Raw genomic sequence first — 68,851 nt, forward strand, 5'->3', positions numbered from 1 at the left:
TTTAAGAGGGGAATCAAGGCAGTTAGGTTGGTGATCTAGAAAACACACTCTGGGCTCTGGAAGGGGATGATTGGAGGGATCTTGTCATGTGAAGACCGGGTCCACCCCAGATTTAGCGCCTGCTCCGGGTGGGGATGGGGAGGGCCCTGTTGGCTGAAGCCGGGCCCAGCTGCTCTGGGACACCTGCCCGTGCCTTTCCCCGCCTCCTCCCCGCTCCTGTCTCTGTCACTCACAGGCAGGGCCAGGCTGGGGCAGCCATGGCAGCAGCGCTAATCTGGATCTCTCTCCTTGTGGGTAAGTTGGGGTCTTCTTCAGGGGAGAGGCCCAGGTTGAGGTAGTGAGAAGTTCCTCAGGGAAGGGGTTGGTTGTTGGGGTGAGGCAGGGGCCAGAAGGACTTTGGGGTATAAATTCTACAGTCAGTGGGGCTCTAGGAAACTGGGGTTGGGAGTTGAGGTGTCGGGGGGCGGAGCTGGGAACTCTGAGAGGGGGTGTCAGGCTGGGCCTTAACCACACAGGCCCGGAGCGCTGGGGCCCTTAATGAGCTGGCTGGGCTGGCTTCTTTCTGGGTCCAGGCTAAATTTGGCCCTGGGAAGGTGTGAGGGCTGCTGGGGCAGATCCTCTCTCTGGGCCTCCAGGCTCAGGCTTCCCTTTGCTCAGCTCCTAGTGGTCTCTGGTGTGGACTCTGTTCCCCCTGCATTTTAGGGGAGGCCCTAGAGTGGCTACCTGCCTCCTCCAAGGGGTCCTTCCCTCTCCCTCTCTTCTTCCCTTCCTCTCTAGCCTCCCAGATAGTCAGCTTGGAATTCTTTTCTGAGTGCCCTTACACACAAACGCCCCCCACACCCTTCTCAGCCAGACATTAATCCTCGCCCATTGTGACTCTCACTGGGCCTAAAATGAGGAGTGAGGGGCTTCCATGAATCCAAACCAAACTAAGGTCTGGGTCTCATCACTGATAGTGTATGGCACAGTCAGGGCCCCACCCGCCCTTCCTGGGAGCCAGCAAAGCTGTCCCTCTCCTCTCACACATTTCTCTGGTATCTCAGGGCCACCAAGGAGTGGGTGGAAAGGGGACTTTATTCCCCGGCTGGGACTGAGACTGGGCCGTTGTGTTTGGGGTTGTGTTTCCCCACAGGTCTCCTGGAAGGGTTGGGGGGCACCGAGGCCCAGCAGACCACCCTGCACCCACTTGTGGGCCGTGTCTTTGTACACACCCTGGACCACGAAAGCTTCCTGCAGCGTCCTGAGCACGTCTTCTGTGAGAGGGGCCTGAGGGGCACTGGGGTGGGCTGGGGGGTGCCTGCCCCAGGGCTGGGGAAGGCTGCTGTCGTGTCTCCAATCCCCTCTCCTCCCTTCCGCCAGCTGTCTCAGCCCCCATCCCTATCACCTACCACGCCCACCTCCAGGGACACCCAGACCTGCCTCGGTGGCTCCGCTATACCCAGCGCAGCCCCTACCAGCCTGGCTTCCTCTATGGCACTGCCACCCCAGAAGATCGTGGACACCAGATCATTGAGGTACCAGTAGGGGCCCCAGCTGGCTGTGTTGCATGCAGCAGGGACCCGGAGTTCACTCATTTGCATGAATTTGCGTGCCTCTAATGTGGTGCGCTCCTCAGTCTCCTCTCACCAGGCCCAGCTGCACCACGTTTCTCTCCCAACCCAACCTCTTAGCCCCCTACCCCATCCTCCAGGTCACAGCGTACAATCGGGACAGCTTCAACACTACGCAGCAGATGCTGGTGCTGTTGATTGGGGACCCAGAAGGTACCACAGCCCTGTCCCATCCCTACCCCACCATGCCAGTCTTGGGGGAATCTCCCCTGGAAGGGGTTGTAGAAGCAACTAGTGGGGGGCAGGACACCCTGAAAACACCGGAGTTGTGTTCTTGGCTGCTCTGCTGACAGGCGAGTCGTTGAGGCTGTGGGTGTCGGGGAAGGGTGTTTGAGGCCTGTGATATAGGCAGAAGAAGGTATTAGGCAGAAGGAAGGGAGCTGAAGGGTTATGGGGAGGAGCTTAGACGGGGGGAGGCTTGGGAAGGATCCATTCGGGGCTGGGGGCTGGGTACAGTCTGAGGCGCCCACCTGGTCCTCCCAGGCCCCCTGCTGCCATACCAGGCTGAGTTCCTGGTGCGCAGCCATGATGTGGAGGAAGTGCTGCCCTCAACACCTGCCAGCCGTTTCCTCACAGCCTTGGGGGGGCTCTGGGAGCCAGCAGAACTCCAGCTGGTCAACATCACCTCTGCCTTGGACCGTGGGGGCCGAGTCCCCCTTCCTATTGAGGGCCGCAAGGAAGGGTAGGTATGCAGCCCAGGAGGGCTTCCTGGAGGAGGGAGCCACTTGCCTTTTGTCTAGGTGGTGGGCATAGAACATGGGTCTCCCTAACTTCCAAGTAGGGCTTTATCCATTGTCTTTCATGCTCACCATGCCCATCTTTACCTCCCAGCATCATGTCACACTGTCCACTTCCTTCTGGTCATTCCATCTTCCCCTTGCCCTTCCAGGGCCCAAACCCTAGTAACTCTGAACTTTGCACTTCCTGGTGTCCATTAGGACATGAAAGATTTATCCATTAAAAGATATCGCCGGGAGGACAAGGTCCCCAGAAGACTGGGGTGCTCTGTATACTCTCACCACAACCCCAGATCTCAGGGTGGCCATGACCCCCAAATCTCCAGTGCTCAGTGGCACCCTCAGTCATCTAACAGTGGTTTCTATCTGGGCCCAGGGTATACATCAAGGTGGGCTCTGCTTCACCCTTCTCCACCTGCCTGAAGATGGTGGTGTCCCCCGACAGCCACGCTCGCTGTGCCCAGGGCCAGCCTCCACTACTGTCCTGCTATGACACCTTGGCACCTCACTTCCGGGTTGACTGGTGCAATGTGTCTTTGGTGAGGAGGGCTCTGGGAGTGGGGGCGGGACAGGGTCCCCATCACGGTCTCCTCCATCCTCACCTTCCTAGCCCCTCTCTGTTACTCCAGTTATCTCTACTGTCTCCCTCTGTCTCCCTCTCTCTCTCTCTCTCTCTCTCTCTCTCACACACACACACACACACACACACGCACGCACGCACGCACGCACACCACTGATGTTCTACCTTCTCCCACAAGAGGGCAATAGAGTCCATAATCCAGACAATGGGATCTCCAGCTTCTGGAGCCCCAGCTGTGCCCAACTCAACAGCTGCAACAGTCACTCCCAGGAATGGTGCCAAACTTCTTTCTCCACCTAGGGTTTCTGTGTGACGGCTCCGTTTCCTTTACTTTCCTCTAAGGTGTCACTTAGCAAATTATCTTGCAACATGGAATAGATAGCTCACCCCCATGTTATAAACCAAAGATGCTCACTTCTGCTCTTTGGGATATGGAGCTGAGGTGTCTAGGGTCCCTAGAGATCCTGTTCCCAGGGCTAGGAACCCTTCCTGTGGCTTGACCAATAGCGCAGCCGGAAACTGGTAATCAATATTCTTGAGCACTTGCTATGGATAAGGCACTATGCAATCCGTGTGTTTTATCCTTGCAACCACCTGGGAGACAGGTACCACTATTAGCATCCCAATTTTACAGATGGGGAAATCGAGGCACCTAGAGGTAAATCATCACAACGCAGTTTTCTGAAACAGGATTCAAACCTGAGGACTTTAACACTGTATGGCTCTGCCTCTCCTAGAATTTTGTTCCTGGTTTCTAGACCAATGCTTGTCCTACTCGATCACATGAGCTGGGAGAGGCAAAGCAGGAGGAATCCCTGCATTTTCATGGAGTAGAACTCCTGCTCCGTGCCCTGGGGGTCTCTGTGTCTAGCCATCCACTCCTGGATCAACCCTCGGCTTCCTGAGCAGGTGGACAAGTCAGTGCCAGAGCCTGCAGACGAGGCACCTGCTCCAGGTGACGGGATCCTGGAGCACGACCTGTTCTTCTGCCCACCCACCGAGGCCACAGCCCGAGACTTCCTGACCGACGCACTCGTCACCCTCCTGGTGCCCCTTCTGGTGGCCCTGCTGCTGACCCTGCTGCTGGCCTATGTTATGTGCTGCCGGCGGGAGGGACGGTGAGTATGGGGGCAGAGGGCAGGGAGGGCACCAAGGCCGGTGTTCACATTGTAGACTCCTTGTGGCACCTGTGCTGCCTGGGGACCCAGATCCCTCCAAGAGTGGACTCCTCAGCCAGGAAAAGAGCAGGGGCCCCTTGCATGGCCTGTACCAGGAGGTTTGTGGATAATAGCTAATCCCCTCCCTTGTGTTTCCACAGGCTGAAGAGAGACCTGGCCACCTCTGAGTGAGTAGGAGAAGTCTGGGGGCTGGGTGGGAGCCCCCCTGGACTATTAAGCTGGACCCTCCAACCTCCATGGGCAGCAGAAAAATCCCAGATAATGGGGTCACACTTAGTCTGTGCTCTCCAATCCTGGGCTGGCTGGGGGCTGGATCCCACCTATCCTGGCTTGGCTTTCTCATTTTCTGGTCTCTATGGAAGAGTCTAATGTGGGACAGGAGAGGGGATCTAGCCAAGTTTTAGGGATCTGCTGCCACCTTCGGAGAAAGGGTTTGGGAAGCAACTTACAAGGCTTCCAGTGTGTGCACCAGCACACACACACACACACACACACACACGTCACTGTGAGTTCAGACACTTAGGTTCCAGGCTCTGCTCTGCTGCATAAGTACTGTGATGGGCTCAGTTTCTTCACCTACAAGATAATGCGGTTGGACTAGCTAATATCTGGATGCTTTCAATTTCTCCAGCCCTTCCCAAATCTTACCCTCATTTGACCAGGTTTCCCCCACCCCTGGCCTTACCTTTCCTGTGTGCCCCCAGACCTCTTCCTCTCCCACTCCCTTGAACCCCAAAGATTCCAGGAGGCAGGTGTGAAATAAGTTAGGCTCCTTTTATTCTCACTGCACTGAGCCTATGGTGGGCCTGGCACCCCTGCCTGCTTGCCCAACCTTCCTGATTAACTGCGGCGGCATTTGGCCGCCCTGCGAACCCCCTTGATGGGTCGCTTGTGCCCCGGTTTGGAGCCCACGAGCAACTGGCGCTGCACAGGCCGGCGCTGCCCACGCTGGCGCTGGCGCCGCTGCCGCCGTCTCTTGGCCTTGAGCTTAAACTTGGAGGCGTGATTCTTGCCCATGAGGAAGGAGCCTGTGGCCCCCTTGCCTGTCACCTGCTTGAGCATGCCCTTGTCCACCAGCCCCTGGAGCACTCGCTTGAAGCGCCAGGCATTGCGGGTCATGTTGTAGCCCCTGGTGGCAACAGCCTTCTTCAGGGCGGCCAGGGACACGCGGTTGCCTGCCCCCTTGTCTGCCACAAACCCCAGGATCACCTTGGATATGCTGGGCTTCCGGTGGGGATTGGGGCTGGTGCGGCGCCGAGTCTCGCTATTGCCTGGGAGTCCAGAGGAGCTGGCCTGCCGGCCTGCCCCCAGGGCAGTGTTGGAGGCCAAGGGCCCAGATGGGGGTGGCAGCGAAGTGTCTTTCTGCATCTCTTCCTGGGGTGGGTGAAGGGAACTGGGTGCAAGGACCTCCAGGATGGCGGCTAGAAGTCTCTCCTGGGTTGCTCCTCGGTGCGGGAGGTGCGCCCCAGTTCCTGGTTCCCTCAGAGGCTTCCTGTAGGGCTCTGGCCCAAGCCTTGCCCTGGGTGGCCAGAAAGAGGACCGAGGATGATCACCTACGCTGGCCTTGGCAGACTTGTGCCTGAGGTGCAGGGGGCGGTAAGCTTATCTCTGTAGTGACCTCAGGGGGACATTGTGAGGCCACCAGAATCCGGTGAGGTCACAGTGGACCCACTGTTTCCCCTAGGTGGGGCAGAGGGGAGATACCACAGAGTGTGGGCATCTGGCATGTCAGGTAGCCTGGGAAGAAGGGCTGTGGCTGAGTGAGTCAGGCGGATGGACCCATGTGGCATGTATTGCTCACCAGCTGATTTTAGGGTCCCCAAGACCCCAGTTTTAAACCCACCATTTTGACCCCACCATCTGAATTCATTGGGTTGAAGAACACAAAACTTTTTAGAATCAGTATTATACCTACATTTTTGAATTTTTATGGGGAATAAATTTCCCAGCGTGAACAGAAATGTAATTCCTTGATCTATCTAACTCAATTTAATTCCTTGATCAACTTTTTCTAAGAGTAATAAGGATTTCCTTCTTTTCTGTTTTCATGTTTATTTAGTAGATTTTTTTCCCCTATTGGGAACAGTGATTTTCTATGTAAGTTTTGGATTTTCCTCCTCAATTTTTTTTGGCCTGTGCCAAATTTGACCAATTTTATCTTCTGCCATTGAGAATATTCTCTTCTGACCAGTTACTTTCCACCATGTCCAGCTTTCCTGGGTCAGTTTTCTAGCTCTGCTGAGGTCAGGAAAATATGCTTCCTCCATCAGTTTTGAGTCAATAACCATGTGTGTGTGTGATATTAGTCCTTGCTGGTGTGGATTTTGTGTTGATTTATTTCTACAAAGTCCAATTTTATTCATTTTTCTTTTTGCTTGTTCGAGGAAATTGAAATCATCCAAAATAGTGAATCCGCTGCCTGTTTTTTACCTGCATCAGATTTTATTGGTCAGAACATCCTCCAGCCCAACGACCCTCTCCTGTGAGCTGTGTGCCAGAGGCAGGGGCTCAAGGGGCTGTGTGTGTGTGTGTGTGTGTGTGTGTGTGTGTGTATGCCTGCCTGTTCATTTTTCTGCCCAAGTGCTGATGTGGAAAGATTGTGGGGGAGGGCGCTATGGCTCTGACTTCTGCTCCTGCTCTGGAAAACATGTCCCTCGACCATTTTTCCACCTGTGTGTGTTGCCAGAGTAATGAGACCCAGATGTGGGGCTAGGGGTGGGGAGGGGGCCATCGGCTGAGGCCTCCCCCACCCGAGATTATTACCTGCCTGGCTGCCTCCACTTCCACACTCTTCTTGCTCCCTTCCGGTCTCAGCCTCCCTTCGCCTGGGAATGGAAAATTGTGTTTTGGACAACTCTGCTTGCCAAATTCCAGACTCAATAGCTCATTTTGACCCTCCCCTCGCCTTCAGAGGGTGGCTCCACCTCCTTCCGCTGGCCAGAAAGTGCTTGGTTCTATTCTCCCTGGGGAGGAGAGTGGCCCATTCAGCAGGAAGCTAGAAAATCTTTCCTTTAGTCTTTCTCAGACTCCAGCTGGAGTCTGTGTCCACTACTTGGGGATATAGAAGGGAAACATTTCCCCCTCCCGGATCTGATCAGTAATCCAGCGGTAAGAAGGATGGCTTCCACCCTGCCTGAGGCCCCCACCCCTTTAAGAAAACCAGTTCTTATTGTCTGTCTGACCCGGCAACCAGGGAGTCTGTGAAAAGCCCACGAGTGTGGGTGGGTTCATGCCAAAGGGCTTGGAAATGTCCTTCTACTGGAGGCCAAGTTCATCAGTGGACCTACTGTAATAATACCGGTGATAAAAATAGCAACAGAAGACTCCCTATAATAATAGCTATCTTTGGCTGCATCCTGACCCATACATGTAAATGTTTTTCTTACATTAATTCATTTAATTCATATAGCAGCTTTATTACAGTTGAGGAAATGGTGGCAGAGACGTCAAATAACTCACACAGGGTAACACAACCAGTAAGTAGGGGAACTCACATTCAGGCCCAAAGCAAGTCCTCATGCGTAACCACTGTGCTACCCTACTCAAAATGAATTAAAGTTGCTCCCGGACAGCAGAAAACAAGCCCGTGAGAATGTCAGATGACAAGGAGGCTCAGCCTTCCTAGAGGAAACTGGATCTAGAGCTCAGGAGGGCCTTGCTAATGGGTGTGGCGGTCAGTTCATTCAGCCCCTCCTAGGGTGTCCAGCCCGGTGAGGGTGGAGCCTGGTTCCGGCCTCAAGGAGACCAGGTCTCAGACACAGACAGGAAGTAAGACTTAGCATCTGAGCTAAGCAATGCTGGGGGCAGTGTGGGGCAGGGTGGGAGAGGGTCAAGGTTTGAGGATCCAAAACAAAAGCAGTCAAACTCCACCAGGAAAAGAACTTGGGCAAAAGCTAGGAAAAGGTGGAGGAGGTAGGTTTGCCAGACTAAAATGAGGATGATGGGGAAGGGAGAGAGCATTAGAAACGGAAACTGCTGGAAGGGACCCAGGGGACCATCAGAATATAGAAACCATACAGAGCCCAGCAAACAGTGGCCTCTGAAAATCCATGCCACTGTGGGCATCTAGTCATGTCTTAGTATCTCAGGAACTCTTACCATAGGCTAGGCAATTTTCTGAATGCCCAACCTGTATTTTCTCATTTAAACTCCATAACAATCCTAGGAAGTAGGTTCTTTTATTATCCTCATTTTACGGTTGAGGAAACTGAAGCACAGAGGGGTTAAGCAACGCGCAAAGGATACACAGGTTTGAACCCAGGATGTCTGCACCCAGAGCCTGTGCCTCAGTCACTGGATACTGAGCTTGCACGGAAGAACGTCCGGTTTATCCTCTTCCCCTCATCGTGTGTGTCTCCCTCCTGTGCCCCTAGCATCCAGATGGTCCACCACCGCACCATCCGTGGGAACACAGAGGAGCTGCGACAGATGGCATCTAGCCGAGAGGTGCCCAGGCCACTCTCTACCCTGCCTATGTTCAATGTGCACACAGGCGAGCGGCTGCCCCCGCAAGTGGACAGCGCTCAGGTGCCCCTCATACTCGACCAGCACTGAGGGCCAGCCCAGGTGGGTCCAGCTGGGCAGTGCCAGCCTCTTTCTGGGAATAATGCGGCTTCCATCTCAAGGCTGTCGCAGGGCGTTGGGGGATGGGAAGGGGCACACAAACCTGTCTGCCCCCCAGGGTAGCGGTGGGACGGTGGTTCGCAGTGCCAGCGGTGTGGCCCCAGTGCCAAGCATTCAGAGTCCAAGGTTCAGGGTGGGGAAAGCGGGAGAACTGGGGCCTGGTTCTCACAGACTCCCACTCTCTCTTCTCTTTGCTGCTCCCGTTCCAGCCCTGGCCTTGGCCTCCCTTCTCTCCCCACTCACAGAGCAGCCATGACCATGACCACGTCCTTCTTCCCGACTCCAGTTCTTGGCCCTCTGGACCCCAAGCTTGGAGGATGGCGTGGGGCGAGGGTGTCTGGGATCAGGACCCCCAGAATAAATACCTGCCGCTCTGCTCGTCGATTGCTGTGCTTTTGTCTCCGAAGCCTCCTTCCCAGTCCTCACTGCTTCTGCTTCCCTTTCTGCCTTGTGGATGCCCTCAGAGGTAACCTGGGGCTGCCGCCTGACTTCAGGACTCTTCGCATTTTTACATTTCTCAAATTCTCTGTAAGTAAGAGGGAAGGACCTGCATATGCAGCCTTAATATTGATCCTCACATGAACCCAATAGTGAGGGACAATTGGATCATTATCCCCATTTAACAGACAAGGAGAGAGAGAGAGTGACTTACCCAAGGTCGCAGAGCAGGCAACTGGTGGAGCTTGGATTCAGATCTGTTGTGTTCACCTCTACCCTGCCTTTTGGAGGGCTGCGAGGTTCTGGAAGCAGGAGATCTGGGCTCTCACCCATTCAGATCCCCTGGAGGGAGGCCCCTTTGTAAGTCATAACCTAGATATGGAAAGGGGGTTAGGGTGCAGGACTCTTAATGCCCGGGATCAGTGACCCCTCTCGGTGGGCTCCTCAGGGACAGAGTCGAGGTCCACAGGACACTGCACAGCCTGGAGCCCTTGTTGAGCTTGATGTCACCAGTGTAGCTTGGTCCCCATGTGAGCCCTGGAGAGCATGGCTGACCAGGAAGCAGCCGCAGCTTGTTCTTCCCTGGTGGCTGTAAGTGAAGCAGGCCAGGTCCTCTCCTGCCCGGCCACCAGAGCCACAGCCAGTCTCCCCTTGGGAGAGCAGGCCAGAGATGGCCCCGGAGGGGACCCAGTTAAAGAGGGGGAGGGAGGAGCAGGGTCCTTTGGCTCAGGCCCCTGACCTTGGGGGCACCTCCAAGACAGTCCAGACAATGGGAAGCTCTGCCACTCTGAGACCTCTATACCCCTTTCTGAGGTCCTCACACTAGGCCTGGGCCCTATCTACTATCCTGGAGCTGATGCTCAATCACCCCTTCTCTGTGTGTGTGTGTGTGTGTGTGTATTGTATGTATGTGTGTATATATGTTATATGTGTGTGTGTGGTGTGTAGGGGGCAGGTGGGGGGGGCACACCGGATTTTCCTCTCACCTGGAGGCGAGAGCCCAGCCTGGGGCTGAGGGGAAGCTGAACCAGCTGAGGCAGCCCCCAGTGTAATAATGGTGCCCCAGGGCCACTGAGGAGGGCTGAGTTTCTGAACACTGCGTCCCACTTTTCAGAAATGTACAGGCAAAGGGGTCATGGGGGCCCCAAGTTGCTCCTGGACTCTCCTCTCCTTTCTCTCACTTCCCAGAATCCCCACCTTAAAAAAATATCCTGAGTTCATTCACTTCTCACAGCTTCCACGATGACTTTCCCAGGCCAGCTCCAGGATCTGGCTCCTGGACCCCCTCAGCAGCCTCCCTGTAGCCTCCCTGCCCCTTTTGTCTTACCTCCAGTACCAGTCAGGCCAGTTCTTTAAAAGGAAAAATCAAGGAGTTTTGCCCCTTTGCTGTCAACTCTCCATTGCCTTCTCGTGACAGCAAGGGGAAAACCCAACGTCTTGGCCAGGCTTAGAGACCCCATGTATGCCTCTGACCATATCATGCTAGCTCCCCATGCTTGCCCGCTCCAGCCACGCTGCCTCCTAACACACCCCTGTTTCGGTGCCCTCGCCCCTGTTCTTCCCTCTGTTGGGAGCCCCAGTCTCCTGTGTCCGCAGACCTTCCCCTTAGTGCACTCATTTTGGCCTCTGTGCAAATGACAGGTCTCTAGAGAGCCCTTTCCCCTGCTCAGAGAGCTCGCTCCACTCCTGGCTCCAGGTCCATAGGATGTGCCCTGTATGAGCACCTTCTTGGGGTCAGCTTTGGCCTTGGGGTAAACTTCAGGAGGGCAAGATTCTGTGCTCCCCCAGGGGCAGCGCCTGCACACAGCGGGCGCTCAGGAAAGTCAAGTGAAAGAATGTGTGAAGGGAAGCCACCAGGTCCAGCCGCTCAGAGTTCTTGAGTAGGTTGCTCCTCCTCTCTGGGCAAAGAGGGTGAGGTGAGCAAGGCTACTGCTAGAGCTTTTACCATTATCTTGTGGGTGCCCCCCTTCCCTGCTGGCCACCCTACACCCATTGGTTAGTTAATCCCAGAAGCATCCGTGGAGGCAGGAAGAGGCCCCAAGCCTCCTGAATATATGTGCTCAATAAACTCAAGGGCTTTTTAGGTAACAACCCCCAATCACATGGACTCTGACTTTTCATTCACAAGTTCCTCCTTTCCCCGGGGCCCCTCATCTGGCTGAAACCTGGAGCTGCACAGAATCTGCTCAGATTGGAGCCTGCGGTTTGGGATGGTTCTTCCCTGCTCCCTGTCAGCTCTCCACCCCCATGAGGAGGAGGCCGCCCTCTCACCCTGGACCCACGCACTTTTCCTGTTCCGCCCAGATGGGAGAGTCTGAGACCAGCCCCATACTTCCCTCTGCCTTGGCATCTGGGTAGTGCCTCCCTCCCAGCTCAGCCATCAGGAGCACACGGGAGCCTGGCTGCTGGCCGAGGAGGAAGTGGCCCAGACACGACGGAGCGGGGGATAGCGTGACTGCGGAGGACAGCGAGCTGTGCCTGGACGCAGACGCACGTAAGCCCCACTGCCCTGGCACTCAGCACCCCTTTACATATGCTTGGAGGGGCAAGATTCCACCTGGCAGTCACACCTCAGGCCCTCCCCACCAAGGACAAATAACTGCTCCTCCCTGAGATTCCATCTCACTCCCTCCCTCATCTCCTCCAGCGTCATACCCACACTGCCCGCAGGACCCCATGTCTCCATCTTCATCCCAAACACAGCTCTCACGTATGACCTGACTCTAGATGGTTCCTCACCACCTCTCAAACTGGTGAGAGGACCCTCTGCCAGCCGTGAGGACCCAGGAACCCCTAAGCTGGCCTCAGCCCCTGCGTGCACACTTCTTCCTTATTCTGGAGACATGTTCATATGTACACATGCATGCTCACATCTATGCCCATTTTATAGCGACTCCCTTGGTGTATCTGCTGCGATTTGGAGCCAGAGTGAGCAGGGTTCCAATCACGGTTCAATTTACTCACAGACATTAATCATAACTGTCCTGGGGGCTTTTGTGAGAGTTTGGGAGAACTAGGCAAGTGCCTGGCATCTGGCAGCTCCCAAGAATGAAAACTTTATTACAAACAAGTACTCACATGATCACCCCAGAACCAGAGGTCTGTGAGGTCTCCTTGTCCCCTAAGAACCGAAAAGGCTCAATTTCCATTCTACTAAGAGTTCAAGCAGTGAATTGGGAAGGAGCCTGAAATTCACCTGCTCCTAGGCTCTGACCTGTTGTCTGTCCAATCCCGCTCTGTCTGCTAAGGCAGCTGCTGGCCACCTGTGGCCCCCGAACACTTGAAATGTGGCTTCCAAACTGAGATATGCTGCAGATGGACTCCTGAAATGATAATATTTGGGATATCCTGGGTTAAATAAAATATCTTATTAAAATTAACATTCTGTTTCTTTTTATATGTTTAATACGGCTGCTAGGAAATGAAAAAGTACACGTGTGGCTCACTTTTTACTTGTACTGGGCAGTGCTGGTTTCACGGTCCTACCTGTATCTCAAGTCCAGATTGACCCAAACCCAAACCAGAACTCAGCCACTTTCCAGAACACCTGCTCCCTCCAGGCCTCTGTGTGCATCAGTTTTCAGAAGCCTTGAGGAGAGGGAGCGGTTTGCCTCACAGCAGTGAAGTCACCTAGCGTTGAATATGTGGTGGCATTCTTGTTCTAAAATGTGCTCTGGTCTCCACCCTACCCTATCTTACTTTCCTCCGGCTGTCTTCTGCAGAGAAAATCCCAGTCTCTCCATCACCCTCGTGGCCCGGACTCACCTCCCTCCAGGCCTTGCCATGCACATCCCCTGCAAAGCACTGGATTCTCCGTGAGTGTAAGGGCCAGATCATCCTCCAAGACAAAAGCCTTCCTCCTTCCAGGGTTTTGCCTCCTGGTCCACAGACATCTCTCAGCTCTCACACCTGGAAGGGGATGCAGAGACACAGCTGCTGATCCTCAGCAGCCCTGGACTTCAGGATGGTGGCCTCCCTGCCCCCAGCTTCTTCTCATTCCCCCCGTACTTCTCCCTGCTCTATCATCTCCCTGTCATCCTCATTACACAGACAAACTCTCCTATGCCTTCAATCATGTCCATGCACACATGCCCCATGTATGCAGAACCCCCCCGCCCCCGCTGTCCCTCACACACCCACACTGGTGCAGGATCCCTTTGAACATCGAAGCATTTGGTTCTAGCTGAGTGCGTACTTTCTCATTCACCCAGGGATGACTGCGGGATCCCACCTCACTCCCTCTCCTCCTGTGGGTCTTGTTTCAGAGCCCCATACTTGCTCCAGAAGCCCTGCAATCAGCTCCACGTGGCCCTGTGGGTGCCTGGCCTGAGGCTCCCACGCTCAGCCGGGAAGCCCCTCTCAACATCACCCAGCTCTGTCTTAGAGGTACCTGGGGAGCTGAGTGTTAAAGAGCCGGAAAGAAAAAGAGGGAAAATCCGCCACATTTTAGTTATAGAAAGTCCTGCCAGGAGATGGGTTCGAGCCACAAAAAGGCCCCAGGATTCTGAGAGAAAGCAAAAAGTGAAAAATCCAAAGGTAGCCTCCTCTTTCTAGAATCTTTGGTCTAGATTTGATTGAAAAATCAGTTGCAGGAACATGACCCATTCCCTTACCGAAAAGCAAAAGTGAGTCCATGGAGCAGCAGGCAGAAAGGGCCGAGGTGCCTCCACGTGTGCGGGCAGTGGGTCTCGGGGAGCAGCTCTGAACAGCTGTATTTAGGCAGCTGTGATGTCAGCAGAGAGGAGGGCTTGAATCTGGAATGTAATACAATGGCCCCTTTATCCCCCTCCCCTCCTGCCCGGCATACACACTGGAACCACAGTCTGGCTGTAACGCACGTGACACAGGCAGGACTTCACAGAGGGGCTCTGTCACCACCACAGCCCTGACCAGCGGCGGGTGTCACCTCGCATGCCCTCATGCATGCATATGCAGACTGCAAGCACACACACGTACCCACGTGTAGATCTGCGCACATGTAGTGAGAGGCATAGTCCCCCTGCTTCGCGTAGAACTGTGCTGCTCAGCTCAGTAGCCGCAAGCCATAGGTAGCTATTAAAGTTAAATACAATAAAATGAGAAGTGGAGTCCTTCGGCACACGTCCTCTTGTGAAGTGCTCCACACAGTGGCTAGCGGCTACCATATTGGTAGACAGAGAACGTGTTTCTCACGGCAGCAAGCCCAGGCCTAGAACCTCTCACTGCTAGTTGATCACACGTGGATCTGCATGTGGTCTTCCTCTCACACTTGCTCACTCTTATTGGCAGTGATGCCCACACGCCACCCGCGTTCCTAAAAGGGCCGCCTCTTGACCTCACCTTCTCTTTCTTTAGCCTCCCTGGCATCTATGCCCAGACCTGTGCCCAGCATTGCAGTACCTGGCCTCCAGCCTGCCTCGGCCAGCTCCACTTGACCTGGAGAGAATAACAGGGTGAGAACAGCACCGTACAACGGTGGCCAAAACGTCTGCTCTAAGGCTGAGCTGAATTCTGCAGACGTGGAGAGCTTTGGAAACTCAAGTCAAACTCTGCTTGAGTTGGGCAGGAGAATGAGGGGACAACAAGACATTTGAAATATAAGAAAGATTTGGAAGTTAAGAAGTCTGGTGCAACTGCTGGTGTGACAAGTGTGAGCAGGGGAGGAGACAGTGAGAATGAACAGGTGGGTAGTGATCAGGTAAAGCCTTGGATGCCAGGTTTGGGTTGATTCTGGATCCCCTGTGGGGGCAGATGGAGATGGGACCAAGATGGCCAAGGGTGCCAAGGAGCAGGAGGTCCAGGTGGATGGGCTGCTGAGGCTGGTGTCAGGCCTGCATCACCAGTTATGCACTGGATTGATCAGAGGATCATCTGGTAACTTGAGATAATTTGCATATTTAATAAACTTTTGTTCAAAGCCGCAATCTTTTGTCCTCTTTAGGCTAATTCTAGTACTCCACTATCCTGAAGGTGAGAGAAGTGCTAATGATGAATTATTAAAGGCCATAGTTAACCACCATGACTATTAATGACAGCCAAGGCGGACAATGGACTCTGAGGACTCGTCCACGTCTCTGTGGACCTGAAGGAGGGATGTGGGCCTTTCCTGCCCAAAGGTTTATGCCCTAAGACCTTGCAGGGGGCAGGGTAGGGGAGTTTGTGGGATAGGGTAGCTTTAAACTTCTCCCCATCTCTAGGTCTCTGGGCGCCTGGTCTGCTTCAGAGTTCTAACTCCCTGGATCTGCTATGTCCCCACAAACTGCACACTGCTGTCCCTCTTCCCTGAGATTGGGGATCTGGCCAGATACCTTCCCTGTGGGGGCCTCAGGCTCTCAGGCCAGCAGGAGGGGCAGGCGGAGGGTGAGGGAAAGGGGAAGGAGGGGAAAAGAAGGAGGGAGAGGAAGCAAGAATTTTTAAAAATGAGAAGAACGGGCAGGAGGCAGGGGCTGGTCAAAATGAACTCCCCAGGCCAGGGGCCAAGTTCTAGGGACTTAGAAGGCTAAGGGAGATCTAGGACATGCCCACTGGTCAGGAAGGCCTATTGCCTTCTGGTAGCACCGGGAAAGGACCTGGACTGCAGCTCTCCAAGGCCCAGGGTTCTCCCTTTTCCTCCTGGGGAGCCCAGAAGAAGGAGCGGGAGGCACTCCTTCCTTTAGGTCTCCTCTGGCCCTGAGGGCAGCCTCAGCAACCCCTTCTCATTCAGTACTGCTGGATGTCCCCTTGGAGGAGCTCAGAGCGAGCAAGGAGGGAGAGGAGGCCAGGTGACTCTCTGCATTTGTCCAGAAAGACTCCCAGTTTCTCCTCCCTGCCCCACCTCCCTCCCACGACCATGGACCTCCCAGTGGCCACCTCCCTGCTGAGGAAGTGCTACCAAAGCCCCCAACCCTGCAGGATGCCCCCAGCAATGGAAGGGGGCAGAAAGAGTTAATGACACTGATGAGCATGGGCATGGGCCTGAGGTTTGGTCAGAGCAGGGCTGCACAGAGGTGTTTGCGTGTGGCTGCACAAAAGAGTTGCCTGTCTGGCACTGAAAGGGACAAGCGGGTATGGGAGACACACAAGGAAGATGGCAGGAGAAAACAGAAAGGGTACAGGCCTAGGAAAGGCAAGAGGGAGGGAGAGGGGCCGTCTAGGGTGCTAGAGGAGGAGGGGCAGGGAAGGGGCAGACAGGGAAGGAGAAGAGCCCACCCACCTCCCTCCCCAGGTCTCCCCTCCCCCAGCTCCTAGGAAGGAAATTAGGAGGCCACTGCAGATAGATTTGGGTCATTTCCACATGCTTTATTCCAGCAATCAAAATAATTAAAAACATCTCAAATTATTATACACATACAAAATAGGTACAGAGTCTCTCGCTTCCTCCCACCCTTAGGGGGAAAAACTGCTTTGTGCTTTGGGAAATTGTGCTCTGAAACCCAGTGAGAGAGGATGCAGGACAGATTGAGAGAAAGGCCGTGAAAATGGGATGCAGCTCCAGAAGGGGAGAGGGTTTCAGAGGAGGGAGAGAGAGGTGGGGAGACAGAGGCAAGAGGCCTGAGGAGGCGAGAGGCGCCCAGGGGCATGAAGAGAGGGTGGAGAGTGAGTGACGCTGGAGGCGGCACTCTCTCCCACATTAAATAGCACCTTTAGAAAATTCACATGAGTCCCCATCCACAAGGAAAAAAAACAAAGAATAAAAAAAGACTTTGAACAAAAAGGAACATTTGCTGGCCTGAGGGGGGGGTGTGTTTCCACTTCCATAGCACCAGAGATTCCCTCCCCACCCCACCCCATCACAGAGATGTAGCACCTTTGATATAAAACGAGGACCCCCTTCCACACTGCCCCCCTCCCGCCCCCACGCAGTTGCCTCGGTGACACACAAAGGCAAGAACGAGGTAGTCTTTCAGCAATACAGTTACGCAAGGAGCAGAGCAGTCTCTCCCACCCAGCCAGGTCGCGCAGGGGGGAATGTCGCGTTTCCCAAATCCGATGTTTCTGCTCTGTCTTGGCCCCTCCTGACTTTCCTCCAAACCCGGTGTTGAAGGGCCAGTGGTCCCCCTGGCATGCTCCCCTCAAAAAACAAAGAGGGAATGTTGCCGGGGCCACAGGGATGCCAGATGGTAAAGCTTCTTTGGCAGTCTGAGGACTCCAGGTCCCCCAGGGTTTGGAGGTTCTGGGTGAAGGAAGTGGGCTGGGAGTGTGGGGGCCACTTGGGTGTTTCAGCATTGCCTTTGGTTGCTGGGCAGACAATGCATTGTTTCCTGTGTCTTTTGGGGAGACTTAGATTTGGGGACCAGTGGAGGGGAGGCCCTAAGAAGGCATGGAGAAAGGAGCAGAAAGGGCAGTGCTGGGGTGTCATAAGCCCAATGGGCAGAAAAGGACTTACCCCCACGTGGGTCTTCAAGCAAGTGGACCAAGCTTCCTTTTTTTAAAAAGTTATTTATTTATTCTTTTTTTTTTTTGGTAAGGTTGAATGCACTTTTGGTTTTTGGTCATGTTCAGTTGGTCAAAGATAAAAACTAAGTTTGAGAGATGAATGCAAAGGAAAAAAATATTTTCCAAAGTCCATGTGAAATTGTCTCCCATTTTTTGGCTTTTCGGGGGTTTCAGTTTGGGTTGTTTGTCTGTTTCCAGAGTCAGGGGCAAGTGGGTTGGGTGGGAGGGAGCCAGGTTGGGGTGGAAGGAGTTTACAGGAAGCAGGCAGGGCCAACGTCGAAGCCGAATTCCTGGTCTGGGGCGCCAACGTCCAAGGGGGCCACATCGATGATGGGCAAGCGGGAGGTCTTGGTGGTTTTGTATTCGATCACTGTCTTGCCCCAGGCTCCGGTGTGACTCTGGGGTGAAGGGGAGACAGTGGGAGAGGGGCGTCACCAAGTGGCAGCGAGGGGGTGGGGGGACTGGGCCTGCCAGGAGAGCCAAAGGCCAGCACAGGGGCCCTGCTGGACTCACCGTGCAGCCATCGTAGGTGACGCTGTAGGTGAAGCGGCTGTTGCCCTCGGCCCGGATCTCGATCTCGTTGGAGCCCTGGAGGAGCAGGGCCTTCTTGAGGTTGCCAGTCTGCTGGTCCATGTAGGCCACGCTGTTCTTGCAGTGGTAGGTGATGTTCTGGGAGGCCTCGGTGGACATCAGGCGCAGGAAAGTCAGCTGGATGGCCACATCGGCAGGATCGGACCCCTGGCCGCCATACTCGAACTGTGGGGGTGGCAGAGCAAGGAGTGAATGGCTGTGTTTGAGCCCCCAGTCCTGGCCTCCCTCTCTGGCATCCTCCGAGGGCATCCCAGAGAACCCCACTTCCAGAGGTGGCAACCCCTGCCCCCCAGGCACCCTATGTCTGAGCCAGTATCAAGGTCCCCAGTCTCCTGTCTTCCAGCCCATCACACCTCGCAGAGGTCTGGTCTACCCAGGACCTACCCTCAGGCCCTTCTGAGCCCTGGGCTGACCCATGTCTGTTAAGACTGGCTACAAGGTCCAGCTCACGCACCTGGAATCCGCCGGTCATGCTCTCGCCGTACCAGACGTGCCTCTTTTCCTTGGGGTTCTTGCTGATATACCAGTTCTTCTGGGCCACGCTGGGCTGAGTGGGGTACACACAGGTCTCACCGGTTTCCATGTTGCAGAAGACCTTAATGGCGTCCAGGTTGCAGCCTTGGTTGGGGTCAATCCAGTATTCTCCTGGGGTGGGGCAAAGTAAGATGGCATCAGGGGATGTATGGAATGATGGCCCCTCAGGGCTCAGCCCCATCATGGCAGGAGGGGGAAGCACAGCTGGGCCGGCCCTCACCGCTCTTCCAGTCAGAGTGGCACATCTTGAGGTCACGGCAGGTGCGGGCGGGGTTCTTGCGGCTGCCTTCAGGGCTCCGGATGTTCTCGATCTGCTGGCTCAGGCTCTTGAGGGTGGTGTCCACCTCGAGGTCACGGTCACGGACCACATTGGCATCATCAGCCCGGTAGTAGCGGCCACCATCGTGAGCCTTCTCTTGAGGTGGCTGGGGCAGGAAGCTCAAGTCGTAGCCGCCGCTGGGAGGACCTGGGGGACCAGGGGGTCCAGGAGGGCCAGGAGGACCCTGTGCAGAGAGGGAGGAGAGTGGGGATTACTGGGGCTCGGTGCTTTCAGGGCTGGGGGGCCATGGGCAGGAAGGGAGGAGAGCGGGGATTACTGGGGCTCGCTGCTTTCAGGGCTGGGGGGCCATGGGCAGGAAGGCAGGAGAGTGGGGATTACTGGGGCTCGCTGCTTTCAGGGCTGGGGGGCCATGGGCAGGAAGGGAGGAGAGTGGGGATTACTGGGGCTCGCTGCTTTCAGGGCTGGGGGACTTACAGCAGGACCAGCATCACCAGTTCGACCTCGAGGCCCAGGGGGACCGATGGGGCCTGGGAGACCATTGAGTCCATCTTTGCCGGGAGAACCAGCAGAGCCAGGGGGACCCTGCAGGGAGGAAGCTGGTTGGAGAAAGCCTTCCGGAAAGCAGGGGTCCACCCCAGCTCTGGCAGAGAAGCCCATCTCCCACTTTGCTTGGCTCAGACTCCCCAGCCTTCTTACGGCTTATTCCCACGGAAACTTTGTGGGAGGAAGTGGAGAGGGAGAGGCCAAAGGCCGCGTAAGGTTGTCCACAGACCCCATTCCTTTCTTTCCTCCCCTGCTTCAGACCCTTCTCCAGAGAAGCGAGGGGCCCAGGAAGAGCAGACAAACAGAAGATGACTCACGCGGGGACCAGCAGGACCAGAGGCTCCGGAAGGACCTTGCTCACCAGGAGAGCCCTGCAGGAGCGATGGGAAGGCAGTTCAGGCCAAGCGTAGGTCAGAGGCGGCCAGCAACAGCGCCCTGCCACCAACCGCGTCACGCTGGAAGCCTAGCCCCAGGGTGTCCGTAGGCTGAGCCCCCTCCCATGATCCCGCTTTGTGCGCTTCACCCTCCTGGAAACTACTTGGAAATGCCCACTGGTCTTCAGACCCCAGTTCCCACTAGCGAGAAGGACTGTCCAAAAAGGGAAACTAAGGAAAAGTGTCCTCCCCGTCACACAGCAGGGCTTGGGGAGATGACGAAAGAAGATGCAGTGTCAGCTAGGGGCTGGGGAGGGGCTGAGCATACTCACGGGAGGGCCGGGGGGACCCTGGAGACCAGAGAAGCCACGGTGACCCTTAATGCCTCTGTCGCCCTGTTCGCCTGTCTCACCCTTGTCACCACGGGGGCCTTGGGGTCCCTAGAAGAGCGAGGAGGACAGGCCGTCAGGTGAAAGTTCTGTTAGCACTGAGGGGGGTACAGTCCCCACCTGGACAAGGGTTCTGAGGATGACGTAAGGGCCAGAGCAGGGCACTTACAGCGGGGCCACGGGCACCAACGGGGCCAATGGGACCAGCAGGACCAGCAGGACCCTAGGGAGAGCAGAGAGAGCATTAGATCCTGGTCGGAGGAGCCCGGCTCAGGGCTGGAACAGCCTGAGCTACAGTTGAAATCTCCCCTTGGCCAAATCCCTTCACATCTGTTCCTACCGTATCCATCCCTCCTGACCCCAGGTGAATCTTCAAGCAGGCTCAGGCTTTGTGTAAGCTGAGTTGAGCACTTGGGAACAAACCCCCTTCCTTGGGGGAAACGGGGTACTTGGCTGGGGAGGAGCCTTGAGGCTGTGCTGTGGCTCCATTTTTTTTTTTCCCTAATAAACATTCCAAACTGAGTTTGGAGCTGAGAAAAGTTTACGGCAGGGCCAAGCAAAGAGAATGGTGGTTGGGGGGGCGGTTCAGGTTCAAAAAATCCAAACTCCTATGGCTCAGTTTTTTCAGGGAGACCAAGGGCCAGACATCTTGCAAGTCCTCCTCTCTTCCCTTGCCTAGGTGAAGTCAAGTGTCCACCTGCAGATCCCCCAGCAGGTCTGGAGAGTCCCTGGCCTGAGCAGAAGCAGCAAGCCAGGCCCAGCGACTTACGGTCTCACCACGATCACCACTCTTGCCAGCAGGTCCGACAGGGCCGGGGGCACCGGGAGCGCCAGGGGCACCAGGAGGTCCAGCAGGGCCGGTCTCACCACGGTCACCCTGAGAGGAGAAAGGGAAACCCGGTGAGGCCCGGCTGAAGCGGCCCGGTGGGAGCGGCTGTGGGGCTGTGGTCCTGGGTGCAGCCGTCTCACCTTGGCGCCAGGAGAACCATCTCGTCCAGGGGATCCTTCAGCACCAGGAGCTCCCTGCGGGGGGCGGGGAGGTGAACATCAGCCAAGGAAAGGGAGCCTCAGGCCAAGGCCCAGATGGCCACAGTGAGGGCGCTGGCGTGGGGCTGGCAACCACACACCTCACGTCCAGACTCGCCAGGGGGTCCAGCCAATCCAGGGGGGCCCATGGGACCAGGGGGGCCACGTTCACCACTTGCTCCAGAAGGACCTTGTTTGCCGGGTTCACCCTGAGGGAGAAGAAAGAGTCAGGCCAGAGATGGGGTGGGAGAGGGCCCGATGGTCCCCCACATTTGTCCTTGCTGACCCTACCACCCCCATCCTGCACCCTCCAAGTCCTGCAATGGTCCTGCCCCAAGGTGAGGGGGCACTCACAGAGGGGCCAGGAAGACCAGGGAAGCCTCTTTCTCCTCTCTGACCAGGCAGGCCGACCACACCACGCTGTCCAGCAATACCTTGAGGTCCAGGAGTGCCAGGAGCTCCCTGTGGTGGGGGCAGACGGGGGTGAGATGACTCCCAGTGGCCAGGGACGACGCCCCCCGACTCTGGACCCCTCTGGAGGGGGCACTTACAGCAGGTCCGTCAGCACCAGGGGCTCCTTTCTCACCAGCGGGGCCAGGGGGACCAGGGGGACCGACTTCACCGGGACGCCCAGCGGGGCCAGTCTCACCGCGGGGGCCTTTGCTGCCTTCTTTGCCAGCAGGGCCAGGAGGGCCAGGGGGTCCAGCATTTCCCTGGATGGGGAGAATTGCGACTGTCAGAGTCCAGCAGATTCTGGGGCATTCCTGAGGCCTCAGTCAGGCCCACCACACTCTTGACAGCCTATGTCCCACACCTTCCCAGACCAGTGGAGTCTCCACACGGACACTTACAGAGGGGCCGGGGGGACCGACTCGGCCAGCAGCACCTGGGAAACCAGTAGCACCCTGGAGAAGAGGACAAAGAAGTGATCAGAGGGAGAACAGCCCCTCACCTGGCCCAGCTGCCCCACCTCCGAACGCTGCCTGGGGGAAGCTTCAGTGGAGAGGCAGAGTGGGTACTCACAGGGGGACCAGCACTGCCACGAGCACCTTTGGGTCCGGGAGCACCAACGTTACCCTGGAGGAGAACACAGAGGCATCAAGGCTGGGCCGATCCCGGGTCCAGCCTGCTGGCAGCTTGGGCCTAAACAGTGAGATACTCACAATGGGGCCGGGGGGTCCAGCGGGCCCAGCAGGGCCGGGGGGACCAGCGTCACCTTTAGCACCAGCATCACCAGGTTCGCCTTTAGCACCAGGTTGGCCATCAGCACCCTGGGGGAGGACAGAGCATGGTGAGTGGAGGAGAGGTCTGTGCTCACCCAGGAAGTCAGCCTAGAGGGCACCGGAACTCCAGGCAAGAAGACGCTTTCAATGGGAGGCAATCTCCCCTCCACCTGCCTCTAAACCCGGCCAACGCCTCTGTCCTCATCCAATCACCCAAGGCCCCAGGTCCTAGTCGGGGATGGAGGATAAACAGGATCTTGGTACTCACAGGGGGGCCAGCGAAGCCAGCAGGGCCGGGGGGACCAGGCTCACCACGGTCACCCTAGAAGAAAAGGAGGCGAGTGGAGAGAGGCCCTGATTCGGGGGAAGGCAGGTGGGGATGGACAGGAGGGTGGGGAAGAGGGCCTGAGGAGCACTGCCCAGGGACCAGAGCAAGCGGGAGCTAAGGTGAGAAGGGACAGGAAGAGGGCTGGGGGCAGCATGGAGAGAAGGGCCAGGTGCGGGCCCTTAACCAGGTCTTCTGTACTTACGGGGGCACCACGAGCTCCAGTGGGACCGGCTGGGCCGCTAGGACCAGCTTCACCCTGAAAGGAAGGGACAAGAGGCTCAGGATCAGGGTGCCACACTGAATACTCCTGCCCGATGACCCCAGGAGAGTCCTCATCTCTCCTGGTCACCCCACCGTTGGGTGGCCAGGTTGGAGTGGCAAGAGCTGCCTCTGCAGCAGAGCCGTGCCCAGGCTCACGAGGGAAGCTCTGTGTTAGGGAAGAAGGTGAGAAGTGGGCCATCTCACCTTGTCACCAGGGGCACCAGCGGGGCCAGGAGGACCGATGGGACCAGTCAGACCACGGACGCCATCTTTGCCAGGAGCACCATCAGCACCTTTGGGACCAGCATCCCCCTAAAGACACAGGAAAGCCTGAGACTTCTGGCGTGGGGCAAGGAGGTGACCTTCAGCATCCTGCTTGTGTCTGGGACCCCTCCCCAGCTTATGTTTGCCCTGCCCCCACATGTGCAAAGAACACAAGATCTTTCAGGGGAAAGACGCCTGTGTGGGGATTCCCAGGAAAGACCTGGGTTCCATCCCTGGGTCAGAAAGATCCCCTGGAGAAGGAAATGGCAACCCACTCCAGTATTCTTGCCTGGGAAATCCCATGGATAGAGGACCCTGGTGAGCTACAGTCCAGGGGTTGGACAGAGTTGGACACGACTGAGCGACCAACACTTTAGGCTAAGAAGCTCCCAGATAAGGGATCCCTAGTCTAGGAGGCACCCAATACTGCTTGTCGCCATGGTAACACACGGGAAGGGAAGGGCCTGAACTACAGGTAGGTGATAACCAAGAGGCCAGAGAAGGAGGATTAAGAAGAGGAAAACACCCCAGGGAGCAGAAAGAAAGATGCTGAGGGATTCAAAGCAGAGAGAGATGGGAACTACACAAGGCTCGAGGGAGGGGGAGTTCAACTTACTCTGTCACCCTTAGGGCCTGGAAGACCAGCTGCACCTCGTTCACCAGGCATTCCTTGAAGGCCAGGGGCACCCTGGCTACCGGGGGCTCCAGGGGCACCAGCATCACCCTATGTGACAACCAATAAGGCTGGAGTGAGACTTGGGATCTCAGAACTAGGTCTAGGTCACAACTTGAGCCTCCTCTTAGTTCCTCCCAGGCTTGGTCCTGAGGCCAAAGACAGGCACTAGGGCTCACAGCCCAGAACTTCAGGCTGCACACGGACCCTACCCTAGTCTTGTCCCTCCACCCCTCCCCAACATCTAGCTGGCTTTGGTCCCAGCCAGGCAGCCCCCACCACTGAAGGGTGAGACCCAGTCCCCGTGCTGCCCTTACCTTAGCACCATCGTTGCCAGGGGCACCATTGGCCCCACGGGGACCTGCAGGACCGGGCGGCCCTTGCACACCACGCTCGCCGGGGAAACCTCTCTCGCCCTGGAAGGGAAGGACAGGGTGTGTGATGGTGGCTCCAGAAACAGGCCCAGGTTCAGGGCATCTCTGTGATGCAGGAAGAGGCTCTACTTACTCTTGCTCCAGAGGGGCCGGGGGCACCAAGATCTCCAGGAACACCCTGAGGGGGAGCAAGGGAGAGACAGTGAGCAAAACCCACCTTGGCCCTCCCCACTAGAAAACATTCTTGCCCGCCTGGGAGCTAGCCCTTAGAGTCTGTGATTAGAGACCAACCCCTTCTGAGCACTGAACTGGGATTATCCTTCCTCAGGATGCATCACCTTTCCTGAACTTGAGGTTGAGGGAAAGCCAGAGTATTCCAGTAGCTCTAAAAAGAAGTCATCCAGACCCACAGCCATACAGCTCCCTCCCGATCCTAGCATGCAGGGGTGCAGCTCTGTGCTCCCCTCTGTGTGGCGCCCTTCACGATGGGAAGCCCTTCCTCAAGTCTAACCTTACTCCCTTTAGCTGATGGCTATGTGCTTAGCTAGGAGGGCTGGACTCTCCCTCGGTATTGCCTGCACTCCCCATCTCTTCAGCCAGCTGGTACACCTTACCTGTTCACCAGGTTTGCCTGCTTCACCAGGAGGACCAGCAGGGCCGGGGAGACCCTGTAGGTGGGAAATGGGGGAGGGAAGAATGCGCTTAGAATCTGGAAGAAGTGTTCCTCACACCCTTCTCCCAATACCCTGACAGCGTGAGACCTCACCTGGAATCCAGGGGAGCCAGCAGGGCCTTGTTCGCCTCTCTCACCAGCGGGGCCCTGCATGGAGGGAATACTGTGGTCATGAGAAGGCCCAGGAGAAGGGGGCAGGGGGCTGGCCCACAGCGCCCCCCTCCCTAGGCCTCCCTGTCAGGGACACTCACAGCAGGTCCTGGGGGTCCCTGAGCTCCAGCTTCTCCGTCTTTGCCAGCAGGACCCTGGGGAAAGAGTGAAAAAGGGGTTAGAGTGGTGAGGTGGGTGGGCAGCTGAGGAAGACAGCACAGGTAAGGGGCCTGGAGCTGGGGGTCCTGATGCCCTAGGGATGGGCTGGAGCCTCATATCCCTTCTGCAGGATATAGGGATGGGACATGGGCGGGAAAGGGACGGGGACCAAAAGGAGATACTTACAACAGCGCCAGGGGGTCCAGGAACACCTCGCTCTCCAGCTTTTCCAGGCTCTCCCTGGGGAAAGAGAGGTAGGGTTGAGGGAGTTGAAGTGGGCAACCAGGCCTCCTGGGTCCCTCCTGTTTACTTTGAGTGGAATTTTTAAGGAGCTTTTTCATCTATCAGCTCTGGCCCCTGAGGAAGGCCTCTGTTGGCTTCGACTGCTCCATCTTTTGGCCTCTCCCTGAGCCCTGTCCTCCCAGACGACCTGCCCCTTAGGCTCCTCTCTCACCCACTTCCCTTTCTTCTCCCCATCGTATGCCTTCAGACACCTGAGCTCTGAAGGGCTTTTATTCCTTTGAAATCTCCTTTTGAGCCTCAAAGAACTCACCAAGATTTGGGGATGACTATCATGTAAAAGGCCCATCCTATCCCCAAGTGTGTGTGGGGTGAGGAGGGGGCAATAATACTTATTTCCAGGGATAGAGCAATGGTAGTGAAGCCAAGGAGAGGTCTCTCATTCTATGGAATAGGGAAACTGAGGCCCAGAGCGGGGCAGTAAGTGGCCCGAAGCCACATAGCAAGTCAGTGGCAGAGCTGGGCCCAGACCCTGGACTCTTCCCCCCACGCTTACCCTCACCTCAAGTGTGTATGTCCTTGTAACACACTCCCTGAATACTTACAGCAGCACCTTTAGGTCCAGGGAAACCCATCACGCCAGCCTGACCACGGGCACCGGGAGGGCCTGGGGGTCCAGGGCGGCCATCTTGACCGGCGGGACCCTGAGGATGGAAGGGACATGAGCAGAGGTGAGGACAGAGGGTGAGAGGTCAGGAGGCAGACAGGGGGCTGGAGGAGGGATACTTACAGGGGGGCCAGTTTTGCCATCAGGACCTGGGCTGCCAGGGCTTCCAGTCAGACCCTAAGGGGGAGGCAGACAAGTGTGAGTGGAGTGGAGGATACAGGTGGTGGGAGAGGGGCGGTAGGAAGGTGTAGGCCGGGTGGAGGACATTCCAGAAGGCAGATCTGTGATCCTGCTCCAGAGCCCACACAGGATGAGCAGGGTCCTGGGCCACTAACAGAGAACAATAAATTCTCTGGGCAGAATGCTGGACTCTCACCTTGGCACCGGGCAGACCAGCTTCACCGGGGCGACCAGCTTCACCAGGAGAACCTTTGGGGCCAGCAGGGCCAGGAGCACCGCGTTCACCAGCAGGACCCTGGTTGGGAAAGTCACAGCAACAATTAGGGTCTCAAGTCTGGGCCACTTCATCATGGGCTGCCGTCTTCCTCCTCCTGGGCCATGGGGCTGGGTGCTGTGAGGGGCACTGGTGGTGGTGGGACGGTCAAGGTGAGCTGAGCGTGACGAGGTCGGCAGCCCCAGTGTGGGCACTAAAAGACTGGGCGGTGGGGCTGGGAGGAGGCCGACTACATCCGGGAGAGGAAGGGAATGTCCAGGGAGCAGCAGGGTCAGCCTCCCAGTCATGATGAGAGGTTTACCTTGGGACCAGCAACACCGTCGGCGCCAGGGAAACCACGGCTACCAGGTCCGCCCTGGGGGAGGAGAGGAGGTCAGTGAGCTCAGACACGTGGGCACCAGGTTGGCACTGGGGTGAAGAAGGGGGCACTTACACGCTCGCCAGGGGGTCCAGGCAGGCCAGCAGGTCCAGGTTCACCTCGGGCTCCTCGCTTTCCTTCTTCCCCAGCGGGGCCAGGGGGGCCTTGAATACCAGTGGGACCCTGGAGAGGGCAGAGAGGAGGGGGCAGCCCACAGTGAGGGGCTGTCCTGGTGCCAGTTTCAGAGTTGTCTTGAGGCTGGGTCTCCAGCACCGGGGGTTCCCTTTCCTCCCTGGACCACCCCCAGGGGCTTCTGGGGTAGACAGATGGAGCTGCGAAAGGACTTACGGGTTCTCCCTTGGCGCCAGTGTCTCCTTTGCTGCCAGGAGCACCAGGTTCACCCTGAGTAGGGGGGAGAAGATGAGTGGAGAATGGGCACAGTGCTCAGTTGGCCTGGCCCATCACGCTTCCCAGACAAGGGCCTCAGATCAGCATAGGAGGCGGGACAGAAGAGAGACAGCGGTACTTACGCTGTTACCCTTGGGGCCAGGGGGGCCGCTGGGGCCCTGGGGTCCAGAGGGGCCTCGGGCACCAGGGAAGCCAGGAGCACCAGCAATACCAGGAGCGCCCTGAGGGAGGCCAAACAAATTGAGCCCAGGACTGGAGGGCAAAGGCAGGTGGAAGGCGGGTACCGGGGGCGGCTCTGAGACCTGCAGGATACTTACATTGGCTCCTTTAGCACCAGGCTGTCCATCAGCACCAGGGTTGCCCTGTGCCACAGAGAGAGGTGGGTGAGTGAAAGGCAAGGACTCTGAGTTAGGGAGGAGCATGGGAGCACTGAGGAAGTGATACTTACAGCAGGGCCAGCAGCACCAGCAGGGCCAGGGGGGCCAGGCTCACCACGTACACCCTGGGGACCTTCAGAACCTCGGGGTCCTTGGGGACCACCTTCACCCTGGATTGGAAGAAAGGATATGCCAGAAGTCACCCTGGTAACCCAACCTCACCTCCAGATGGCAAGGGGTGAAGGGCCAGGACAGGAGACCAAGAGTCATGACCCTTAAGATCAGAGAAGAGACCCCCCAAGACAAAGATGCTGGGGACTCAGCTTCTCTCTTGATTCTGGGTCCTTCAGGTTTCGGGAGCAAAGAAATGCCCACCCCTTGGCCCATGGGAGCTCTGCTCATTGGAGGGTGGGGGTCTCACCTTAGCACCCACAGCACCAGGGAAACCAGGAGGACCAGCGGGGCCAGTGGGACCCTGTGAATAAAAGGGCAATGTCAGCAAGAAGGAAGATGGCAGCCGCAAGTCACAGCCTGGGACAGAAGAGGTCCTGGGGTTGAGACCTGGCCCTGATGTCAGCCACAAGAGCTGACACTGAGACGCCTCCCCAGTCCCAGGCACTGGAGTCTAGAGGCGGTACTCACAGGGGGCCCAGCAGCACCAGTCGCACCATCATTTCCTCGAGCACCCTGCAGAAGAGCAGAAGTCCCAGTTACATTCACTGAGCGCTGGTCAGTCCCTTTAGCTCCTAAGGAACGCTTTCCAGAGCTCTGGGTTCCCCAAAGGGCCAGTACTTACAGCAGGGCCAGGGGCTCCAGGGCGACCTCTCTCACCAGGCAGACCACGGGGGCCCTGAGAACAAAACCAAGAGGAGCCAAATGAGATGGAGAACACCCCCTTCTCCCCAAGCCCCCATCTTGCTCCTACACCCTGCTCCCTCCCTTCCTTCCAGAACTGGACACACTCACCATTTGACCAGGAGCTCCATTTTCACCGGGGCTACCAGGCTCGCCCTACAGAGCAGAGAATGGAGTGAGGAATCTGTTCTAGGTGGGACTGTGGAGGAGGGGAATGACCATGACCGTCACACAGCATCTTACCTTGGGGCCAGCAGGACCAGCATCTCCCTTGGCACCATCCAAACCACTGAAACCCTAAGATAGGAGGAAGGGCCAACGTGAGACCCTGTGGAGACTGTGGACCACCCTGACACCCGCCCAGCCCAGAGAAGGAGCCTCAGGAGGTCATCACATCTATCCCCCTGTGTTTAAGCTAGACTAAACCCCAACTGACCCAAGATCTCCCTCCCTCCCTTTACTGGGATTTCTTTCCCAACGAAGGGAAGTTCTCTTGGAAATTTACTCTCTGTCCCTTGGAACTTCTTATGTAGCTACCACCCAGCATGATGCATGCCAGGATCCTCTGGGGAAAGGACTAGAATATGACACTGGGACTTTGGGAACTTAGATGATACAAAGGAGACTCACTCTGTGTCCCTTCATTCCAGGGAGGCCAGCTGTTCCAGGCAATCCCCGAGCACCCTGGAGAGAAAAGAAAAAGACAAAGGCAGGGCCATTAGAAGACTCCACTGTGGACACAGCTCCCAAAGGAAGCCCCAGTGCAGCAAAGGCTGGAGGCAGCCACACCGTCCTGCTCACCTGAGGTCCGGGAGGCCCGCGCTCACCAGGACGACCAGGCTTTCCAGCTTCGCCCTGAGAGAAAAAGAAAAGGCCATCATGCCCATGCCCCCAGAGTTGGAAACGTATGGGAGGCTTGGGTCTCCTTGGGATTGTTGAGGGTCAGGCTTCGGGACCTCAAGTCCTATCTCAGTTTAAATGTACTGTGAAACACTCGCTTGGTGAATTTTGCCTCCCTCCAAAGAATTTCTGTTTATTTCTGTCACCAGCATCTTAATCTCACTACGTGGAGTGAAAACCTGAGGTTACACCCAGGGAAGCCATTCATGTCAAGGATAGAGTTGGAGACTGCTTAAGGTGACTGAGGTGAGGGGAGGGACAGCCACGTCTGTTAGGAAGATGGGGAAACATCCCAGGAAGCTCCCTATTCAAGGGCAGTCCCATACGTCGGGAGAACATGTCCTTCTTTCTCTGGGTGTCACTCCCAAAGGTGGTGGAGGCACTAGGGTAGAGATTGCAGGAGCCTACCCATGGAGAGGCAGTGGGGGTCAGAGGGTATCTCCTCACCAGGGCTACTTACATCATCTCCGTTCTTGCCAGGGGGGCCAGGGGGACCACGGGGACCCATGGGACCCTAGAGGTGACAGGAAGAGAGGATGTTAGAATGACCAGGATAAGGAGAAAAGAAGGGGAAGGCTAGGATTGGAAGAAGGAAGTAACAAAGACTCCAGATGGTGGTCCTTCAATAGGAGAATCCATATATTTGTAGAGAGGGTGTATATTTGCATAGAGAATGCAAATCAGGGGCCACTTACTGAGGCTCCTGGCTCGCCAGGCTCACCAGGGGGGCCTTGGAAACCTTGGGGACCCTAGAGGACAAGGAGAGAGGGGTAGGGTTAGAAGGGCAGGTCCTTGCCAACATGTCCCCATCTCACCAAGAGATCTCTGAGTACTTTCCTTGCCCTCATGCCAATCCTCCCTCTAAAGCCCAAAGGGCTGTAGACATCCCGGATACTCACAGGTGCGCCAGGGGGGCCAGGGAGACCACGAGGACCAGAAGGACCCTATGGAAGGAAAAGAAAAAGAGGCCATAGTGAAGCCTCGGTAGTAAAGTTTATCTCCCACGGTTCCAGTTCGGCCCACCCAGCTGCCTCATGTTCTGTCTGGATTCTGAAGTCCCAAAGGTCATCTTGACCTCCCAAGTTATCTATGCCACCCTATGCGCCTTCACTGGCCCGTCTGCTCTTTTTCTGTCCTCTATGTAGTCTGCTGATGACTCACCATGGGACCAGGCACGGAAATTCCTGTTGATTTCTCATCATAGCCGTAAGACAACTGGGGAGCAAAGTTCTAGAAGAGAGAGTGCATGAGAAAACAGGTCAGGGCAGGGAGTTGAAAGGCAGAAGATATCACCAGTAATGGGACACAATGATATCATATTCTCTGTGCAGCACAACAACACGACCTGTGGAACAGTCTTGCCCAAAACGTATCATTGGAATCTAATCAGGAAGACACATCCAACAAACCCAATTTAAGAGACAGTCTACAAAACAACTGGCTTTTGCAAAAAAACAGTTCAGTGTCATGAAAGAAAAGGGAAGTCTAAGGAATGTTCCAGGTGAAAGGAAACTAAAGAGACATGATAATTAAATGTAATTCATAACCCTGATTGGATCTTGAATCAGGGAGGAAAAAATGGTGTAAAGAACATTATGGAGAACATTGGTGAAGTTTGAATATGGACTGCATATTAGATAATAGTATCATGTCAACGTTAAATTTCTAAAATGTACTCATTATGTAATGCTCATGTAAAAGAATGTTCTAGCTCTTAGAAAATACACACTAAAGTATTTAGGAGCAAAGGGACACAATACCAGCAAATTACTCTCAGACGGTTCAGAGAAACCCTCCCCCTCCCACCCCGATAATGTTACGTATACATAGAAACTGATAAAGCAAATGTGACAGATTGTGAACGATATATGAAAGTTCTTTGCATTATTCTTGCAACTCTTCTCCCCCCTTTCCCCTATAAGTTTGAAATTATTTCAAAATACAAAGTATGCCATCTGCCAAAACAAAATAAAACCCAGCAAAGGAAAACACCGGCGGGAGCGGGAGTGGGGGGTGGGGGGGCAGGGCTGGCTCCTAAGGCCTTCCACAGAAGCCTCGACTCTCCACTTACTCCTCCGAGGCCAGGGGGTCCGGGAGGTCCGGGGGGTCCAGGGGGTCCGGGAAGTCCAGGTTGTCCAGGGATGCCATCTCGGCCGGGGGGGCCGGCGGGTCCCTGAGGCGGGAAAGGGCAGGCCCGGTGAGCGCAGGCCGGGAGCCACGCCCACTTACCTCCCCCGACAGCCGCTAGAGGGCGCCGCTTACCCTTGGGCCTCGGGGGCCAGTGTCTCCTTTCGGTCCCTATGGGGTTGCAGGAGAAGAAACAAAAGCAACGGGGTTAGAGAAGAACCGTCAAGAGTCCTGGGGGGTGGGGTGTGGCGAGAGTCGACGGCAAAGGGGCAGAGGATTACCTCGACTCCGGTGGTTTCTTGGTCCGTGGGTGATTCTGGGGGGGTGGGGAGAGACGTGACTTAGAGGCAAGGTTTGCTCCAGGTGCTCCCAGAGACAGAGGCCTCCCCTGATAGGGGCTAAGGAGCGTCCCCCCTTATATCCCTCAGCCCCCGCCCGCCCCGGCCCAGGCCCCGAGCTATACCCTGGCCTTCGGGGCAGACGGGGCAGCATTCGTCCGTGGGGACTTTGGCGTTAGGACAGTCCTTAAGTTCGTCGCAGATCACGTCATCGCACAGCACGTTGCCGTTGTCGCAGACACAGATCTGGCAGGGCACGGGTTTCCACACGTCTCGGTCATGGTACCTGAGGCCGTTCTGTACGCAGGTGACTGGTGGGACTGGGGCAAGACGGGGAGATAGGGGGCTGTCAGCGGCGCGCGAGTCCCCCACCTCGGGGCTCCAGGCATACCAACCCCATCGTCCCTTCCCTTCGGTCTTAGAGGCACATTTAGATTTTCCATTTCCCGCCTTTCCATTTTTTGTCCTTTTGTTTTTCCTTCCCCCAAATCCTTAAACGCTCATCTGCTCCTCATCAGAGCCAGTGACAGGGCCGAGGCGCCTGGCCAGGACAGCTATAACTCTTTCCAGTTCTCAGGAATTTAAACAAAGCTTTAGGCCAGGGTCGCTTCCAACTGTAACCTCAGCCCATTGGCGCTGAAGCCAAGTGAAATAAAAAGCCATTGGGTGGGGGTGGGGCTGGGGGATGGAGGAGTGGTAAGAGAGGAGCCCCATCCCGAGGGCAGGCTTGTGGGGCGTGACCTTGGTTGAAGACCTCAGAGGAAAATGGGAGGAGAGATGGGAGGTTCAACCCAGATTCCGCCCCATTCCCGGGGCAGGTGGGACGGCGTGGGCGGGGCTAAGAGGATGGGGTGGGGCTGATTGGCGTGGGATCCCGCCCAGAGACCTGAAATGTACGGTAAAAATAGGGTACGCCCTAACCTCCGGCGCCCAGACATCTCAAAAGGCCCCGCTCAGGGGCAACCCCCGTTTCTCAAAGCCAGCCAGTGCTCCGGGTCACTTCTTAGTCAAAGAACCAGAAAGTCCGCAACAGTAAGTGGTTAGTTAACCACGCCCACCGCATAATCTTCTACCCAGACGGCCACTAGGTGGCGGAGCAACACTAAGCAATTTCCCCAAACTAGCTATTTCTTTTAGAGACAGGGGCTATCTCATCTCCAGCTTTATTTTCCAGATCTAGAGGTGGGGTCCACACCCAGCAACAATCCCGGTCTTCCCGCTCCAACTCCTGCGCGGGGAAGCGCTGGATAAGGACGCGCACTGCCCAGTGTAGATCAGCAGAGGGCGCAAAGACCCTGCGTGGCCAAGTCCGCGCCAAAGTTTCTCATCATTCAACCCGCCCACTCACTGCGCCCCCTCCCCCCTCAGTCCAAGACCTCCGCGGCCCCAGGAACACTGCTAGCCCGCAGAGAGGGCAAACAGTCTTTCCTGATGAATCATCCCATAGCCTTCCTGATCACTGTTACATCTTGGACTCCAATTTCCCAACTCAGCGCCTCCATCCCATCTTCGACGTACTTTCCCCCAAACCGGTGCCCAGACCCTATTTCTCCCGCTGTACTTCACAGTGCGCGCTCAGAACTCCTCCTGCGCCAATTCGTGCCGTGCAGCATCCTCCCCTCTTACTCCTGGGGGGCCTTCATCAACACCCCGTCGCAGAGAGGGCACCGAGGAAGAGCCCTCACCATCTTCCTTCCATCCCTGAGCCTCCGGAGCATCCCGAGTCTCAGTTTAAGTCGCAGACCCCCGGGACCGAGCGCAGGGCAGGAGAGCAAGCAGCCCTAGACTCCCAAGAGTTTGGGACTTACTGTCTTCTTCTTGGCCTTCTTCCTGGCCCTCCTCTTGGCCGTGCGTCAGGAGGGCGGTGGCCGCTAAGAGGAGCAGGAGCCGGAGGTCCACAAAGCTGAACATGTCTAGACCCTAGACATGTAGACTCTTTGCGGCTGGGGTGGGGGTTAGCGTCCGCTCATGCGTGGCCTCACACTCCGCGTGCCTCCTGCTCCGACCCCGAGGAGAAACTCCCGTCTGCTCCGACCACCGGCCCGGGCCCCTTTTATACCATCCTGATGGAGAGCGGGGAGGAACCCTGCCCCCGGGAGAGGGGGAGCCGGCTGCCCGTCCCCCAGCCAATCAGAGTTGCCTGGCCCGGCCCCCAATTTGGGAGTCGGAACCGAGAGGGGGAGGAGGAGGGAAGGAAAGGGAGTCCACCGCACATCTCCCCCCTTCGCAACTCTGCCTCCCCAGCCCCCCAGTTTAGTCTGGGCCAGAGATGCCGCCGCTGGGGTGCAGCTAGGTCCTCAACATACTGTCGGCTAAATAGTGGGTAGGGGCGCCTCTTCGGCTTTCTTTCTTGGACCCCCAGTCTCAGGGAGGGGACTGGAATTGGGGAGCTGGTTAGGGAGGCTTTCAAAGATGGAAGGACTCTTTGAGTGATTGGGAAAGGGTCCTGCTCGCCCTGCTTGTTCACCCTCCTGACATCCAGAGCAAGAGCTCAGGGATGGGTATGGAGAGGCAGCTGGGGACCACTTTAAAGCAGGAGAACCAGAGAATTTAAAAAGATGTGCCTGTTTAGGGGTGTCTTCTGGTGTGGCTGGGGTATGGAACTTAGGAATATTTGGGGAACAAGATAGATTCATTTATAGACGTTAAGAATCAGATCCTTAGGGTGGGTTTTTGTTTTGAGGATGTCAATTCTGCCATGCCTGAGGCTCCACGATAGACTCAAATACTCTCCCCTAAACCCTAGCATGATTGAAAGAGATGGGGTGATGAGGGGTGATGAGGCACTGAGTGAAAAATTTGAGTATGCGGTCTCGCCAGAAGGAAGCTTTGGTGTTGAGTGATGGGGCAGCAGGGTGGTGGTGGAAAATTGCTAGGATTTTTCCACCCTAGGGGCAGTAAGTTTGCACGGAAGGGCCGTGGTCACTGGTGATTTAGAAAAGGGTCTTATGTTAGGGTCTGTCGTGGCCATGGTCATGGCCTGTTTAGACACCCTTCTACCCAGCACAGTCAAACTGGAGAGAACTGTATTGAAGAGCACTTGACAAGAGAGAGGGTGTTCCTTCTGGAGGCTGCATAAAGCTCTGTCTCTGTCTGTACCTGGAATCAGCGTTGGGGACATATGAGAGAATTGGGGTGTCTGGGGGAAGACTTGCCTTGGAGGTCTGAGGTGGAATTACAGGTGAGTGACATTATTTTAGAGGACGTTTCTCTCTGCCTCACCTCTTTCCTGGAAACCCAGGGCATCACTCTTTGTCCCTGGAACCAGGAGAGAATCATCTACACTCTGAAAAGCGATGGAGACCCCAAGAACAACAGGCTATATTAGGAGATGACTCTAGAAGCCAGCGTCCTGCCTTCTCTATGTCCCAACCTCCCACCAGTACTCTACCCCAACCCCAATCTATCCAGGTTCCTGATCCTGCCGACATCTGTGGGTCCAAGAGAAGTCAAAGAGGGTCGCTTTGCAGTGCCCGTCAACTCCAATCCCTCCCGTGCAGCTCCCCACCCCCATCACTCCAGAGCTGCAAACGTGGAAGCGGGGAGTCCCGCCTCCCCCAAACCATCCAAGATTCCATTGCCTCCCCCCTCCCCGCCCCTCTCCACGCCCTCCCCCAGCTGGTTTTGTGCAACGAAGGCAAAGGAAAAAAAAGACCAAGAGAACAGAAGGGGAGGGAGCCACGTCGGCTGGCCGGCTGGCCGTGGGCAGCCAGGATGAGCGGTGCGGGTGGGGCAGCAGAGGGAGACTGCAGGGGCTATAATTAAAGGGAAAATATAGAGTTTCCAGAGAGGCAGGGCTGGAGACAGCAATGGAGGGATGGGCCTTCATCAATTATCCCCACCATGTGGCAGCAACTTGTGGCCCAGGATCTGCCCCCATCGTGCCAGCTACTGCAGGGCAGGGCTGGGGGCTGAGGTGCTGAGATGGCAGTTCCTGCCCCCTCCAGCATGGCTCAGGGACAAGGAGCACCCCCTCCCTAACAGGAGAAACAAGGAATCCTGCCCCTCAGAGTAGTCACCCCTCTGGAGTGGTTGCTTGGGGCGGAGAGTTACAGGCTAGAAGTGAGGGTTGCTGTGACCTTCCACCTCCCTGCTTGCTGAGTTTTTGCAGCCAGAAGGACTCCTACCTACAGTTCCCTCCCCACTTGGTCCCTGTTCAGGCTGGCCCTCGACCACCTTACAGGAGAGATTAAGACTCAGAGATGTGGGTTGGGAGTTGCTACATCATGAGCCTGGAGTTCTGAAGAATATTTAGGGAACCTTGGGATTGAGGGGTGGGTTTTGTGAGTATGGTGTGTGACAGCCTCTGCTCCATCCCAGGGGCTGCAGGCAGAAGTTTCCCAAGCATCCTTTACACGTGGCAGAGCGCTGAGGCCCAGGGCCTCCTCTGCCACTTTTCAACTTGAAACGCTTGGCGGACGCCCAACCCGAAGATGTGTCTCTAATTTCTGCAGCATGACAATGAGAGGAAGAATGTGCTTGGGGTCTCCTCCCAGCCTGCCTGGGCCTCCTTGGCCAGAACTGAGGGCTTGAGACTTGGTGGGGGAGGAAAGAGGGAGGGAGCTGAGGCCGGAGAGGGGAGGAGACGCCACCTCATCTTTAGGAAACTCTGAAGCTCTGGCTTCTTGTGGAATGTAAGACTTTGTCTGGCATTTGGAGTTGGGGGGGGAGCAAAAGCCAAAATCTCCTCCCCCCGACCCCTTAGAAATGGTAAAGTCATCAGCAGTCAGGGAAAAAAATTCCTCAAGAAGAAAAACAGAAGGAAGAAAGTGCTGAGCTCTGAGTTCGCTCCCTTTCCAAATTTCCTCAAGTGCCCTTCCTCACTGTGCTTGCGCTCCCCACACCCCCTCCTCCCGAGGAGCCCCTCAAGCCCTGCTCTGGACTGCTGGTGGGGGTAAAAGAGCAAAAGCAGCCCGGGTGCTGGCGCACCTGGTGGGCAGGTTGGTCAGCCCTTTCCAGCTACCTGGTGCCCTGCTGACGTTTTGTTGCCCTCCTCCCCCTGATCTGACCTTCCAGAATGCTCTTCTGCCCCAGACTGGTGATGAAGAGAGGGTCCCTGGCGAAGGGGTTGAGGATAGAGGAAGGGAAGAGGTCTTAAAGTGAGGCTGCAGTGAAGGCCCTGGGCTCTGTGTGTTCCCACCATGGATTCCCATCATGTTCCCAGCAGGGTTCCTGTTGAGGATCCCTGCAGTCAGAGTCTGGGAACAGATCCCAGGAGTGGAGGAGTCTCTCTTCCTCCCTTTCTTCAGCATCATACTGTCTGGTTCCTTTGGTCCTTAGCAACCAGGCACAGCTCCGCTCTTTCCATGCCTCAGCCTCAACCCAAGTGCCTTGGTCCGAGATTTCCTTTCATCTCTTCATCTTTTCTAGGTTTAGAGGGAAGATGATGGATTACGTTTGTTCATGTTGAGTGTTAGGTACCTATGAGACATTCAGTCAGCTGCATGGAGGGAACTTCAGTATCTGAGTCTGGAATCCAGAGGAGAGACAAATGTGGGACTCCCGCCTCCACTGGGTGATGATGTGGAAGGAGTTGTTTCCAGAGAAAGTATGGAAGGAGGAGAGATGAAGGGCTTGGATGGAGCCTTGAAGATTCTCAGGGTTAAGGGTCGGGAAGGGGAGGAGGGGCCTGCACGGGAGACACAACAGAAGTAGCAGAAGTAAGAGGGCGAGAAGGAAGATCAAGGGTGTCATGTATGCAGGGGGAAGATTGTTCTAGGAGAGTTATATGTTGCAGAGAGAATTAGTATGATAGGGAGTAAAATGGTCACTGGATTAAGCAGCATAGCAGTGACTGGTGCCCAAAGTGTGAGCTGTTTGGGTGGAGTGATGGGTGAAGAAGCCAGACTGGAGTGGGCTGAGGAGTGAGTGGGAGGCCAGGAAATGGGGTCAGAGTGCAGACAACTCAGAGGAGGAGTCTAGCTCTTAAGGGGAGGAGAGCATGTAAATGCTTCATCCTCCCACCTACCCTCCTTCTCTTTTTCTTTTTCTTACACCTCCACCCCACTCCTGTCTATCTTTTTGTCCCCAGCCTTCCCCTTCTTTCTTGTGGAACTCTGCTTCTTTCTCTGTCCTTCCTTCTCTGGCGCTCTTTTTCAGGGTGACTTTTTCGATCGTCCTCTTCTCAAATATCCACATCCAGTTCTTGCCTTCATTTCACTTTCTTCTAGAGCGAGCCCTTGGTCCACAATCTTAAAGAGAAGGCTTGGTTTCTAGTCCTGCAGATCCTGTCACATTCTCTGGGAACCCCCAACCCCAGTCAAAGAAGGGGACTTTGGGGCAGGAACCAGGGAAGGAGCTGGGACAAGCTGGGAGAGAAGGGCTGGGGCATGGTCCTTTAGATGACTTTAGGACTCCCCAGCAGAGAAGGCAATGGCACCCCACTCCAGTACTCTTGCCTGGAAAATCCCATGGATGGAGGAGCCTGGTAGGCTGCCGTCCATGGGGTCTCACAGAGTTGGACACGACTGAAGCGACTTAGCAGCAGAAGCAGCAGCAGCAGGACTCCACAGACCCACTCCAGCCCTACCAGGTGCTGGCCAGGTCCCAAATGAGAATAATGTCCTAGATGGGGATGTTGTCAGGATTAAGGGCCACACTCCTAGTGTCCACTCTGGTGATTACAACTGAGGGGCCAAAGCACACCTTTCCTCCTGAAGTGTAAGCTCCCCAGGCAGGGGCCTGTCAAGGTCATCATCAGATCACTGGCCCCATTCGCAGCATCTGAAGGCAGAGTTAATTCTTGTTAAGGGTTGAGTGAGTCAATCAAATGAATTGCTAGTTCCTCCTTCCTGGCTTGGCTCAATTCTGCCCTTGTTTTATCCTCACTTCTTTTCCATTTTCTATTCTTTTATCTTCCCCTACCCTTAACCTTTTCCCTTTTCATGTATTTGTTTTCCTTTTCTTAGTTCTTTTCTTTCCTTTTCTTTCTCTCCTCTGCTTCCATCCCACTGGCCCACCCCTCCATCCACACATTCCTTCTCTCTCTCTTTTTCTCTCATATTCTCTTCCAGCATCTCTGGTGCTCCACCCCTTCCTGAGGGGGTGGTGGCTGTCTCCCGCATGCGTGCACTCCACCAAAGGAGAGAGCTTCAGCAGTCTAGGAGAGAGAGGATCAAGGGAGGTTAAGACTTGCATCACAACCAGATGTCTAGTTGAAGTGTTTAGAGGTTGGATGCAAAGGTTTCTTTGAAGCTGGGATTTGTGGGAAGAGTGGGGGGAAGAGTGAAGGGGCAGCCTGTGTGAGCCAAGAGCACCTGTCCAGATCCTGATTTCTTTCTGTCACCCCCACTGTCATCTTCCCACAAGAAATCCTCAGCCACAGATAACTGGTGTCTTTCTTTGTGACATCAACCACCAGTTCTTCTTCCTGGCACACTTGTAATTCTGGAGTTCCCTGGGTGGGAAAGTGAGCAGGGGGTGAATTCTGGAGTTCCAGCGAGCAGGGGTAGTCTGCTCGACTGTGTCATCAGTGGGCAGAGCAACCCTTTGTTAGAGTCTGGTGTGGACACAGGAAGGATCTAGAATCATTCATTCAACATCCTTCTATGCCAGGCACTTTGCTGGGCACTGGGCACTCAGTGCCTGTCCTCATGGAGCTTACATCTGGTAGAGACAGACATGAATGAAGTCACATAAATCAGCTTGTAGTTACAACTGTAAACGTTAGGAAGGAAATGAACACAGAGCTCTGAGTGGCAGGAATCCCAGGCAGGAGGGAGCATGGCAAGTTCTAGATGCTAACAGAATCCAGTGAAGGGCAGTGTGTCTGGAGCACAGGAAATAGAAGCAGGCCAAAGAAGCCACGTCAGCAGTTTCAGTCTTGTTCTTACAGCTTTGGACCCCAGGAGAGGGTCTGAAACAACAAAGGTCACAATTAGGTCTACATTTGTCAAAGATCACCACGGTTACTCAAGGGAACATGAAGGATGATTGTGGTAGAAAGTGGCTGCTGGAGGTACCTAAGTGAGAGCTGATGAGAGTCTGGATCAGGTGGAAGTGGATGGAGACAGAGAAGGGAATGGATTCAAGAGGACTTTGGGAGGCAGAATTTAGAGAAATTGGGATTGGATTGGATGAGGGAGTGTGGTGGTGAAGAACAGGGATGACCAGAGAGACCAAATGGTATGGTACCCTGGAAGAGAGGAGGCTGGGCAGGGACCAAGTTTAGGGACGAAGATTCTGAGATCAGTGCTTACTGCAGACACTCTAGTCAATTCCATTCAGTGGATGGTTACTACAGACCTCCTGGTGCCAGCCTTTCATTGGAGAGAGTTCTGGAGGCAATGACATCTGCCTTCAGAGAATGCAGGGTCAGGAAGGGGAACAAAATAAATCCCCAAAATGTTTCTTACCCAAGGCAGCATTGGCTGTGTGATTTTGAGGAATGGGAGGAAAGGCATCGCTAAACCTGGGAAACCTCACACACACACACACACACAAACACACACACACATACACAGAGAGAGAGAGTGCCTTGGGCAGAGGAAATGTGAAAGAAAAGGCTGGAAAGATAGGCTGGGGCCAACTTCTAGAACCTTGGAATTCAAGGAGAGAGATTCATAGTCAATTTGGTGGCCACAGAGAGCCAGTGACTGCTCTTGAGTAAGGTATGTTGATAAGCCTTTTGCCAAAGACTTGTCCAGAGAACTTATACCTTGATAGTAGGAAAACTCAGGTTAGAAGACTGGCACCCTTGAAAGGAGGAAGAGGTGCAAAGTAAGTTGGTGGGATCTGTGGATCTTGGGTCAACAGGAAAATAGGGCTTGGGGGCAGGCAAAGAGGTAGACCAGATGACCCCTCCAAAGTTGGTGTTCAACTTCTACTAGATTCAGAATCTTGTTTCAATGTGGAAATACCACAGAACAATAGACGTTCAGCTGGAAGATAACTTCTGCCCTGTCCTCCTTTTTTGCACAGAGGAGAAAACCAAGACCTAGAGAAGAGAAGTGACCTGCTTAAAGTCACACAGCTGAGATTCAGGATTAGAGGAAGGATCTCTGTTGTACTTCAAGATACTTGGTGGGGGTGGTGGGATGCTAAGGAGCTGGAGGGGCCAGAGAAGCAACTGGGGTTGAGGGAGGGTCAACATGTTACAGGGATCCTGCATAATACCTGCCCAGATCTGGGGGTGCAGGGTATGAGAGTTGCTCCCCAACTCTCCACTGAGTCGTGTGGCCAGAGGGGGAAGGGAGCCTGGTGGGCAGGGTGGAACTGCCACATGGAAGAAGTTTGATGTGAACCATCTGGCCTGGGCGGAGTGTGGGCTGCAGAGAGGGGAGGAGCAGGAGACGGGAAAGAGGCCATGGTGGGCGGGTAGATGGCGGGTTGGGCTGGGAGTGGCCCGGCCCAGAGGCCCCTACCTTCCAGACTGCTGCAGCCCAGATGCCTTCACAGCTACGGCCTGGCCCATCCAACCCGCTGACCTCATTCCCAGCTCCCCCCCCTTGCAGGCCCCCCTCTGCCTGCCACGTAGACTGAAGGCTTTAGCTGCCTCTTCTTCTGGGGAGAGAAAAAGCAGGACACAGCAGAAGGGATACGAAAGCCTGGAACTCTGCCAGGTCAGGCAGAATTGGGGGAGCTGTTGTATTCCATGTGCCCCAGACCACTCTGGGCCTCAGTTTCCCCTCCCCAAACATGCGGCCAGTAAATGGAGGGGAGCACGACAGAGAAGCGAGTTGGAGTGGGCAAGAACCAAGGGATGTCACTGAAGCCATCCCCGGGCTTCCTTAGGACAGGAGGTGTCATCCTCAGATCCCAGGACAGGACAGAGTAGGACGTCTCCCTCTTCTCAAGGAAGAGGAGTTTCCTGAAGGCCGGGGGTGGTGGGCATTGTCTTCTGTTCTATGCAGCCTTCCTCGCTCCTGCTTGTGGGCAGTGGGATGGCACATTGTCTCCCCTCCCTCAGGCCCCTCTCAGTGACCTTTTCTTCGATCCTGGCTCCAGGCTGCAGCTTCCCTTGGGTTCTGCATTTTCTTTTTTTAAGTTTCTCCTTTTTAAATAAGTTTTTTTTTTTTTTAATACTTTGGCCTTGCCACATAGCATGTGGGATCTTAGTTCCCTGACCAGAGATGGAACCCATACCCTTGCATTGGAAGTGCGGAGTCTTAACCACTGGACCACCAGGAAAGTCCCTGGGCTCTGCCTCTTGACCTTCTGTCTTCCCCTGGCCTCCCTGCCCTCCTGGGTCCTGGGTCCTCTCTGGCTGCCCCAGCTGAACAGGAGCCTGTCCCACTACTGCCGCCTCTCCTCAAGGCGTTCCGGGCCTGTGAGTCATCATCGGGAATGTCTGCCCTGGCTGTCGTTTCCTCCGGGCTGGGCTGTCGACCCTCTTTCCCCTCCTCCCCCAAATGAAGGGCAGAGGGAGCCCTTCCCAGGCAAGGGGCTCTGGAGGAGGGGGAGTGAGGCCCTGAACCCCTAGTGCTGTGAGGAGGGGCTTAAATGACTCCCCCAGACCCCACCTCACACATGACAGATAGAATGTCTTTGTCCTTTCTCTTGTTTCCCAGGTGGGGAAGCTGGGGAGGGGCAGGTAGGGGAAGGACTGTACTTCGTTGGGCTTAGGCTGCTCCCCTCCTCCGTTTCTGGGCTCAGCTTTGCCAAGCTGGGAACCCGCCCATGCCTCTTTCTGAAGGGCCCTCCCCGCATTCGAGGCTGGGTCTGGCCAGAGAGCGGAGAGAGAGACCGCTGCTGCAAGGATGACACGTCTCAAATGAGCTGGGGAGTCCACGTCTGCAGGAAAGGAGGAGGCTGGTGCCTGGACCCCTCCCACAGCGCCCCTGCACCCTGAGAGGCTGCCTCTGGCCCCTCCTCTTCTCCTCCTGCGCAGCCCTGTCCTGCCACCTCTTCCTCTCCAGCCTGGGGATGGAGAGGAGCTGGGGGGGGGGGCGGGGGCGGGGCAGCGGGGAAGGGCTGGCGTTAGATAAGTTGCAGCTCCCTCCTCTCCAACCACTCTGTTGCCCCCACCTTCCCTCATCCCACTGTCAGCACTGGATTCGTTGTCAGGAGACCAGGGTCTAGGGCCTGACTTGCCTAGTGACTCAGGGCCATTCCCCGCCCCCCGCTTTCCACTCCTGAGCCTCAGTTTCCCAATTTGTAAAATAGGAGTCTGGACCAGAAAAGTCCCTGCTGGTGAAGTTGGTCTCTGATTCTCTCTCTTCCCAGTCAGACACTCAGGCGCTGATACACGCACTCACCTGTACCCCTGACTCACATTCTCTCTCTCACACACACCCACTCAACTCAGGCATTCTCCCTTCTGCACGAGCCTGGCCCCCTATTCACTTGGGTGCTGCAGACCCCTGCATCTTCTAGGACAGCCACTTTCTTCCCTCACTCCCATCACACTGCCCCCGCCTTCCCACCCCTTTACATTCTCTGCTCCTGAGGTCATTGGCAGGGCAAGGGCAAGAAGGAGCAGTGGGATGTGAGAGTTGAACCTCAGACCTCCGACCCTGCCAAAGAGCACTCTCACCACCTCTCAGGTCCCTCGGCTGTTCTGAGTGTTCTGAGGTTCTGTGGAAAGGAGGATGGGGGGGCGGTTAGAGGAGGAGCGAAGCAGAGAGTGGCTCCTTCCCCTCCCCACCCCAACCCCGTCCCCAGCTGAGCTTTATTAACATTCACTTTCAAAAGCGTCTGTCCATCCTGGAGTGTCCCTGGAAGGGTGATTATTTTTGCAGCTTGCACTGGCCCGGTTGCCCCGGGCTGCACCCTTCTAGGAACTCCTGCCTGAGGGAGACTGGTCAGAGCTCAGAAAGGGCTGTTCCAGGGGATGAGCTATCTGTTGGCCAGAAGAGGCGTGGGAATTGTGAGGCAGACCACACCCCTCAGACCCAGCCCTACTCTGTACCAGGCCATGCCATAAGCACACATTTGAACTAGCATTCTCCTCATAAAACCCTCCCAGGTGGGTACAATTATTGCCTCCAATTTCAGAAGAAGAAAGAGAAGCACAGAGAGGCTGAGTCAGTTGCCTGAAGCCACAAAGCTTGAAAGTGGCTGAGCTGGGATTCAGACTCAGGCAGCCTAGCTCCAGAGCTCACAAACTTAACCACTATTCTCCACAGGTCCAAGAGACCCATAGTGGATGCCAAGGGGTACTCTCCCCAGTGTGAAGAGTTTTTTTTCACAAACACACACACTCCATCTGTGTACATGTAGACTAAAGATCATAGCATCCCATGGCTGGAAGTGGACCACTGGACCATCACAGCTGGAAGGTACCCTATCAGTGCCATCTCCCTCCCTCTGGGGGGAACTGTTGAGCGGTGACCGCACTGCAGGGGTCATCCAATCTAATCCTCAAGGCAGCTCTGGGAGGTCAATCTTAATATCTCTGTTTTACAGATGGGAGAGCTGAGACCCAGAAGGATCAAGGCATCGCCCCAAACCCCCTCCTAGAGCTGAGAGGGAACCCAAGTGCTCCAACAGCTGAATCAGGCTTTTTTTTTTTATCACCCCCAGCCTGCCCCTGTCCAGTACTATGTGGTAGATGGGGGCTATGTCCACTCTCACTCACCTTTCTTCCCAGAGAGCACCCTCCCCAGTGAGTTAGGACATGTGGATCTTGGTTCTGGTTTGCATCTGACATCTTGTGAGGAAAAATACTGAGGTGGTGCCAAAGCCTGGATGGGAGCTCAGAGGTAGGGAGATGCCAATGGAGTAGGCCAGAACGGGTGTGGGGGCAGAGGCTGGGTTGAGTGTGGGGGGCAGGGCTGAGGGTAGGGACACTGCTCTGTTTCTGCTCCACTTTGGTCTTCTGCTTCTATCTATTCTGTACTCTCTAGCTCAGATCTTCTCCTGGCATCTCTGGCTGATTTTCTCCATATCTGTCTCTCTCTATCCTTCTGTCTCCTGTCTCTCCCTCTCCCTTCACTGCTTGTCAGCTGCTCTCAGGCACTGTGGAGACAATGGATGGGGGACTTGGGCACCCACCATCAGAGTGGACATCTATGTCTCAGCTGGGCCCACTTCTGGGGGACCCATCAGCTCTGTCCCAGGACTCTTCCTACTGGCCTTCTCTCTGAAAAAGACCACAGTAGTCTTCTCCTCAAGCCTTCCTCCCAGGCTCTTCCTGTCCACTGTCCAAAGACCAGTCTCGATATCATATCTGCATGTCAGAGAGGAGACCTGCCTCCCCTTCATCCTGGGGCAGAAAGCTGTCCCTCCCATCAGAGTGTCTCTGATGTATATCTCCTTGATCGGACTTACGGCTCCCTGAGGACAGGGACCATGTTTCTCCCTCAAGATTGGGGTTCCCTGAGGATATAACCTGGGTTTTCTTTATCAGTTGTTCATAGGTGTTGGAGGTTCCCAAGGAAGAAAGGATTGAATTATTTTACTCATAAATTTGAAATGCAAAATTGATTAAGATTTTTCACTGCAATCTCATTATGTTCTTAACTGTCACATTCTTCAGCATTGTGCATGATATAAGGTTTGAATTTGCTTGATCAATCTTGGCAGTTTGTCTCAGGTGATATATTTTTAGGATCCTTTATGGGTTTTTGGTTATGAATTTGTGATGTATAGTGTCCTCAACTCAAATAAGAAGTCAATGGTTCAGTGGAACTACAGGTAACTTTGTTCACTATTTTCCAAGTCTTTTAAAAATGTGTTATCATACTTTCATAATTTAAAAAATAAAAAGGAAAGGGGAAAAAAAGAGAAGTCAATGGTTCAAAAGTGGCTTATTAAAGCTGAAGAACAGTGATGAAAATAGTAACCCGAATACTACAACTGAGAACAGTGTTATAAAAGTAAATAGTGAACCAAATTCTGGTTCAAAAAAAATGTAAATCTGTAAGAACTTGGACATGTATGATGATTTCGCACAAGCAGCTAAGAAAGAAAAGTGTAAATAGTGAGTATGATGTTGAATATGACACTGGACTTCACTGGATTGGCTACGTGTCCCATCCTAATCCCCAGCGTGTTGTGTGTTATGAAACTTTGTCAAATAGTGGCATAAAGCCATCAAGGCTTTCACATCATTTTCAAACAAAGCACAGTGACCTTTCTGGTAAACCATTAGAGCCGTTTTCTTCTTCTTTTTTTTCCAGAACAAGTGTAAAATAAGCTTTCCAGGACAAAATTGATAGCTTTTTCCCCCCACTAAAGGCAGGAAGAAAAACAAAACTACGTAGGCAGCATTTAAAATTGGATTCCTTTTAGAAAAACACAGATACAAGTAACACTATCAAGAAGCTTGTAAAACAGCTGTGTTATTAATGACACATTTTTCTCAGACAGCACTGCAGAACCAGCTTTTGACAAACTTCCTCCAACAAATAGCAGTGTTGGGCATCACACAGTATCAATGGCACGCATTATGAGAAAATAGTTTGGTTTGAATAAATCCCGCTATGTTATACTCTTCATTAAAATTGTAAATTTTTGCTCTTCTAAGTTTAGGTTTGAACTATCACAGGTAGTGAACATTTTGGCATCTCAGCAAGCTGTTTGAGGTCTCAAAACTGGTCTCAAGTAGCATAATCAAATGACTTGAAGAAACTGTTCTATTTCATCTCTCTTTTCAAAAGAGCTATGACTAGTGTGTGAAGTTAGTAAAAATCAATGATGTGCAGAGTCCAAGCACATTTAGCATATGTGTAGTTCATATTGATGTATCAGAGAAAAACATTTGATAACTTTTATCACTTAAAACCCACACTTCAGGAAAAAAGATTCCTTGCTTAAGTGATTGTCCTGTGAATCACGATAAACTCTGACAGCACTGCTTGGCAATTACTGCTGAGGGAGCACCAGGAAGGGCACTCCTCCAAGGATGAAAGAAGTTGTGCCTGAAAGCCAAGTCCTATCTATTTCCTGAACTTTCTCCAGCATTTTGGCAATGCCAGCTATTGCCCCCCAGTATTGCTTCCCCCTTCTCTCTCATAGTAACTGTATTCCCAAATTTTAGCTGGATTCATGACCATGCAGAATAAAAACTGTATTTCCCATCCTACCTTTCAGCTAGATGTGGTCATTTCACAATGTTCTAGCCAAAAGGGTATGAGCTGAAGTATGACTTTCAGGTCCTTATAGGGACTTGCCTTTCCACCCACTTTCCTCCAACTACTGTCTGGAATCTCACATCCTGGTGAGCCAGCTTCGAGCATGTGAATGAGGGCAAGACTTAAGTGTGGTAGAATGGCAAGACAGAAAGAGCCTGGGTTTCTGGACAAGCAAATGCAGAAGAACCACCTTCCTAGCACTGGACCACTTGTCTCTGGACTTTTAGATGGAAAAGAAAGAAATTGCTGTCTTGTTGGAGTTACTATTATTCTGGGTCTCTGTTCTACCCAATATAGAGTTGAGGGAAATACTGAAAACTGTGGCTATGATCCAGTCTCACTCACTGAGAATACTTCTCAGCATCCTATGCAAACACAAGGATTGCAAGTTCAAGAGCCTACTTTTCTACCACCCTGATATAGTCTAGCTGTGGAAGGAAAAAGTTCCCAGGAGGAGTTTTGAAAAGAATGATGAGATAAAACCATTTTTTACATCACTGTAATGCCACTCAAGACTACTTCTATGATCTTAAGTATTCTGCCCAGATGGCACTATGTTCAATCTCTGTACTGTCCAGACATCACCAAATTATTATATTTACTGATGAGTATCAAGTTAACAATTTTTTAAAGCCAAACTGCAGTGTGACTGCTCCATTATGAGAGTTTAACTCTTTCTGAACACGGTGATTTTTGTTTCTGAGCAGGAGAAAAGAATTGGTGACGTATTATTAAGGTTATTTAAAAACCACATCTAAATATTACATCAGAACTTAAAGAATTCTTTCCAGAGTCAAATTCAACCAAAGAGAGGATCATGGCTCCATTTGTCAATCTCTCTCTTTTTCAAGGTGAAACAGTCTTCTAATGTTTGGAAGCTTGACCTGCTTTCTTCTTCAGAAAGAAACAGCTCTGTGATTTCTGGATTTTTGTTTGGTCTGAATCCACAACCATCTGACATCCACCAAACATTTGCTGCCATTTCTAATGACCTATAATTGTGGTTTAGGATTTTCTAATTTAGTACAAATGAGGAGTAAGAAAGGAAACTGACAGGATGTGAAAACTCACGGGTCCTTATTGTCACACAGAGCATAGACACACTGGTGGACGTTTCGGACAGTGTCATGTCTCACTGATATGAAACATCTATCCTTCACGTTACTTTTGCAAAGTTACATTTTTTTATTACTTTAGAAATTCAGTGTACTTTTAACATTTGCTTAAACTTGGTGGTTGGTGTATGAGCTCCACACCCATTAAGGGATTGCTGATACTAAGAGTGTGAGAAACATTTTTCCCTACTGCCTAACATGGCTGCATTCCACAGCAGATAAAGAAATCCCTAAAGGGAATCCATGGTGGGGGGCGGGAGGCTAAGATCTGGCAGCCCTGCCTGCCCAGTGCAGGCCCATGTGCCAGCTAAACTGACCCTCCAGCACAGGCCTCTCCCAGTGGGTCACAAGCTCCTGCTCACACTCTGTTCTGTCTGCTCCACGCTAAGTCCGGTGTGGGAGGTATTCGTGTTCCCAGTGTAGGGACAGGACCTAGAAGCCCAGGGAATTTCTCTCCAAAGCCGCCAGCTTGTGAGGGAGGGTCTGGGACCAGAACCCAAGTCTTTTATGTCCCCAGAAAGGCTCTTTCCTGAACAATTAAATGTCTGCCAAATAACCTACACTACAGAATAATAATGGCTACAGTTTACTCGGAACTTAGTGAATACCAGGCCCCTACTCTCACATTGCCTCAACCTTCACAGGGGCCAGGTAAAACACACCATATGACATGTATTAGCTCCACTGTACAGATGAGAAAACTGAGTTTGGGGACAGCTGCAGTAACTTGCCTTCTGATGCATTGCTAGGAAGTGGCAACATCGGCTTCAAACTAAAATCCGACAGCCCCGGGGCTTTTAACCCCCATTGCAAACGGCCAACGCATTGGGCTCGGGGTTCTCCCCGCCCTAAAATCTCTGTCCACAGCCCCCATCGGAGCTGCTCTCTCTTCGCCTGCCTCGCCAGCTCTGCAGAGCCTCCCTCCCTACTCTTCTCCCTGCCACGTCCAACTGCTTCCCCTAGAGGCCAGAGTGGCCTTCCACACCGTGTCGGTGCCTTTCACCTGGCTTTGCCTCCGGCGCAGTGTCCCCTCGCCTGGGCAGGACCCGAGCCCCAAGCCGCCTTCCTGGGACCCAGGCCGGTGGGTGGGGCTTCGCCCGAATCCAGCCCAGCCAGCCCCGCCCCAGCTCCCACCCCCGCCCCCAACTCTTCCGGAGTGTGACCGTCCTGAGAGGATGTCCCCAGTCGCTCAGACACACACACCTCTGCCACTTGCGCCCTTCCCGGCCGGTCACTGTCCTCTGTCACTTCCACAGGCTGATTTTCCTCGGAACCTCTACAATCCCGGACTTTCCCTGCCGGACCCCAGGCCCCCTTTCTCTCGAGCACATTTCTGAAACCAGCGCCCACCGCCCTCCAAGTCGCCCCCCTCCCCAACCCCTACTGGAGCCATTACAGGGCTCTGGGGGCGCTGAGGCACTTAGAGGTCTTGGTGCCAGCGCCCCTCTTCTGTCTAGAGCATCCTCCTCTCCACCATTTAACGTCTACTCTTCCCTTTTGTGTCAGGATTCCTCATCCTGACAAGACTCACCTTGGGAACCTCGAGTTCCCCCATCAGGGGACCCACACTTCCCCTACCGGAGCCCAAGTCCAGCCCGGCTGGTCGTACTCTCCCATTGCACCCTGCAAGGGCGCCTTGGCCTGTCATCTTGGTCCTGGCTCCCAGCACAGGGCCTGGCCCAGAATGAGTGCTCAGTGAATATGCTACAAGTAAGAGGAGCTCTTGAGAGTTTGGGCTCTGGGCTCAGACTTCCAGTTCAAATCCTAACGGCTCCTTTTCCCAGCTGGGTGACTCTGGGCAACTTACTTTCCTTCTCTGTGCTTCAGTTCCCTCAGTTCTAAAATGGGGCTAATGACAGATTTTTTCGTGAGACTTTAAAGCTGTCCCTGGAATAAGGAATATTAGGTATTCATGTGATTACTATTAACTGTATTCATGTTGTTAGTCTACTGTTTCCTTTGTAAGGCTCTTCCACTCAACAGCAAACTCCTTATGTGTGGGAGGGGCCCTCTATTCCTGAGTCCCTGGAGCCCCATCCAAAGCATGACATCAGGCTGTCTTTGGATCTTCCCTGGGGATTGAGTATTCTCTGTAAAGCCCCCCTACCCTGTCCCAACCAGCATCCTGACCCCTGACAGACTTCCCATCCCACTCTCCTCTCCTGAGCACTCATGTGCCCCTGAAAGCCAGACCACCTCCTCATTCACTCAAGGGCAGTCCCAAAATCCAAAGGGAGAGATTCTGTCTTCCACCACACCCTCCAATCCCTTAGGCCCTTCTCAGAAATTTCAGAGCTCAGAGAGATCTGGACCTGGAGAGAGGAACCCTGTCCCCTAGTGGCTCTACCACTGAATAGTGTGACTTTGGGAGGGTTGCTTTCCCTTTCTGAGCCTTACTTTCCATATCTGTGAAATGGGAATAATCTCAGTCCTGCCTACCTCATAGAGTTGTCCTGATACTCAGTTGCACAAACTGGAGGCAGGGTGCTTTATAAACAGAGGCAGTGTGAAGAAATGCAAGGTGCAGTGACCATGGCATCGGAGGTGGGGATACAGGCATTTCTGGGCCTGCAGATGTTTCTGGTTAGGGCTGTGCCAAGGGTGTGACTACTGGGCTCTGAGTGGGGAGCAAGCTTTTATGAGGTGGGGTTGACTGGGGATAAGCCTAGTGACTACTGCTTGGTCATTGTGTCCATGCCACCTGCTCGCGCCACTTTCCCAAAAGTATCTTCAAGTTTCCCTGAGGGCACCAAGATTCCTACTGAATCCTGACACCCAGAGGCCCTGCCATGTCTGACTATCAGCTACAACTGTCTTCCCCTCCCCGCCCCCCCCCACAAACTCCCATCCAGCTGAATTAGGAATTTCCTAACATTAGTCATGAATCTTTCAGTTGCAAGTGCCAACAACCTAACTCAAAGTGGCTTATGCAGAAAATTAAATATATTTGGGTTATTTAACCAAAAAGCCAAAGTACAGCTGAATCTGTGGGCTAAAGTGTTATTAAAAAGACTCAGTTTCTCTGTCTCTTACTTTTGCTTTTCTTTGAAATGGATTTTCCCCCCTCTGGACAGTCTGGCTTCATGTAGTGGAGTCTCAGGCAGTTCCAGGTTTATTTTCTAAAAGCTAAGCAACCCCAAGAGAAAAACAGAACCTCTTTCACAATAGTTTCAGAAAAAAAAAAAAAAATCACAGTGTTGACCCATATTAAACTAACTTGAGTCTTTCCCTAAAGCAATGACTGTGGCCAGGAAGATGAAATGTGCTTGTTGACCTGGGCACATGCCCACACCAGTGAGACATAAACCAAGAGTTGGGAAGGGGCAGTTCCCGAAAATAAAATCTGGATGCTGTTTCTGGAGGGAGGAGGAATGAATGCTAGGCAAGGCAGAAACAATGGATGTCCAAAAATTCCACCCCTTAGCTAGTAGCGTATAGACACACACATACTCTTTCCATACACATAATATTGATAAGTTTTTTGTCACTGTTTTTTCTTCTTATTTGGAAATCATTTCAAATTTATGGAAAAGTTCCAAGAACAGTGCAAAGAAAATTTCTTTTCCTGAAGCATTTGAGGGTAAATTGCTGACACGATGTCCCCACCATCCATGAAAACTTTAGTTTAAATCCTACAATGACATTCTCCTAAATAATCACAAAGTGAAAGTGAAGTCTCTCAGTCGTGTCTGACTCTCAGCGACCCCATGCAGTACAGCCCACCAGGTCCTCCGTCCATGGGATTTTCCAGGCAAGAGTACTGGAGTGGGGTGCCATTGCCTTCTCCGTTAACAGCAGCTAGGCATATTATATTTACTTGGAGCTGGTATACTTGGTGACAGCCTTAGTGTCCTCAGACACGGCGTGCTTGGCCAGCTCCCCAGGTAGCAGCAAGCGCAGGGCAGTCTGGATCTCCCTGGAGGTGATAGTCGAGCGCTTGTTGTAATGCGCCAGGCGCGATGCCTCGCCACCGATGCGCTCGAAAATGTCATTGATGAAGGAGTTCATGATTCCCATGGCTTTGGACGAGATGCCGGTGTCCAGATGGACTTGCTTCAGCTCCTTGTACATGTACACGGAGTAGCTCTCCTTGCGGCTGCGCTTGCGCTTCTTGCCGTCCTTCTTCTGGGCCTTGGTCACAGCTTTTTTAGAGCCCTTTTTAGGGGCAGGAGCAGACTTGGCCGGTTCAGGCATGTCTATAATGACAACACCCAACAACACAGAAAGATCTTGAAATCACAAAGGCACCATAAAAATTGCAGATGTATTACTATAATTTATTCATGTTTCATCATTTGTTCTAATAAAGTTAGTTGTAGCAAAAAAGCCCGGTTTAGTGTCAAGTGTTGCCATGCCTCATTAGTCTCTTTCAATTTGGAAGGAGACCGTATTGAAAATAGTCCTTCCTTGGCGATCTTGACTTTGTAAATTCTGAAGTGTATGGGCCAGTGATTTTGTAGAGTATCTCTCAATTTGGGTTTGTCTGATGTTTTCTCACGATTCAATTCAAGGTATGCATTTTGGACAGGAAAATTACAGACGAGATGCTATATTCTCACTGTATCTTACCAGGTGATGCACAATTTTGATTTGTCCCATTACCGATTTTGTTAATTTTGATCTTTTAATTAAGATAGTGTCTACCACATTTATCTACTGTAAAGGTACTTCTTTTCCCATTATAATTAATGTTTTTGATGGAAGGTACTTTGTAAAGTACAGTGTAAAGTCCTATCCTTCATGCAACTTGGGCCTATGAATTTCAGCATCCATCGATATTGCTTGGATGAAATATCTCGTATTATGACAGTTGCCAAATGTTGATGAACTAATTCTATCATTCCTTTTGTCATTCTACTCAATGGAAAAACTTTGTCTTTCTTTCTTTATAATCAATATTAAGATCATTATCTATTTTGGTGCTCAAATAGTCCAGATTCTGCAAGTGGGAGCTCTTACAATGCGCTTTCGATGCATATAGATGTACACTTCTGCTGAATATGTACTCAAGAGTGGAACTCAAGTTAGATAGATTATAGTGAGTGCATATGTTTAGCTTTAATAGTAAGTGATTGTACAAATTTACAGTATGAGAGTTCCAGTGGCCACATCATTGTCAACAGTTAGTATTGTCAGTCTTTTTAATTTTAGTCATTCTGGTGAATGTGTAGTGTTATATCATTGTGGTATTCATTTAAATTTCTCTAACTATGTTGAATACTTTTTTTCATGCACTTATTTTATATTTGTATATTTTCTTTTATGAAAAGCATGGGAAGTGTTTATACATATTTTAAAAATTGGATTGTCTTTTTCTCTTATTTTGTAGGATAATTTTAGTATATTCTGGATATAAGACCTCAGTCAGGTACATGCATTGAAGATATTTTTCCCTCTGTGGCTTTCCTTTTCACTCAGTGCTATCTTTCGATAAGTAAAGTCTTTAATTTTACTGAAGTACAATTTATTAATCGTTTCCTATGGCTAGTTATGTGAGTGTGTTGTTTAAGAATTCTTTGCCCCGGGACTTCCCCGGTGGTACTGTGGATAGGAATCGCCTGCCAATGCAGAGAACATTGGTTTGATTCCTGGACAGGAAGATCTGACACGAAGTGGAGCCACTAAGCCTGTCACAATCACCGAGCCCATGCTCTGGAGCCCATGAGCCGCAACTACTGAGCCTGTGCACCTGGAGCCTGTGCTCTGCAACAAGAGAAGCCACTGTACAGAGAAGCCTGTGCACCACAAGGAAGAGTAGCCCCTGCTTGCCACAAGTAGAGAAAGCCTGTGCAGCAATAAAGATCCGGCACAACCAAAAACGCAAATAAAATAAAAATTCTTTGCCTAATTTCAAGGTCACAAACTTATTTTCTTTTGTTATTCTCCATTGCTTTCTTCTAGAAGATTTCTTTTTCTTTTGCTGTTCACATAGAGTTTTTTAGATGCAGTTTTAACTTTTAACAAAGATGTCTATGTACATGATTTAAGAGGCAAAAAATTTACAAGGAGTGTAAAGAAAAGCAGCAGTCCTGTATCTCTCATACTTAATTTCCTGCACCCCAGAGCCAATGATTTTCAACTCAATCAGCTGATATTTTTGAGAGATTCTCCATATCTCTAAATAACAAATTTTGTTGCCAGTTCTTGATTTTTCAGTTTTGGGTATTCTCTTTTGACTTCCTCATATGGAAGATGAGGATTTAATTCTTTTCAACTCCTCAGCTCTGTCATTCTGTCACACTTTCAGTCCCACTAATCTCTCAGTAGGTTAAATGTTAATTTCAGCTCAGTGTTTACCCTATTTTGATTATGCACCTGTTATTGGTGTCTGAGGTGTGTAATGTGCTATGGTCTTTTCTTTTTGTTCTCCTGGAGTTAATCTTATTCTGTTGTTGCTGAGGCTCATTTACTTTTCTAGGTAATGATCACTATTTCAACCCATTGTCCAAATTCCCTGTCAAGACAATCAGGCACATCAGATATTATGTCAGTTTCTGCTTCTTGACGCAATCTCTTCTGCAGACCTTTCACTTACCCTAACCCTGAGTAATTGTATTCTAGCCCCAGTGAACAGCTCTTACTCTGGAATCGCTTTTCACCATCCACCTTCATCGTCATTCAGTCGCTTAGTCGTGTCTGACTCTTTGTGACCCCATGGACTGCAGGGTTCCCTGTCCTTCACGAACTTCCAGAGCTTGCTCAAACTCTCGTCCATTAAGTCAGTGATGCCATCCAACCATCTCATCCTCTGTTGTCCCCTTCTCCTCCTGCCTTCAATCTTTCCCAGCCTCAGGATCTTTTCCAATGAGTCAACTCTTTGCATCAGGTGGCCAAAGTATTGGAGCTTCAGTTTCAGCATCAGTCCTTTCTTCCAATGACTATTCAGGATTGTTTTCCTTTAGAATTGGCTGGTTTGATGTCCAAGGGACTCTCAGGAGTCTTCTCCAGCACCACAGTTCGAAGGCATCAGTTTTTCAGTGTGTGGCCTTTTTTATTGTCCAACTCTCACATCCACACATGACTATTGGAAAAACCATAGCTTTGATTATACGGTCCTTTGTTGGCAAAGTGATGTCTCTGCTTTTAATACACTGTCTAGGTTTGTCATAGCTTTTCTTCCAAGGATCAAGTGTCTTTTAATTTCACCATCCACAGCGACTTTGGAGCCCAAGAAAAGAAAGTCTGTCGCTGTTTCCATTGTTTCCCCATCTATTTGCGATAAAGTGATGGGACCGGATGCCATGATCTTAGTTTTTTGAATGTTGAGTTTTAAGCCAGCGTTTTCACCCTCCTCTTTCACCTTCATCAAGAGGCTCTTTATTTCCTCTTTGCTTTCTGCCATAAGGGTGGTGTCATCTGTATATCTGAGGTTATTGATATTTCTTCTGGCAAGCTGGATTCCAGCTTGTGCTTCATTCATCCTGGCATTTCACATGATGTATTCTGCATATAAGTTAAATAAGCAGGGTGATGATATATAGCCTTGATGAATCCCTTTCCCAATTTTGAATCAGTCCATTGTTCCATGTCTGGTTCTAACTGTTGCTTCTTGACTTGCATACAGATTTCTCAGGAGGCAGGTAAGGTGGTCTGGTATTCCCATCTCTTTCAGAATTTTCCACAGTTTGTTGGGATCTATACAGTAAAAGGCTTTAGCATAGTCAATGAAGCAGAAGTAGGTGTTTTTCTGGAATTCTCATGCTTTTTCTATGATCCAATGGATGTTGGCAATTTGATCGCTGATTCCTCTGCCTTTTCTAAATCCAGTTTGTACATCTAGAAGTTCTCAGTTCACATACTGTTGAAGCCTAGCTTGAAGCATTTTGAGTATTACTTTGCTGGCATGTGAAATAAGTGCAATTGTGTGGTAGTTTGAACATTCTTTAGCATTGCTCTTCTTTGTGATTGGAGTGAAAACTGACCTGTTCCAGTCCTGTGGCCACTGATGAGTTTTCCAAAATTGCTGGCATATTGAGTGCAGCACTTTAACAGCATCATCTTTCAAGATTTGAAATAGCTCAGCTGGAATTCCATCACTTCCACTAGCTTTGTTTGTAGTGATGCTTCCTAAGACCTACTTGACTTAACACTCCAGAATGTCTGGCTCTGCGTGAGTGACCAGTGGTTATCCAGTCATTAAGACCTTTCTTATATATTTCTTCAGTGTATTCTTGCCACTTCTTAATCACTTCTGCTTCTATTAGATCCTTACCATTTCTGTCCTTTATTGTGCCCTATTGAATGAAATATTCCCTTGATATCTCAAATTTTCTGGAAGAAATCTCTACTCTTTCCCATTCTATTGTTTTCCTCTATTTCTTTGCATTGTTCACTTAAGAAGCTTTTCTTATCTCTCTTTGCTATTCTCTGGAACTCTGTGTTCAGATGGATATTATTTCTTTTTCTCCTTTGTCTTTTGCTTCTCTTCTTTTCTCAGCTCTTTGTAAGTCCTCCTCAAACAACCATTTTACTTTTTGGATTTCTTTTTCTTGGGGATGCTTTTGATCACTGCCTCCTGTACAATGTTAAGAAGTTCCATCCATAGTTCTTCAGGCACTCTTGTCTATCAAATCTAGTCCCTTGAATCTATTTGCACTTCTACTGTATAATCATAAGGGATTTGATTTAGGTCATACCTGAATGGCCTAGTTGTTTTTCCTAAGTACTTCAATTTAAGTCTGAATTTTGCAATAAGGAGTTCATAATCTGAGCCACAGTCAGCTGCCTGTCTTTTTTTTTGCTATATAGAGCTTCTCCATCTTAGGCTGCAAAGAATACAATCAATCTGATTCTGGTACTGATCACCTGGTGATGTCCCTGTGTAGAGGCATCTCTTGTGCTGTTGGAAGAGGGTGTTTGCTACAACCAGCGCGTTCTCTTGGCAAAACTCTGTTAGCCGTTGTTCTGCTTCATTTTGTACTCCAAGGCCAAACTTGCCTGTGACTCCAGGTATCTCTTGACTTCTTACTTTTGCATTCCAGTCGCCTGTGATGAAAAGGACATCGTTTTGGGGTGTTAGTTCTAGAAGGTCTTGTAGGTCTTCATAGAGCTGCTCAGCTTCTTGGCCTTAGTGGTTGGGGCATGGACTTGGATGACTGTGATACTGAATGGTTTGCCTTGAAAACAAACAGAGATCATTTTGTAATTTTTGAGACTGCACCCAAGTACTGCATTTCAGACTTTGTTGTTGACTATGAGGGCTACTGCATTTCTTCTAAGGGATTTTTGCCCACAGTAGTGGATATAATGGTCATCTGAATTAAATTTGCCCCTTCCTGTCCATTTTAGTTCACTGACTCCTAAAATGTTGATGCTTACTCTTGCCATCTCCTGTTTGAGTACTTTCAATTTACTTTGATTCAGGGACCTAACATTCCAGGTTCCTATGCAATATTGCTCTTTACAGTATCACACTTTACTTTCACCACCAGATACATCCACAGCTGGGCATTGTTTCTGCTTTGGCTCAGCCTCTTCAATCCTTCTGGCTATTTCTCCACTCTTCCTCAGTTGTGTATTGGCCACCTACTGACCTGGAGGGTTCATCTTTCAGTGTTTTTATATCTTTTTGCTTTTTCATCCTGTTCATGGGGTTCTCAAGGCAAGCATGCTGGAGTGATTTGCCATTCCCTCTCCAGGGACCACATTTTGTCAGAACACTTTGCTTCTTTCCTGCATCTAATTCCCTCATTTCCCAAAGCCCTTGACTCCCTCTTTCTTGTTTTATTCTCTTGTTTCTTGGAGCATATCTTTCAATAAGTTCTTGAAAAGGTGGGCAAAATGGATACAATTTCTGAAAGTTTGAATATTGAAAATATGTTTAATTTATCCTCATACTTGACTGATAATTTTGCAGGGTATAGAATGCTAGGTGACAAATGACTTTCCTTTAGAATTTTGAAGGCATATTTCCATTGTCCTTTACATTTGGATTAATGATCTATCTAGGATTAATTTATATATTAATGAGGTAGGAGTCAAAGTTAATTTTTTCCCACAGGGGTAAAAATTTCCTAATGAAATTTATTGGTTACCACATTATACCATTGGACTATATAGGTGTGGATCTGTTTCTAAACTCTTTGTTGTGTTCCATTGGTCTATTTGTCTACAAGTTTGCCAATACTAACTGCTTTAATGATTGTACCTTTAATATGTCTTACTAATATTAGTTTAAGTCTTTCAACTTCTGTACTTCTTTATTATCTTTAAGATTGGCTTTGTTATTCCTAGATTTCCTGGTGGCTATGGAATCCACCTGGAATGCCAGAGACCTTAGTTTGATCTCTGGGTCAGAAAGATTCCCTGGAGAAGGAAATTGCAACTGACTCCAGTATTCTTGCCTGGAGAATTCCATGGACAGAGGAGCCTGGTGGGTTACAGTCCATGAGGGTGGCAAAGAGTTGGACACAACTGAGTGATTAACACTATTATTTTTGGCCTTTTGCATTTCCATATAATTTTTAGAGTCATGTCAATTTCCACCAAAAACAGAAAAGTTCAGGAATTTTTTAACTGAGTCACATACCATACAAATCACCCACAAATAAGTGGATAATTCAATGGACCTTAGTATATTCAGAGAGTTGTGTAACACTCACCACAGTCAATCTTAGAACATTTCATCGCCCTCTAAGTAAAACCCTATGCCCATTAGCAGTCATTCTTCCCCCAACTCCCCACTCCCAACCTTAGAAAATCATTAATTCCATTTTCTGTCTTTATATATAGACTTGCCTATTCTGATAGTTCACATAAATGTGAAATAAGTTGTCTTTTGTGACTTGCTTCCTCCATTTAGCATAATGTTTGCAAAGTTCATCCATGTCGTAGCATGTATCGGTACTTCATTCTGTTTTACTGATGAATGCTATTTCTTTGTATGGACGAAAATACATTTTATTTATCCACTTATGAGCTAATGGTTATTGGGCTATTTCAATATTTGGGCTATCATGAATAGTGCCATTGTGAACATTCATGTGCAAATTTTTGTGTGGACGTGGTTTCATTTCCCTTGCGTATATACCTAGTATTAGAATTGGTGGGTCACATGGTAACACTATTGTTATCCTTTGGAGGAACTACCAAACTATTTTCCAAAGAGACTGCACCATTTTACATTCCTACCAACAGTGTATGAAGTTTTATTGTAGTTGAATTCAACCTATAGATCAATTGGGGGAAAACTGATCACTTTACAATACTGTTACTACTGATCTATCAATACAGTATATGTCAACTTTTTAAGTCTTCTTTTCCTCTCAGTAATATTCTGCAGTTTAATGTGTAGAAGAATGACTATACTTTGTCAGATTTATTTCTATTTTTTATTTTAAAATGTATTGTTGATTTTTTCATTTTTAATTGCTTACTGTCAGCTTATAAAAATACAATTGATTTTTGTATATTGACTTTGTTTCCAGTAACCTTGCTAAATTTATTCTTAATACCATATCTGTAGATTATTTTTTAGTTTCCTAATCTAAATCATGCGTAATAATGCCACCAGTAAATAGTTACAGGTTTTGTTACATCTTTGTTCTATGCAACCTTATATCTTTTATTTTTTCTTGCCTTAGTGTCCTGGCTAGGACAATATTAAATACAACATTAAATAGAAATGATGATGGTAGATAGCCTCAATTTGCTCTAGTTTCAAGGAGATTGTTTTCAATACTTGACCATTAAGTGTGAAACCTGCTGTAGATTATTCTGTTTGATATTATTGTATTAAGAAAATTCTCCTTTATTCCTAGTTTGGTAAAATTTTTTATCACAAATAAATGTTAAATTTTTATTGAATGCTTTTTCCACATCTATTGAAATATGATTTTATTCTTTTATGCTTTTTATGTTTTCAAATGTGAAGCCAACTTTGCATTCCTGGAATAAATTCAAATTTGTCATGATGCATTATTACTATTTGATCACTATTATATTGTTTAGGATTTATATATACATATTTACAGAAATTGTTCTGCAATTATCTTTTCTGTACCCTATCCTTCTTTAGGGGATCTTCCCGACGAACCCGGGTCTCCCACATTGTAGACAGACGCTTTACCGTCTGAGCCACCAGGGAAGTCCTTATCCTATCCTAGTTTGGTCTTAATATCAAGATTATGCTGCCCTCATCCAAAAAGATAGGAAGTGTTTTGTTCTGATTTTCACTCTATGCTCTGGAAGAGTTTTGTAAAGCTTGGATTATACCTTTCTTTGATGTTTTAATAATGCAAAAAAGTATCCTACAAAATAATTCAATTGCCAAAAAAAAAATGTCCTGTGTTCCATTTCCCTTTCTTTTTTTGGGAACAACAGATATATATATATATATTTTTAACTGATTCAATAGTTTCGCCTTTTCCAGAATGTTACTTAGCTGAAATCAGTATGAGCTTTTTTCAGAGTGACTTTTTTCATTTAATAATACAATTTAAGGTCCCTGCACATTTTTTCATGGCGTGATAGTTCATTTCTTTTTAGCGCTGAATAATAAACTGTAGTACATTATTCAGATGTACCACAGTTTGTTTAGCTACTAAAGGACATCTCGATTCCTTTCAACTTTTGATAACTATGAATAAAACTTCTATAAACATTCATGTTCAGGCTTTTGTGTATACATAAGTTTTCTATCATTTGGGTAAATGCCAAGAAGCACAATTGCTGGATCATATGGTAAGAGTATGTGTAGATTTGGAAGAAACCACCAAATTGTCTTGTATATTTAGTTAAACCATTTTTCATTCCTACCAACAGTGAACGTTCTTCTTCCGCATCCTCATTGATGCTGTCAGTGTTTTGGATTTCGGCCACTTTAATTCTGCAAGACAGGCTTCAGCAATATATGAACCGTGAACTTCCAGATGTTCGAGCTCGTTTTAGAAAAGGCAGAGGAACCAGAGATCAAATTGCCAACATCTGCTGGACCGTCGAAAAAGCAAGAGAGTTCCAGAAAAACATCTATTTCTGCCTATTGACTATGCCAAAGCCTTTGACTGTGTGGATCACAATAAACTGTGGAAAATTCTGAAAGAGATGGGACTACCAGACCACCTGACCTGCCTCTTGAGAAACCTATATGCAGGTCAGGAAACAACAGTTAGAACTGGACATGGAACTGGACTGGTTCCAAATAGGAAAAGGAGTACGTCAAGGCTGTATATTGTCACCCTGCTTATTTAACTTATATGCAGAATACAACATGAGAAACACTGGGCTGGATGAAGCACAAGCTGGAATCAAGATTGCCAGGAGAAATATCAATTACCTCAGACATGCAGATGACACCACCCTTATGGCAGAAAATGAAGAACTAAAGAGCCTCTTGATGAAAGTGAAAGAGGAGAGTGAAAAAGTTGGCTTGAAGCTCAACATTCAGAAAACTAAGATCATGGCATCCGGTCCCATCACTTCATGGCAGATAGATGGGGAAACAGTGGAAACAGTGGCTGACTTATTTTTCTGGGCTCCAAAATCACTGCAGATGGTGATTACATCCATGAAATTAAAAGACACTTACTCCTTGGAAGGAAAGTTATGACCAACCTAGACAGCATATTAGGGCTTCCCTTGTGGCTCAGATGGTAAAGCGTCTGCCTACAATGTGGGAGACACAGGTTCGATCCTTGGGTCGGGAAGTTCCCCTGGAGAAGGAAATGGCAACCCACTCCAGTATTCTTGTTTGGAAAATCCCATGGATGGAGGAGCCCGGTAGGCTACAGTCCATGGGGTCGCAAAGAGTTGGACACAATTGAGTGACTTCACTTCTTCAGACAGCATATTAAAAAGCAGAGACATTACTTTGTCAACAAAGGTCTGTCTAGTCAAGGCTATGGTTTTTCCAGTGGTCATGTATGGATGTGAGAGTTGGATGTGAAGAAAGCTGAGCGCCGAAGAATTGATGCTTTTGAACTGTGGTGTTGGAGAAGACTCTTGAGAGTCCCTTGGACTGCAAGGAGATCCAACCAGTCCATCCTAAAGGAGATCAGTCCTGGGTGTTCATTCGAAGGACTGATGTTGAAGCTGAAACTCCAATACTTTGGCCACCTGATGCAAAGAGCTGACTCATTGGAAAAGACCCTGATGCTGGGAAAGATTGAAGGCAGGAGGAGAAGGAGACGACAGAGGATGAGATGGTTGGATGGCATTATCGACTCCATGGACATGGGTTTGGGTGGACTCTTGGAGTTGGGGATGGACAGGGAGGCCTGGCGTGCTGCTGTTCGTGGGGTCACAGAGTCAGACATGACTGAGCGACTGAACTGAACTGAGTAGTATCTCACCTTTGTTTTAATTTGCAATTCTTTAATGACATATGATGTTGAATATCTTTTTGTATATTTCTTTGCCAGGGCTTCCCTGGTAGCTCAACTGTTAAAGAATCTGCCTGCAATGCAGGAGACCCTGGTTCAACTCCTAGGTAGGGAAGATCCCCTGGAGAAGGGATAGGCTACCCACTCCAGTATTCTTGGGCCTTCCTGGTGGCTCAGATGATAAAGAATCTGCCTGAAACGTGGGAGACCTGGGTTCAATATCTGGGTTGGGAAGATCCCCTGGAGAAGGGAATGGTTACCCACTCCAGTATTCTTACCTAGAGAATTCCATGGACAGAAGAGTCTGGCAGGCTTCAGTCCATAGGGTCACAAAGAGTCAGACAAGACTGAGAGACTTTCTTTTCTTTTTTTTTTGGCCATCTATATATTTTCTTTAGTGAGATAGCTCTTCAGATCTTTGGCCCATCTTAAAATTAGATTGCTCATTTTATTGTTGAGTTTTAAGCTTTATATATTGAGTAAGAGTCCTTTATCAAATATATCTTTTGCAAATATTTTCTCTCCATCTGTGGCTTGCATTCTCACTCTCTTGACAGTATCTTTTGCATAGCAGAAAATTTTAATTTTATTGAAGCCCAGCTCATCAAGTCTTTCATGAATCATGCCTTTGGTGTATGTAAAAAGTCATCACTATATCCAAGGTTATCTGTTATGTTATCTTTTAGGAGTTTTAGAGTTTTTTACCCTATACTTAGGTCTATGATTTATTTTTAGTTAACTTTTGTGAAAGATGTTAGGTCTGTGTCTAGAAACACTTAATTTCACGCGAGTGTCCAATTGTTGCAACACCATTTGCTGAAAAGTTTATCTTTGGTACATTGTATTGCCTTTATTAGTTTGTCAAAGATCAGTTGACTACATACATGTGGATCTATTTCTGGACTCTAGTCTGTTTCATTGATCTAATTGTCTATGCTTTCACTGAAACTACACTGTTTTCATTACTATAGCTTTATCATCAGTCTTCGAGTTAGACAGTGTTAATCATCTATGTTCTTCTCCTTCACTATCGTATTCCCAATTCTAGATCTTCTGCTTTTCCATCTAAACTTGACAATTAGTTTGTTGATGTCCCCAAAATAATTTGCTGAGATTTTGATTGGAATTGCTTTGAATCTACTGGTCAAGTTGGGAAGAACTGACTTCATCAATATTGAGTCTTCCTATCCATGAACATGGAATGCTGCTGCTGCTGCTGCTAAGTTGCTTCAGTCGTGTCCAACTCTGTGTGACCTCATGGACTGCAGCCTACCAGGCTTCTCCATCCATGGGATTCTCCAGGCAAGAACACTGGAGTGGGTTGCCATTTCCTTCTCCAACGTGGAATAGCACTCCATTAATTTAGTTCTTCTTTGGTTTCTTTCATAAGAACTTTGTCATTTTCCTTATGTAGATTTGGTACATATTTTGTTAGGCTTATGCCTTACTATTTTGTTATTGTGGTGCTAATATATAGGATATTTCAAATTCCACTTGTTCATTACTGGTATGTAGGAAAGTGATTAACTTTTGTTTAGTAATGCTGTGTCCTGCAAACTTGCTATAATCTTTTATTAGTTTCAGGAGATTTTTTTTTGGTTGATTCATTCAAATTTCCTTCATGGACAATCATGTCATCTGTGAACAAGATTTTATTTCTTTCTTCCCAATGAGTCCGTATACCTTTTACTTCCTTTTCTTGTCTTTTTGCATTGGCTAAGACTTCACCACTTCACCACTCTTTCTTAAAAACAGTGGTGATAGAGGATATCCTTGCCTCATTCCTGATTTTAGAAGGAAAGTTTCAAATTTCTTATCATTAAGTATGATGCTAGCTGTCAATTTTTGTTGCTGTGCTTTATCAAGAGGAGGAATTCCCCTTTATTTCTAATTTGTTGAGAATATTTATCATGGATGGGTGTTGAATTTTGTCAAATGTTTTTTCCATATACATTGATATGATCTTATGATTTTTTGTTTTTTAACTTGTTGATGTGATGGATTACATTAATTTGATTTCAAATATTGAACAAGCTTTGCAAACCTGGAATAAATTCCTCTTGGTCACAGTACACAATTATTTTTATACATTGTTAGATTTGATTCGCTGATCTTTTGCTGAAGATTTTTGTATCCATGTTTATGAAAGATATTGATATGTAGTTTTCCTGTAATGTTTTTGTCTGGTTTTGCTCTTGGGGTAATGTTGGTCTCATAGAATGAGATAAAAAGTGTTTCTTCTGCTCCTACCTTTGGGAAGAGATTATAGAAAATGGATATAATTTTTCCCTTAGATTCTTGGTAGAATTCACCAGTGAGCCCATTGGGCCTGATGCTTTTTCTTTGGGAAGATTTTTAATTATTGACTCAATTTAATAGAGATAGGACTATTCAAACAGTCTATTTTTCCTTGTGTGAATTTTGGCAGATGTGTCTTTCAAGGAATTGGTCCACCTCACTGAGGTGATAACTGAACTTATCAAATAAGTTTGATAACTGAAGTTATCAAATTTGTTGACATAGAGTTGTCCATCATATTTCTTTATTATCATTTTAATGTACATGGAGTCTGTGCTGCTGCTGCTGAGTATCTTCAGTCATGTCCGACTCTGTGCGACCCCATAGATGGAAGCCCACGAGGCTCCCCCGTCCCTGGGATTCTCCAGGCAAGAACACTGGAGTGGGTTGCCATTTCCTTCTCCACATGGAGTCTGTAGTGATATTCTTCTTCATTTCTGATATTAGTAATTTGTGTGTCTCTCTTTTTTCTTAGTTAGCCTGGCTAGATGCTGATTGGTTTTATTGATCTTTTCAAAGAACCAACTTTTGGTTTTGTTGACTTTCTCTAATGACTTCCTATTTTCAATTTTATTTATTTCTACTTTAATTTTTATAATTTCTTTTCATCTACCTACATTGGAATTAATTTGCTTCTCTTTTTCTAGTTTTTTAAGGCCAAAGCTTAGTTACTGATTTTACATCTTTCTTCTTTTCTAGTATATAAGATTCAATGTTGCTAATTTACCTCTAAGCACTGCCTTCTTTGCATCCCACAAATTTTAAGTTGTGTTTTCTTTTTCACCTAGTTTAAAACATTTTTAAATCTCTTGCAATTTCTTATTTGACCCATGTGTAATTCATAAATGTGTTGTTTAGTTTGGGATTTTCCAGCTATCTTTCTGTTATTGATTTCTAATTTAATTCCATTGTAATCCAAGAGCAAACATTGTGTTAATTCTTTTCTTTTTAGAATATCACCGCAAATGAGGTCTATATTGATGAATATTCTATGTGAGCTTGAGAAGAATGTGTATTCTGCTGCTATTGGATGAAATAGTCAATAGATATCACTTATATCCCATTGATTGATGGTGCTGTTGAGTTCAGCTATGTCTTTACTGAGCGCATGCAGAATCTATCCTTTTTGATAGAGGGATGTTGAAGTCTCCAACTATAATAGTAGTTCATCTACTTCTTCTGAGAGTTCTATCAGTTTTGTCTCATGAATTTTGATGCTCTGTTGTTAGGTGCATACACATTAAGAATTGTTAGACTGCCCTGGTGGTCTGCCAATAAGAATAAGAATCTGCCTCTTAATGCATGGGACGTGGTTTTGGTACCTGGTCCAGAAAGATTCCACATTTCATGTAGCAACTAACCCTGTGTGCCACAGCTACTGAAACCCATGCACCCTAGAGCCTGTGCTCTGCAACAAAGAGAAGCCACCACAATGAGAAGCCCATGCACCGCAGCTATAGAGTAGCCCTTGCTTTCTGCAACTAGAGAAAGGCCGCATGCAGCAACAAAGACCTAGCTCAACCAAAACACAAAAACAAAAAAAAAAATTAATTAAGTTTTAAAAAAATAAAGAAAAAAAAGAATTGTTATATTTCTTGGAGAATTGACTGTGTTATTATCGTATGATGCCCCTATTTATCCCTGATAATTTTCTTTGTTTTGAAGTCTGCTCTCTGAAAATAATATAGCTACTATTTCTTTTGAGTAGCATTAACATGATGTATCTTGGAGTAGGAAATGGCAACCTGCTCCAGTATTCTTGCCTGGAGAATCCCATGGACAGAGGAGCCTGGTGGGCTACAGTCCATAGGGTCACAAAGAGTCGGACACAACTGAAGCAACTTAGCACAAGATGATGTATCTATCTCCATCTATTTGCTTTCAATCTATATGTATCTTTATATTTAAAGTGGATTTCTTGGGCTTTCCTGGTGGTTCAGTGGTGGTGGGGGGAAGTCCACCTGCCAGTGCAAGAGACGAAGGTTTTTGTTCCTTGTCTGGGAGGATTCTGCATGCCCCGGAGCAGCTGGGCCTGCGTGCCACAACTTTTGAGGCTGTGCTTTAGAGCCCCAGAACCGCAACTGCTGAGCCCACAGCTTCTGAGGCCTGCACACTCTGGAGCCTCTCTGGTCCCCAGTGGGACAGGACTCCACAGTGAGAAGCCTGCACACCACAGCTGGAGGGTGGCCCTGCTTTCTGTAACTGGAGAAAGGACTGGGCGGTGGCGAGGACTTGGTATAGCCAAAAGCAAATAAATACTAAAACTAAAATTCTAAAAACAAAAAAAATAATGATAAAGTGGGTTTCTTGTAGATGACATAGAGTTGGGTCATTTTTTGATCCACTCTGATAATCTCTGTCTTTGATGTATTTAGATTACTGATGTTTAAAATGATTATTGATATATTAGATTAATATCTACCACACTTTCTATTTTATATTCACTGTCCTTGTTCTTTGTTCCTATTTTTGTCTTGCATAATTTTTCTGCCTTTTGTATTTTTTAAAAATTAAAACATCGTAATTTTTGCTTTAATATCTTTTGTACTTAAAAAGTTTTACTGGAGTACAGCTGACTTACAATGTTGTGTTAGTTTCCGGTAAACAGCATAGTGATTCGGTTGTACACATACATATGTACATTCTTTTTCGGATTCTTTTTCCATATAGGTTATTACAAAATATTGAGTAGAGTTTCCTGTGCTATAGGGTAGGTCCTTTTTGGTTTTCTACTTTATACATAGCTTTTTGTACTTTTAATTGAGCATTTCATATGGTTTCATTTTTCTTTCCCTTCTTCGAATATTAATAACACTTCTTTGTTTTAAGTTATTGCCTTACTGTTTGCAACATACATTTATAGCTAATCCAAGTCCACTTTCAAATAACGCTATGAGCTTCACAAGTAGTGTGAGTACCTTATAATAACAAAATACACCTAATTCTTCCCTTATGTTCTTTGCATTATTGCTGTCATTCATGTCACTTACACATAAATATACTTCCCTGGTGGCTCAGAGGTTAAAGTGTCTGCTTGCAATGTGGGAGACCGGGGTTCAATTCCTGGGTCAGGAAGATCCCCTGGAGAAGGAAATAGCAACCCACTCCAGTATTCTTGCCTGGAGAATCCCATGGACGGAGGAGCCTGGTGGGCTACAGTCCATGGGGTCGCGAAGAGTCGGACATGACTGAACAGCTTAACTAACTTTAAGGTAGATACATACACATACATAGGCATATATAATCAAATACATTGTTGTTATTATTTTTAACAAACTGTTATATGTTAGATTAATTAAGAAAAATAAGGGATTGCCCTAGAAGTCCAGTGGTTAAGAGTCCATGCTCCCAAGGCAAGGGGCACGGGTTCAATTCATAGTTGGGGAACTGAGATCCCCCACACTGCATGGGGTGGCAAAAAGAAAGAAAAATGAGAATTTTAACTTTACCTTCACTTATTCTTTCTCCAGTGCTCTGACCTATATTATTTTCCTTTTTTCTGAAGAACTTTTAACATTTCTTGCAAGGCAGATCTACTAGCAATAAATTCCCTCAGTTTTCATTTTTCTGAGAAAGCCTTTATCTTTTCTGTACTTTAATGTATGTATATATGTATGTATGTATGTGTTTGGCTGCATCTGGTTTAAGTTGTAGCAGGCAGGATCTTCGTCGTGTCACGTGGGGTCTTTCCCTGTGGCATGTGGGATCTTTCGCTGCAGCACACACTCTCTGGTTACGGCTCATGAGCTGCAGAGCACGCAGACTTCAGTAGTTGCCACACCCGGGCTTAGCTGCTCCACAGCATGTGGGATCTTAGGATGGCAAGTGGGATCCTAGTTCCCCAACCAGGGATCAAACCTGTGTCCCTGCACTGGAAGGCAGATCCTCAGCCACCGGACCACCAGGGAAGCCTGCTCTTCTGCACTTTTGAATGATAGTTTCTCAGGGTACAGAATTCTAGATTTAGTGAGTTTTTTCTC

The 68,851-nt window shown here is 50.4% G+C and overlaps 4 protein-coding genes across 5 annotated transcripts; 1 reads left to right on the plus strand and 3 right to left on the minus strand.

Moving 5' to 3' along the window:
- The first annotated feature begins 224 nt into the window (after positions 1–224).
- Positions 225–9,110, plus strand: SGCA (sarcoglycan alpha). The gene is made up of 10 exons (XM_086355499.1): positions 225–294; positions 1,133–1,255; positions 1,360–1,514; positions 1,691–1,763; positions 2,094–2,292; positions 2,724–2,886; positions 3,837–4,045; positions 4,246–4,272; positions 8,479–8,671; positions 8,938–9,110. The coding sequence occupies exons 1-9, from the start codon at positions 258–260 to the stop codon at positions 8,657–8,659; spliced, it is 1,167 nt and encodes a 388-aa protein (XP_086211625.1). The 5' UTR covers positions 225–257; the 3' UTR covers positions 8,660–8,671; positions 8,938–9,110.
- On the minus strand, positions 4,861–13,075 carry LOC147351851 (histone H1.9-like). 2 transcript variants are annotated; one of them, XM_086355501.1, is made up of 6 exons: positions 12,932–13,075; positions 12,381–12,489; positions 9,381–9,538; positions 9,094–9,254; positions 6,869–6,930; positions 4,861–5,624 (listed from the first exon to the last, which is right to left on the minus strand). In XM_086355501.1, the coding sequence occupies exon 6, from the start codon at positions 5,471–5,473 to the stop codon at positions 4,946–4,948; it is 528 nt and encodes a 175-aa protein (XP_086211627.1). In that variant the 5' UTR covers positions 5,474–5,624; positions 6,869–6,930; positions 9,094–9,254; positions 9,381–9,538; positions 12,381–12,489; positions 12,932–13,075; the 3' UTR covers positions 4,861–4,945. The 2 variants fall into 2 exon arrangements, with proteins under 2 accessions (XP_086211627.1, XP_086211628.1); XM_086355502.1 differs by lacking the exons at positions 9,094–9,254; positions 9,381–9,538; positions 12,381–12,489; positions 12,932–13,075 and having other exon boundaries at positions 6,869–6,955.
- A 3,327-nt stretch (positions 13,076–16,402) lies between these two features.
- Positions 16,403–34,155, minus strand: COL1A1 (collagen type I alpha 1 chain). The gene is made up of 51 exons (XM_086355498.1): positions 33,935–34,155; positions 32,252–32,446; positions 32,070–32,104; positions 31,924–31,959; positions 31,733–31,834; positions 30,823–30,891; positions 30,561–30,605; positions 30,357–30,410; positions 30,122–30,175; positions 29,563–29,616; positions 29,392–29,445; positions 29,005–29,058; positions 28,873–28,917; positions 28,703–28,756; positions 28,549–28,593; positions 28,328–28,381; positions 27,978–28,076; positions 27,847–27,891; positions 27,652–27,750; positions 27,470–27,523; positions 27,197–27,304; positions 27,065–27,118; positions 26,686–26,784; positions 26,433–26,486; positions 26,248–26,346; positions 25,589–25,642; positions 25,345–25,398; positions 25,187–25,240; positions 25,035–25,088; positions 24,554–24,598; positions 24,364–24,462; positions 23,990–24,097; positions 23,314–23,421; positions 23,051–23,104; positions 22,789–22,842; positions 22,461–22,568; positions 22,321–22,374; positions 22,149–22,202; positions 21,849–22,010; positions 21,652–21,759; positions 21,399–21,506; positions 21,241–21,294; positions 21,041–21,148; positions 20,441–20,494; positions 20,215–20,322; positions 19,826–19,879; positions 19,440–19,547; positions 18,906–19,188; positions 18,606–18,796; positions 18,074–18,316; positions 16,403–17,958 (listed from the first exon to the last, which is right to left on the minus strand). The coding sequence occupies exons 1-51, from the start codon at positions 34,035–34,037 to the stop codon at positions 17,812–17,814; spliced, it is 4,392 nt and encodes a 1,463-aa protein (XP_086211624.1). The 5' UTR covers positions 34,038–34,155; the 3' UTR covers positions 16,403–17,811.
- Positions 34,156–51,348: 17,193 nt separating this feature from the next.
- LOC147351853 (histone H2B type 1-C/E/F/G/I-like) lies at positions 51,349–53,647 on the minus strand. The gene has a single exon (XM_086360990.1). The coding sequence runs from the start codon at positions 52,447–52,449 to the stop codon at positions 52,069–52,071; it is 381 nt and encodes a 126-aa protein (XP_086217116.1). The 5' UTR covers positions 52,450–53,647; the 3' UTR covers positions 51,349–52,068.
- Between the last annotated feature and the right edge of the window lie 15,204 nt (positions 53,648–68,851).

This window comes from Bos grunniens, chromosome 19, assembly GCF_055505025.1.
Source record: "Bos grunniens cultivar Pamir isolate PY7600 chromosome 19, Bosgru_T2T1.0, whole genome shotgun sequence".
Taxonomy (NCBI): domain Eukaryota; kingdom Metazoa; phylum Chordata; class Mammalia; order Artiodactyla; family Bovidae; genus Bos; species Bos grunniens.

Bases quoted from the DNA above. Each gene is read 5' to 3' on its own strand.
- SGCA (XM_086355499.1), top strand. From the start codon at position 258: ATGGCAGCAGCGCTAATCTGGATCTCTCTCCTTGTGG. The intron at 1,256-1,359 runs GTGAGAGGGGCC...CCCTTCCGCCAG, and splicing joins GCGTCCTGAGCACGTCTTCT to CTGTCTCAGCCCCCATCCCT. The intron at 1,515-1,690 runs GTACCAGTAGGG...CCCATCCTCCAG, and splicing joins GTGGACACCAGATCATTGAG to GTCACAGCGTACAATCGGGA.
- LOC147351851 (XM_086355501.1), bottom strand. From the start codon at position 5,473: ATGCAGAAAGACACTTCGCTGCCACCCCCATCTGGGCCCTTGGCCTCC.
- COL1A1 (XM_086355498.1), bottom strand. From the start codon at position 34,037: ATGTTCAGCTTTGTGGACCTCCGGCTCCTGCTCCTCTTAGCGGCCACC. The intron at 31,835-31,923 runs GTAAGCGGCGCC...TTCCCGCCTCAG, and splicing joins CTGGCCCCCGAGGCCCAAGG to GGACCCGCCGGCCCCCCCGG. The intron at 28,757-28,872 runs GTGAGTGTGTCC...TTTTGTTCTCAG, and splicing joins ATGGAGCTCCTGGTCAAATG to GGCCCCCGTGGTCTGCCTGG.
- LOC147351853 (XM_086360990.1), bottom strand. From the start codon at position 52,449: ATGCCTGAACCGGCCAAGTCTGCTCCTGCCCCTAAAAAGGGCTCTAAA.